The following is a 68,315-nucleotide window of genomic DNA, read 5'->3' as shown; positions in this document are numbered from 1 at the left end:
TCTCTGCCTTGGTCCTTTCACTATTGGCTGCAACTTCCCGGCGGATGTCAGGTGGTGCAATAGAGGCTAGCTGGTCCTGATTGATTCTTGTCTGGAATTCCCCTGCTTTTTTTCAGTGTTTTGATTTTTTTTTTGTCTCTTTTTAAAAAAAAATATTGAAATTTTCAGAATACAGTGATTATGGGAAGGACCGTTGTGGGGTAAAGGGTTTTTTGGGAGGGAGTTGAAAGGAGAAGGTACACAAAGGGAAGTATAAAAAACAAAAACACAAAAAAGAAAAAAAGAAAGGGATATATATATATATATATATATATATAAATGTAATGTTCATTTGTGGGATTAACATAACTCAAAAACCACTGGACAAATTGACACCAAATTTGGACACAAGACACGTAACAACCCAATGAGTGACCATAAAACATCAAAAAACAGCAGAAGAGACTTTAAAAGCCAAAAAACAAAAATACATTACAATGCATGCGCAAAACTGCATATATACACGCAAACACACATATATACACATATACACAAACATATATACACATAAAACACATATACACAGACGGGCCACAGCAACGCATGGCAGGGGACATCTAGTATATATATAAACACTAAATCAAATATAACCACAAACACATTCCATTCTTCTTCTTGGTGGTGTTCCAAATTGTATATAAAAATAAAAGAGTTTTTCTATAGTCCACCCCCTTCTAACCAAAGTTATTAATCTCTCTAGATTCTTGTTTAAAATTTGTATATTTTTGATTACTTATTTTCAATATATTCTTCAAACGTTTTCCAATCTGTTTGTCTCATTGCTCTCCCTACATTCTTCCTTAGGAAGAAGGTTAATTTGTCCATATCTCTTATTTCATTTAATTTATCTATCCATTGTTCTGTTTGAGGGATCTTGGGGGGGGGGGGTTGTCTCTTATGTGTAAAGCAAATAGTTTACAGTGCAATTTTGATTTTTCACTGAATGAAGATCAGACTTGCAACACCAAAGGATGCAGAAGTCAAGTTGAATTACCATGAAAAATAAAATCCAACTAAGGAGGTGGAGAATGTCACAGAGTATGTGTGTGAGAGAGGAAACACTGGATCAGTGATTAATCAAAAGAAGTATACATGAAGTATACAGATTCCCACTTCACATTTGAAGGAGTGTGTCTATTTACTGTCCTGATTTTAGACAAGCATGTGGACAATTTCAACAGAAAGGAGGAAACCATGAAAATGAACAAAATCAGACTACCAGTATTCAAAAACTCTAATTTCAGCAGACAGGAAATCAGAAGACATTTACTTCTTGGGAGGAGAGCAATGACCAATCTTGATAAAATAGTGAAAAGTAGAGATATCACACTGGCAACAAATTAAAGCAATTGTATTCCCCATAGTAAGCTATGGATGTGAGAGCTGGTCCATAAAGAAGGTTGAGTGAAGGAAGATAGATGCTTTTGAACTGTGATGCTGGAGGAACATTCTGAGAGTGCCTTGGATTGCGAGAAGATCCAACCAGTCCATACTTCAGGAAATAAAGCCCGACTGCTTATTGGAGGGAAGGATATGAGAAGCAAAGATGAAGTAGTTTGGCCACATCATGAGAAGACAGGAAAGCTTAGAGAAGACAATGATGCTGGGGAAAATGGAAGGAAAAAGGAAGAGGGGCTGACCAAGGGGAAGATGGATGGATGACATCCTTGAAGTGACTGACTTGACCTTGAAGGAACTGGAGGTGGTAACAGCCTACGGGGAGCTCTGGCGTGGGCTGGTCCATGAGGTCACGAAGAGTCGGAAGCAACTGAACGAATAAACAACAACAACAAAATCAGGACAGTAAATAAAGAGCAACACCCAAAAAGCAGGGGAATTCCAGACATGAATCAATCAGGACCAACTAACACCTCCCAACAAAATATTCCCCCTAGGCAGCAACCAGCCAGGTTTTGAAGCTGCAAGGCCATTCAATACTAATCACAGTATAATTACTTTTAATATATGTGTGTTATGGCGACAATTTTTATGTTTATATTTTGTTTTGTTAATCTTATGGTTATGTTGTTTTTTACTTTGTATGTTTTGTGATGTTAGCTGGGAACCGCTCTGAGTCCCCTCGGGGAGATGGAGCAGTATATAAATAAAGTATTATTATTATTATTATTATTATTATTATTATAGTGGCCATACATTCGAAAACATGGGAAATTGTAGAGAAATGTACCTTTATTTACAAAATAATTTATTTTTAAACACCCGATTCATTTGTATTTCTTGTAACTGTGAAGAAGTTGCCCTTGTGATTTTAAATGGTATTTTTCTTGCAAATTGCTTTTGAGAGGTTTTATACCTCTGCTTATGTCTTTAGTTCATTTTCCCCCCACTTTACAAAATATATGTCTCCAGTGCGTATGTTGATTTGTATGACATTTTAGATGTGAATTGATATTTCTCCTTCAGAATTCCTTCTCATTGATTTCACTGGAAAACAAACACTGACATCTTGTGGCAGAAATGGTGCAGTAAATTTTTCCATTTAGATCCATTTGCACAACAAGGGCATTCTTTGCGACCAGGACATATGTGTCCAAGGGTGCCTCTACACCAGGCATTGGCAAACTTCGTGCCTCCAGGTGTTTTGGACTTCAACTCCCACAATTCTTAACATCCATTATCTAAATGAATATCCTGCCTGAGATGTTATACTTGTTCCAAACCCTCCCGATCATAAAAACGAAATCAACATTCAAACTCTGGCAAAAAGACATCATGAAATTTATATGGAAGGGGGGAAGACACAGGATAAGCTATGTTAACATGTGCGACAACAGAGAAAGAGGCAGTCTTGCCCTCCCAAATTTACATCTGTACCATGAAGCATCCGCCCTTTGTTGGGTCAAAGAGTGGATATGCCTTAAGGAAAAAAAACTATTAGCATTAGAAGGTTACGACCTAATGCAAGGGTGGCATGGATACTTATGGAGGGGAAAGGCAAGGAGTGAGAAAAATTTTAACAACCATTTTGTACGGGCCCCACTTATCAAAATATAGGATGACTACAAAATGAGATTCCATCAGAAAACCCCTCTATGGTTCTCCCCAAATGAGGCCAGTCAAATAAGGGGAGCCCCCAGAGAAGTATGGTTAACTTATAAGGAAATATTAAAAAGGAAAGCAGATGGAACATTTTTAAAAACACAAGAAGAAATAAAAATCTACGATAACACGATCTCATGGTATCAATACTACCAAATTAGGGAGAGCTACGAGAAAGACAAAAAGATAGGCTTCGAGGGCGAAAAATCCTTCTGGAACAAACTATTAAACTCCGAAGGGAAACACATAAGAAAAAGTTACCAGCAACTGCTCCTGTGGGAAACTGAAAGGGATCAGGTCAAGGAAAATATGATAAGGTGGGCAAAGGACATCGGCCGCCCAATTAATCTAAAGGAATGGGAAGAAATTTGGGCGAAAAAACTGAAACTCATATACTCAACGGAATTCAAGGAGAACTGGTATAAGATATTTTTCAGATGGTATCTTACCCCGGACCAACTATCGAAATTCAATAGAGGTAAAACAGATGGGAGATGTTGGAAGTGTAGAAGAGCAGTTGGGAACTTCAGGCATATGTGGTGGGGATGCAAGATGGCCAAAACCTACTGGCTCCAAATACACAAAGAAGCCAAAAAAATCCTCGGTAAAACATTTAACCTGAAAATAGAATACTATCTGTTGGGAATAGTAGATTTTGATCTAAACGAAAATGAAAGTAAGATTTTCTTTTACCTCTCTACAGCCGCCAGGATCAAGTGGGCCCAATATTGGAAATCCAGAGAAGTTCCAACTATAGAACAGTGGACACTAAAGATCTATGACATTATGAATATGGATCTATTGACGCAACGAATAACAACAAACAACATCAAGACTAAGACTACGGATTGGAGCAATTTCCTAAACTACCTCGAAAATAGAACAAGTGAACTATAAACAGAAGAACTGGAAGCGCCAATTAGAAGATTATAAACCATAATTAAAGACAACCAATATAAACTTACGCACAAACAAGGGGAACCTTAAAGGAAGATATGGCTGACAGCTCCGATATCTAAGGAAGCATCTCTCTACAGACCCTCTCTTCACCTCCCCACTCTTCCCCTTCCCCTTTCCCTATCCCCTCCCGGCTGAATGAGTAGATAAGAAAGTGTTTTGTATGACAGGAAGTGTGATGACACCCCCCCCTCCTTACCCCCAAATTCCCTCCCCTCCTCCCCTCACTTTTCCTTTCTTTTTTATAAGAAGCACTACCCTATTTTAATGTACATTGGAAAACTAATAAACATATTCTTAAAAAAAAAGGAATTGTGGGAGTTGAAGTCCAAAACATTAGGAGGGATAAAGTTTGCCCGTGCCAGCTCTACACTGTAGAACTGATACAGTTTGGCCTCACTTTAACAGCCAGAGGTCAATGCTATGGGCAGGCCCGTAGCCAGGATTTTGATTTGGGGGGGGGGGGGGGCTGAGTTTGATTCGGGGGGGGGGCTGAGTCTGAGTGAAAGAGGGTCTACCCTAGCAAACCTTTTGTATCGTTACCCCAATACCCCCATGCATATGGGATATATTGAGCATGGTGATCAGATCATGATATGAATAAACATAACAGTTTAAGTAGTGTACCAGTAAGGAGCCCCCGGTGGCGCAGTGGGTTAAAGCACTGAGCTGCTGAGCTTATTGATTGAAAGGTCGCAGGTTCGATTCCGGGGAGCGGCGTGAGCTTCTGCTGTCAGCCCTAGCTTCTGCCAACCTAGCAGTTCGAAAACATGCAAATGTGAGTAGATCAATAGGTACCACTCTGGCGGGAAGGTAACGGCGCTCCATGCAGTCATGCCGGCCACATGACCTTGGAGGTGTCTGAGGACAACGCTGGCTCTTCGGCTTAGAAATGGAGATGAGCACCACACCCCAGAGTCAGACATGACTGGACTTAATGTCAGGGGACTACCTTTACCTTTTAAGGCATTCTCACAGACCACCATGAGAATTTCGGGGGGGGGGGTTGAAGCCCCTCAACCCCCCCCCTCCCGGCTACATGCCTGGCTATGGGGATCATGGGATCTGCAGTTTGGTGAGGCACCAGCTCTCTTGAGCTGAGGAGGCTCAAGACTTTGCAAAACTGCAACTCCATTGATTAGAGCATTAAGCAATTGTTGTCGAGAAATTGGACACAAACACCCCTAAAAGATGGACTTAGCACAAGCTAATTGAATTCTTATTTTGATTTTATACAACTTCGCAATTCTGAGAGAGTAGCTCCCCTTTGTTCTCCCCTTTGCCCCACTTTCATTGACCCTGCCAAAATCTAATTCTCATAGGGACAGAAAGTGAGAAGGAATCTTCTGAAAAGGGGCACAGACAGCAAAAAACCAAAACATTGCAGGGGTATTAACCCTTCCCTATGCTATCCAAAGCATGCACACACACACACACATATGGATGGAGTTATACTAAAAATGTATCTGATCCAACTTACTTACTTACAACTTACTTACTTCTGGAATGATTCCATTAGTGTTGCCTCCGAAAAATCCTGCAAATCTCTTGGGAAAACAGGCAGACACATGTCAGCATGCTGGAAGAAGCAAAGACCACCAGCATTGAAGCGATGCTCCTACACCATCAACTCCACTGGGCTGAATGCCATGTTGTCCAAGTGCCCGATCACCATCTCCCAAAGAAATGTCAATACTCCAAACTCAAGAAGGGGAAACAAAATGTTGGTGGACAAGAAAAGAGATTTAAAGATTTTCTCTCTTCCCCCCCCCCCCCTTCCCGCTCTCCTGGAGCATCATTTCTACATGCCAGGAGAGAGCTCTGAGAGTGCACTGGAGGCTGGGTAAGTTTATTTTACTTTTCTAAGGGGTTTGGGGGCTTTGGGGAGAGGGGTGGGTATTCCCACAGTTTTCCAGACTAACTGTGGGAATAGTGTCTGGAAATAGTGGGTTTATCCCACGCCTTTCAAGAAGGCGCAGAATAAATCCACTATCTAATTAATTCGCTACAAACTAGGGTTTTCCTGGTTTGTAGCTAATTAATTCAGGACACAGCCGTATATCCCAGAATATCAAGGACCCTTCCACACAGCCATATATCCCAGAATATCCCAGAATATCAAGGCAGAAAATCCCACATTATCATAGGGCCCTTTCACACAGACCTATATCCCAGAATATCAATGCAGAAAATGCCACATTATTATTATTATTATTATTATTATTATTATTATTAACTTTATTTGTACCCCACTAGCATCTCCCGAAGGACTCGATGCGGCTTACAAAGGCCAAGGCCACAAAACACAACACAAACAATATAACACCAAAAGCAAAATTAAAAACAGTTAAAGCAATATTAACGACATGCAATAGACAGTATATCAAGACACAATAAAAACTGGGCCGGGCCAGAGTAATGGGTACAGGATTAAAAGTGCTGATGTGGCAGGTGGTATACGAGGATTATAGGGCAAGTGCAGTGTGCGGTGTGCAATAATCTTAGTTCTACTAAAAGTGCTTCGAGGACTTATTCTGGAAAGGCACATCGGAACAGCCAGGTATTCAAGTTCTTTCTAAAGACTGCCAGGGTAGGGGCCTGTCTAAGATCTTTTGGGAGGGTGTTCCAAAGTCAGGGGGCCACCACAGAAAAGGCCCTGTCTCGTGTCCCCACCATCCGCGCTTGTGACGCAGGCGGAATCACGAGCAGGGCCTCACCAGATGACCGAAGTGAACGTGTGCGTTCATAGATGGAGATGCGGTCACTCAGGTAGGCAGGTCCCAAACCGTTTAGGGCTTTGTAGGTAAGCACCTGCACCTTGAATTGGGCTCGGAAAATAAATGGCAGCCAGTGGAGCTCCTTGAACAGGAGGGTTGACCTCTCTCTGTAAGGGGCCCCAGTTAGCATCCTGGCTGCTGCCCGTTGGACCAGTTGGAATTTCTGAGCCGTTTTCAAGGGCAGCCCCACGTAGAGCGCATTACAGTAATCCAATCTAGAGGTGACCAAGGCATGGACCACCCCGGCCAGATCAGCCTTCGCGAGGTACGGTCGCAATTGGCGCACGAGTCTCAATTGTGCAAAAGCCCTACCGGACACCGCCGACGCCTGAGCCTCAAGCGTGAGCGATGAATCCAAGAGGACTCCCAAACTGCGGACCTGTGCTTTCAAGGGGAGTGTAACCCCGTCCAACACAGGTTGCCACCCTATACCCCGATCCGGTTTGCGATTGACCAGGAGGACCTCTGTCTTGTCGGGATTGATCTTCAGCTTGTTCCTCCTCATCCAGATAGACACAGTGGCCAGGCACTCATCCAGCACCCGAGAGGCCTCCTTGGAATTAGGTGGAAAAGAGTAGTAGAGTTGTGCGTCATCTGTGTAGAGATGACACCCAACTCCAAAACTCCGGATGACCTCTCCCAGCGGTTTAATGTAGATGTTATGGGAGATAGAATGGAGCCTTGCGGGACCCCACAGGTCAAGGGCCAGGGGTCCGAGCAGGCATCTCCCAGCTTCACCATCTGGGTTCGTCCCTCCAGGAAGGACCGGAGCCACGACAAAACTGTGCCCCCGAGACCCATCCCAGAGAGACGGCCCAGAAGGATACCATGATCGATGGTATCGAAAGCCGCTGAGATGTCCAAGAGAACCAACAGAGCCACACTCCCCCTGTCCAGATCTCTACGGAGGTCATCCACCAAGGCGACCAAGGCTGTCTCTGAACTGGGTTATCAGAATCCACACTTAGATAATGTGGGGTTTTCTGCCTTGATATTCTGGGATAAAGGTCTGTGTGGAAGGGCCCTATGATAATGTAGGATTTTCTGCTTTGATATTCTGGGATAGATGGCTGTGTGGAAGGGTCCTCAAACTTTTCGTATAGAAAAAGTTCCAAATGCACTACCCAAACTTTACCAGACGATGGCAGTATTGAACAGAGAAAGAGGCAGCATTCCTTTCCCAAGCTTCTTTATTCCCTCCTGATGAAGGCTTTGGATCCAGGTTTAAAATTATACCTTCTCATGGTGGCTCCTATGGATTTAATCCAGACTTTAAATGAGTCAGGGTTCAATGCTGGAACAAAGAAACACAGAAACTTGCTCTTCTGCAGTCTGACCATTTCATGGTCAACTCTGACTGGCAGCAGCAATCGTTTCCCAAAAATTAGCATACTCTTCCTAGGGGTCTTCAGCAATAATAATAATAATAATAATAATAATAATAATAATAATTTGCTTTAAATAAATGGAACTTTGAAAAAGGAGATGGAGGGCCTGATTCTGGCAGCCCAAGAACAAGCCATTCGAACCAATGCCATCAAAGCCAGAATTGAAAAGACGGATCCCAAGTGTAGGCTATGCAAAGAAGCAGATGAAACAATAGATCACATCCACAGCTACTGCAAGAAAATCGCACAGACAGACTACAAGCAGAGGAATAACACCCTTGCTCAGATGATTCATTGGAACTTGTGCCACAAATACCATCTGCCTGCGACAAAGAACTGGTGGGATCACAAGCCAGAAAAAGTTACAGAAAATGAACATGTCAAACTCCTCTGGGACTTCCAGATTCAGACAGACAGAGTTTTAGAGCACAGTTCTCCTGACCTCACAATTGTGTTAAAAAACAAAGTATGGACTGTCGATGTTGCAATCCCAGGGGACAGCAGGATTGAAGAGAAACAACTGGAAAAGATGACACGATATGAGGATTTAAAGATCGAACTGTAAAGACTCTGGCACAAACAGGTAAAGGTGGTTCCTGTGGTGATTGGCACACTGGGTGCACTTAAACACAATCGGCGCTGACAAGATTACCACCTGCCATCTGCAAAAGGCCACCTTACTGGGATCTGCATGCATTATTTGCCGATACATCACACAGTCCTAGACACTTGGGAAGTGTCCGATGTGTGATCCAATACAACAGCCAGTAGAGTTTCTGCTGTGGACTCATCTTGTGGTATTTCAAATAATAATAATTTTATTTAATTATTTTAATTGAAGTCAATAATCAGAAACTTCTCAAAGCACAGCAGACAAAGAATCAGTACAAGAAAACTGCACTCCAAACCAGAGCTGACAGCTGGCACAACAAAGCATTGCATGGGCAGTTCCTTGAGAACATTGAAGGAAAAGTTGATAAGGAGAAGTCCTGGTTATGGCTCACGAATGGAACCCTGAAGAAGGAGACAGAAGGCTTGATTCTTGCAGCCCAGGAGCAAGCCATCAAGACAAAAGCAATTAAGGCTCGAATTGAAAAATCAGCTGATGACCCAAAATGCAGACTGTGCAAGGAAGCTGATGAAACCATGGATCATATCCTCAGCTGTTGCAAGAAAATCACAGAGACGGACTACAAACAGAGGCACAACTCTGTTGCCCAAATGATTCACTGGAACTTATGTCACAAGTACCACCTGCCAGCAGTAAAGAATTGGTGGGGTCATAAACCTGCAAAGGTCATGGAAAATGAACACGCAAAAATACTGTGGGAATTTTGAATCCAGACTGACAAAGTTTTGGAACACAATACACCAGACATCACGATTGTAGAAAAGAAAAAAGTTTGCATTATTGATGTCATCATACCAGGTGACAGTCACATTGAGGAAAAACAACAGGAAAAACTCAGCCGTTATCAGGACCTCAAAATCGAACTGCAAAGGTTCTGGCATAAACCAGTACAGGTGGTCCCAGTGGTCATCGGCACACTGGGTGCCATGCCAAAAGATCTCAGCTGGCATTTGGAAACAATAAACATTGACAAAATCACGATCTGTCAACTGCAAAAGGCCACCTTACTTGGATCTGTGCACATCATTCAAAAATACATCACACAGTCCTAGACGCTTGGGAAGTGTTCGACTTGTGATTTTGTGATGCGAAACCCAGCATATAGATCTCATTTGCTGTGTGGTGTCAGTAAAATAATAATAATAATAATAATAATAATAATAATAATCGAACTGCGAAGACTCTGGCACAAGCCAGTCAAGGTGGTCCCAGTGGTGATCAGCACACTTGGTGCAGTGCCTAAAGACCTTGGCCTGCACTTAAACACAATTGGCGCTGACAAAATTACTATCTTCCAGCTGCAGAAGGCCACCTTAATGGGATCTGCACGCATTATTCGTCGATACATCACACAGTCCTAGACACTTGGGAAGCGTCTGATGTGTGATCCAATTCAACAACCAGCAGAGTGTCTGCTGTGGACTCATCTTGTTGTGTTTCAAATAATAATAATAATCGAACTGCAAAGACTCTGGCACAAGCCAGTCAAGGTGGTCCCAGTGGTGATCAGCACACTGGGTGCAGTGCCTAAAGATCTTGGCCTGCACTTAAACACAATCGGTGCTGACAAAATTAGCATCTGCCAGCTGCAGAAGGCCACCTTACTGGGATCTGCATGCATTATTTGCCGATACATCACACAGTTCTAGACACTTGGGAAGTGTCCGACGTGTGATCCAATACAACAGCCAGCAGAGTGATCTTGTTTGCTGTGGACTCATCTTGTTGTGTTTCGAAGAAGAAGAAGAAGAAGAAGAAGAAGAAGAAGAAGAAGAAGGAGAAGCCGGTATTTGGAAACAATAAACATTGATAAAATCACGATCTGTCAACTGCAAAAGGCCACCTTACTTGGATCTACACGCATAATTCGAAAATGCATCACATAGTCACATAGGAAGATAGATGCTTTTGAGCTGTGGTGTTGGAGGAAAGTTCTGAGAGTGCCTTGGACTGCGAGAAGATCCAACCAGTCCATCCTCCAGGAAATAAAGCCCGACTGCTCACTGGAGGGAAGGACACTAGAGACAAAGTTGAAGTACTTTGGCCACATCATGAGGAGACAGGAAAGCCTAGAGAAGACAATGATGCTGGGGAAAGTGGAAGGCTTTCAGTAATATGGATGATGCAATTGGACCACGATTTTAGTTAGGAGATGTATTGGATTGTGATTTCGTGTAATATTGTGTATTATGTTTTTTATGGTTTTAATTGTATACTGTGCACTGTGTATTTTGTTGTAAACCGCGTTGAGTCGCCAATTAGGCTGAGAAACGGCGGTATACAAGGACAGTAAATAAATAAATAAATAAAATAAGGCAAAAGGAAGAGGGGCCGACCAAGGGCAAGATGGATGGATGGCATCCTTGAAGTGACTGACTTGACCTTGAAGGAGCTGGGGGTGGTGACAGCCGACAGGGAGCTCTGGCGTGGGCTGGTCCATGAGGTCACGAAGAGTCGGAGACGACTGAACGAATGAACAACAACAACAACAATACAAAAGCCATAATAGTGATCTTGTTTGCTGTGTACTAATCTTGTTGTGTTTCAAATAATAATAATAACTTTATTTATATTCCGCCCTATCTCCCCTGGGGAACCTTTTACATTGAGCGTACCATAATACTACTACTACTAATATGAAATTGTAATTATATATTTATATTACATGTAATATTTCTAATAATATTACAATATAATTGATTTAGTACAATGCTGATATTGTACTATGCTAATAGTATAGTGTATTGTATGTATATATACCTTGTAAGCCGCTCTGAGTCCCCTTCGGGGTGAGAAGGGCGGCATATAAATAAATAAATACCACCTACATTGTAGAATTAATGCTGTTTGGCATCACTTTAGCCGCAGCCCTGGCTCAGTGTAGCAGTAGGAGTAGCAGCGGCGGCGACTCCACCCCGTTTGTAAATAAGGCGCTCCTGATTGGCTGGAGAGAAGGAGGGGGCGTGGCCCCAGCCTATAAAAGCCGCCGGGGAACAATGCGGTGCCTCCGTCCTGGTCTGGGCGCTTTGAAGGCAGGCGCATGCGCAGTGGGAGATCGATGTGATTTATTGCTTTGCTGCAAGGCGACAAGAAAGGGAAGAAAAGAAAGGATCGGTGCGTCCAGACTGCACTGCGTTTGGACGCCGGGTTGAAGACCTGGATCTTCCGACAGCACTTCTCCAGTGAAGCTGTGCCTTTGTGCAAGTGACATCCCATTGTGAATGCGGGGTTGGGTCGGAGTGGGACTGGTTGGTGCATTTCAACAGGAGTAAGGAGTTAACCCTGAGACTATTCCGAAGCGTGGTAACTTACCCCGGATCTAACCATGGAGCTGGACCCTTTCCCTTTGCCTCCACTGCCTTGGTTCCAGGCGGACCCTGGGGAGGACTTGGACTTGGGGCGCTTCCTCTGCAAAGAGGAGGAAGAGGAGGAGGAAGGCTGCCCTCTGTCCAACCTGAGCGCCTTCATCCTGCGCGACTGCATGTGGAGCGCCGCCAAGGGGGTCTCTGCCCCCATCCATAGCCACAGCAGCGCCTTGGAGCCCGGATTGGGGGGGCTTTGCGTGGCCCCCGGAGCCGTCTTGGCCCCCATTGCCGCTTCCTCTGGGTCTGAGGGCCCCAGCGACTCTGGTAAGGGCAGGGCCTCCTTTGAGGTGGCTCTCTTGGAGGTCAGAGGTCAAAATAACGTAAACGGCACATTAGAGAGCTTCAACAGGTGAAAAAGTATGGTGGGAAGACACATAAAGGCTCAGGTATAGGATGGACAACACTTGGCTTGGAAATGGTCTGCACGAAAAGAGGTCAGAACATGGGCCAGAAGTGTCATGCAGCAGCAAAAAAGGCCAATACGATTCTAAGCTGCAGGAAAGAGTCCGAATCAATGGAAGTATGATAGCAATGGCTTGACAATAGTCATATATTGACTGTTTATGAGTCAAAAGCAGGCATGGGCTGTTCTTGAGAGCCATTCAGCAGTGGAACTCTCTGCCTTGGAGTGTGGTGGAAGCTTCTTCTTTGGAAGCATTTAAACAGAGGCTGGATGGCAATCTGTCGTGGGTGCTTTGGATGCAATTTTCCTACTTCTTGGCAGGGGGTTGGACTGGATGGCCCTTGAGGTCTCTTCCAATTCTATGAGTTGAGTGTGTGATGTGGCACCGAAAAATACCAATGTGACTCTATGCTGCAGGAAAGAGTCCAGATCAATGGAAGTATGATAGCAATGGCTTGACAATAGTCATATATCTGACTGACCATGAGTCAGCTTGGGACCTTCAGGTCAGCTTGGGACCTTCAGGTGTTTTGGAGTGCAACTCCCACCATTCCTAACAGCCTCAGACCCCTTCCTTTCCCCCCTCAGCCACTTAAGCTTAGGATGGTGGGAGTTGCACTCCAAAACACCTGGAGTGCCCAAGTTTGCCCATGCCTGGTCAAGAGTATGATCAAGTAGTATAGGATATGGCTTGGCTGTAATAGTACATGCAAAGGTGAGTTTGGCAACAAGCTGAGCATGAGCTGAGAGTGTGATGTGGCTGCGAAAAACACCAATGTGACTCTAGGCTGCAGGAAAGAGTCCAGATCAATGGAAGTAAGATAGCAATGGCTTGACGATAGTCATAGATCTCACTGACCATGAGTCAAGAGCAGGCATGGGCCAACTTGGGTGCTCCCTCCAAGTGTTTTGGACTTCAACTCCCACCATTCCTAACAGCCTCAGGTCCCTTCCTTTCCCCCCTCAGCCGCTTAAATGAGCCAGAAGTGTCATGCAGCAGCAAAAAAGGCCAGTGCGATTCTAGGCTGCAGGAAAGAGTCCAGATCAATGGAAGTAAGATTGTCATGGCTTGATGATAGCCATATATCTGACTGACCAAGAGTCAAGAGCAGGCATGGGCCAGCTTGGGACCTTCAGGTGTTTTGGACTTCAACTCCCACCATTCCTAACAGCATCAGGCCCCTTACTTTTCCCCCTCAGCCGCTTAAATGAGCCAGAAGTGTCATGTGGCAGTGAAAAAGTCCAATGCAATTCTAGGCTGCAGGAAAGAGTCCAGATCAAGGGAAGTAATGTAGCTATGGTTGACGATAGTAATATATCTGACTGACCATGAGTCAAGAGCAGTCATGGGCCAACTTGGGACCTGCAGGTGTTTTGGACTGCAACTCCCACCATTCCTAACAGCCTCAGGCCCCCTCCTTTTCCCCCTCAGCTTAAGTGGCTGAGGGGGAAGAGGAAAGGGCCTGAGGCTGTTAGGAATGGTGGGAGTTGAAGTCCAAAATATCTCGAGGGCCCAAGTTGGTCCATGCCTGGCCAAGAGCATGATTGGGAGAAGTAGTATAGTATATGACTTGGCCATAGTAGTACATGCAAAACAACAAGCATGAGCTGAGAGTGTAATGCAGCAGCAAAAAAGACCAATGTGATTCTAGGCTGCATCCATAGGAGAGCAGTATCCAGATCAACAGAAGCCATCGTCCTTATTTGCTCTCTTCTACTTTGGCCAGGCCTGACCTGGAATAAGATTGTGCCCAGTTCGAAAGAGGTCTCATTGAGGAGGGTCAAGCTTGTTTTCTGCTATTCCGGAGAATAGGACACAGCGGAGCCATGGGTTGAAACAGCAGGAAAAGAGATTCCATGTAAACATTAGGAAGGCCTTCCTGGTAGTAATAGCTGTTGGACAGTGGAATATACTGCCTCAGAGTCCTTCTCTAGAGCTGTGGTTCTCAACCTGTGGGTCCCCAGATGTTTTGGCCTTCAACTCCCAAAAATCTTAACAGCTGGTAAACTGGTTGGGATTTCTGGGAGTTGTAGGCCAAAACACCTGGAGACTCGCAGGTTGAGAACCACTGCTCTAGAGGTTTTAAGCAGAGACTGGATGGCCATCTGTCAGGAGTGCTTGGATTGTGTCCTCCTGCTTGGCAGAATGGGGTTGGACTGGATTACCTTTGGGGGTTCCTTCCAGTTCTAGTGGAATACATTGCCTGCTGACCTCATCACATTAGAGAATGAATCCACTTTAAATCTAGTTTCTGCCTTCTGCAGAATTCTGGGGTTTGTAGTTTAGTGAGGCTGTTAAAGACTCCTTCCTAAACTACAAACCTCAGAATTCTGCAGGAGGCAGCAACTGGATTTAAAATGGATTCATTAGTGTGACAAAGTAGTGAAGAGTCCACTGGAGTCTCTTTTCCTGGAGGTTTCCACACAGAGGTCGGATGGCCATCTGTCGAGAGGGCTTTGATGGTGCCTTCCTGCCTGGCAGAAAGCAGTTGGATTGGATGGCCCTCTTCCAGCTCTAGAATCCTATAATCCCATAAAATTAAGCCCTGGCAGTTGAAGTCTGAAGGAGAAGCAGATAATAATAATAATAATAATAATAATAATAATAATAATAATACTGTTATCTTCTCTTTTTTTCTTGAATAAAAACCATGGTGAGTTATAGCTATCTTGTATTGTTATCTTGTATTATTTTATATTCTTATCTTGTATTATTTTATATTATTATCATATTACTTTATTTTATAGTATCATATTTTATGTTTTATATTATTATTTTGTATTATTACTCTTATTTTATACATTGCACTATGTAACACAATTTGAAAAATGTTTCTGTTCCTGGTTTGAACATGTTATTTCCTGTTTAATTGTGTGATGCTTACTTTGGAAATTAGTTGCTATACTCCAGAAACTTTGTTTTTGTGCCTGCCACAAACTAGGTTGGATTGGTTGGGACTCTATGAGGTATTCATTGGAAAACGATAGCAAAATGTGTTGCTTTATGTCCCACAAAAACACAGTTTTTACAATCTAACAAACCTTTTCCATGTTTTTATGATAGAACCAATTAGGAAATGACATATCTATCCCAGGAACAAAAACTGTGTTACATAGTGTTGTTATTGTCGTTATTATTATTATTATTATATTTTATATTATCTCATTATATATTATTTTATATTATTATTTTGTATTTTATATTTTAATATTATTATCTTATATTTTTATACAATATTTTTGTTTATTTATTTATATTGTTATTTTTATTTTACTGGTATTATAGAGTGGAGCCAGATGTCTTTCCGTCTGTAGTGTAGATGCACCCTTCTGAGACCCCATTAAAGAGAACAGAGGAAGAGGAGGAATTACTGCAGACCCAATGCCAATCCCATGCCCACCACCCTCTTTGTCTAACTCTTTTTGTCCAGGCGGCTGAAGCGGAGCCTGTGCCCATTTGCAGAACTCAATGAGGCCTATTATTTGCCTACGGACCTGCTCCCTCCTTCCTGGCATTGTGTTCCTTGGCGGAAGCAGGAAACTTGGGAGCAGAGCCGGGAAGGAAGGAAGGACCTGTCTGGTTCTGTTCTCTCACACAAAGCAGAAAGCAAGGAGTGTTGCAATGCCTCTGCTCCGCTCCTTACTGGAAGGGGAGGAGGGGATGGTGGAGTGCCAAGCCTAGGGCTGGGCTAGGAGGAGGTAACTGGGAGGACTGGGAGGAAAAGGAGGAGGAAGCAGCCAAGCTGGGCTGAGAGGAGAAGGTTGCGCAAGGAAAACTGCGGCAAGAAAGGTTCACTTCCTCACCAAAGCGGGGCTACGAGGCCATGGGAGTTGTAGTTTGGGGAGGCCTTGTAAACGACAACTCCCAGGATTTGTAGGACCCAGCCATGGCAGTCAGAGGGCCCTTCCACACAGCCATAAAACCCAGAATATCAAGGCAGAAAATCCTTTGAACTGGATTATCTTGAGTCCGCACTGCCATATATTCTAGTTCAGAGCAGATAATGTGGGATTTTATCCACAGTGGCATAAAACTGAATTCATACTACAGTGTGATTTGTGAGTCTAATGACCAAGCAGAACTACAACTCCCAGAATTCCATAGCCATGGGACTTACTCTGGAGGCAGACTGCATTCATTCCATAAGATAAATGCACCCCTAGAGTTCTAATATTGTTGGACTAAAATAATAGCCTTAGGAACAGTTCCCATTATCCACAGTGAGACTTTCCTTCCAAATTAATGCATCTGATTTATTGTATGCTGCACTGAGATTGCATGATATTGGGTGGTTATATTATTATCGTTATTGTTGTTATTTGGTGCACATCAAGATTAGTACACAGTAAACAAGGTCACTATGCTGGCTTTTGTGTTGGATCACACGTCGGACACTTCCCAAGTGTTGTGGTTCTCAATCTTCCTAATGCCATAATCTCTTAGTACAGTTCTTCATGTTGTGGTGACCCCCAAATATAAAATTGTGTTGCCACTTCATAATTGCAATTTTGCTACTGTTAAGAATTGTAAAGTAAATATCTGATATGCAGGATGTATTTTCATTCACTGGACCAAATTTGGCACAAATACCCAAAATTTGAATACTGGTGGAGATGAGGGGGAGGGGGGCGTAATTTTGTCATTTGGGAGTTGTAGTTGCAGGGTTTTATAGTTCACCTACAATCAAAGAGCATTCTGAACTCCACCAATGATGGAATTGCACAAAACTTGGCACACAGAACTCACATGACCAAACAGAAAATACTGTGTTTTCTGACTGTCTTTGACAACCCTTCTCACACACCCCTCGCAACCCCCCCTCCAGGAGTCCCGACCCCCAGGCTGAGAAACGCTGGTCTAGGACTATGTAGAGTATCAGTAAATAATGCGTACAGATCTGAGTAGAGTGGCCTTTTGCAGCTGACAGATGGTCATTTAGTCAGCACTGATTGTTTTTAAGTGCTGGCCAAGGTCTTTAGGCACTGCGCCCATTGTTGTTATTGTCATTGTTATAGAGGTTTGCATATCAGTGGAATCCCCTCCAGGTTTTAGTCTGAACTTGAATGCTATTACTGAGATACTGAAGTTTTATGGAATGGGTTGGAATTCAGCACTTTGGATACCTTCTTTAAAGGAAGCCACCATGAGGCTAAGGCGATTCATCTTGGATATGAGAAACAGCATTAAAAGCATTGTCGACTGCAGTGAAGTTGATTTTAATTTTTTGCATTTGAGGACTATTGCAAACAATTTCCAAAGTTTGGGAGGAGGGGGCATGCAAAATGACCCATTTTTTTATTTTTATTTTTGCACAACATTCTCTTTGCCTCAAACAAAAAAATAATTAAAAAAATGCAAAAAAAATCCTAGCAGCAAAAAAATAAAATAGGAAATTCCATATACATACATACATACATACATACATACATGTATCACTGCTTGTTCTTGCATATGGAAAACAAAAGAAAGAAACTCTTTCTATCCTGGTCTGTTCAGTCTCCTCTGGTTGCAGCTTTTCTTCTTTTGAGACTCACAGGAGCCATCTGTTCAAAAGCCTTTAACTCCCCCCCCACCCTTTTTAAAATGGGAAGACCCCCCTTTTAGAAAGGATTTTGTTTGCAAAGAAAAGCTGGGGATCCCTGAAGCGCCAAGCTGCAGAAACAAAGGCTGCTTCCCTCCTTTCATTTGCAATTCTTTGTGGGACAGAGATGAAGGGGTTTTCCAGCCCAGTAAGCCTCTATGGACCCCGGCCCTTTTGTCCTCCCTATTATTGTTAGGGTCTGAATTGTATAGGAATGTTGGCTGTTGCTTTTGGGGTGTTCACATTGCACTTTATAGCAGTTTCATGCCACTTTCAGCCCCAGGGCTCTTTTGACGAGACCTCTGATGTGACACTCAACTCTGCATTTCTTTTTAAAAGTATCATGCTGCTAAAAAAAAGCACCTTTCATCCATAAGCAGCATCTGTGTTTTATGTACAGTACTTTAAAAGGGTTTTCAGTGGGTGTATTGGTCTTAACTATGTATTGTTAGGTAAAGGTTTCCCCTGACATTAAGTCTAGTTGAGTCCAACTCGGGGGGGGGGGGGGGGGGGAGGGCGATGCTCATCTCCAGTTATTTACTTATTTACCACACTTTTATCCCGCCCTTTTCAGCCTGAACACGATTCAGGGCGGCGTACAGACTGGCAACAATTAAATGCTGAACACACATAAATGCAAAGTTTAAAACAGGTTAAATTACATAATAAAATTCATATAAAAACAATTTAAAACTATTAAAATCAATGACTTCTGGGTTTAAATCCATGTCCATTTGCATTGTTAAGCCATTCCATATTCAATCACAATACTGAGTTTATCTAGTTACAATGAGGTTCCAAAAGCTTCCTCGAAGAGGCAGGTTTTTACTCTTTTCTAAAGGTCAGGAGGAAGGGGGGGCCAATCTAATATCCCCAGCAGGCATGTAGCTGGGGGGAGGGCTTGAGGGGCTTCAGCCCCCCCCCCCGAAATTCTCATGGTGGTCCGCGAGAAGGCCTTACTGGTACATTATTTAAACTGTTATGTTTATTCATATCATGATCTGATCACCATGCTCAATATATCCCATATGCATGGGGGTATTGGGGTAACGATACAAAAGGTTTGCTAGGGTAGACCCTCTTTCACTCAGACTCAGCCCCCCCCCCCGAAACAAAAGGTTTGCTAGGGTAGACCCTCTTTCACTCAGACTCAGCCCCCCCCCCCCCCCCGAAACAAAATCCTGGCTACGGGCCTGATCCCCAGGAAGGGAGTTCCACAGCTGAGGGGCCACCACTGAGAAGGCCCTGTCCCTCATCCCCACCAAGCACGCCTGTGAGGCAGGCAGGATCGGGAGCAGGGCTTCCCCAGATGATCTTAAATTCCTGGAAGGTTCGTAAGGGGAGACACATTCGGATAGGCAAGTTGGGCCAGAACCATTTAGCGCTTTATAGGCTAAAGCCAGCACTCTGAATTGTGCCAGGTAGCAAATTGGCAGCCAATGGAGTTGGTACAACAGTGGAGTTGTATGCTCCCTGAGCGCTGCTCCCACTAGTAGCCTGAGTACCACCCGCTGGACCATTTGAAGCTTCCTTAACAGTTTTCAATGGCAACCCCATGTAGAGCGCGTTGCAGTAGTCACCCATTTCTAACCCCAAGAGCCGGTATTGTCTGTAGACATCTCCTAAGTCATGTGGCCAGCATGACTGCATGGAGCGCCATTACTTTCAGCGGTACCTACTGATCTACTCACATTTGCATGTTTTCGAACTGCTGCGTTGGCAGAAGCTGGGTCTAACAGCGGGAGCTCACCTCACTCCCCGGATTCGAACCGCCAACGTTTCAGTCAGCAAATTCAGCAGCTCAGCGGTTTAACCTGCTGTGCCACCATGTATTGTTACTTCTATTTTAATGTTGCTTTGAGTTTTAATTTACATATTGTATTATTTTTAGAGTGAGATGCTTGATTCTCCTTTGGGAGAGAAGAAACAGAAAGCATATACATATAACCATCATCACCACATGTAGAATTAATGCAGTTGGACACCTCTTTATCGAGCATTTCTAAAACTGGGCCCATCTACACTATAGTCAGCCCAAAACAGAACTGGGCAACCCTGGTACTTGGGATTCCTTGGCAGTCTCCCCTCCAAGGGCTAGCCAGGATTGACCCTGCTTAGATCCCAGTATTAGACGGGATCTGCTGCCATTTAGGATATTTAAGTCCCAGTCTGGACACATGCCCTCTTGTCAACATCTCCTGGAATTGCACTAGCTGAAAATGAATTAATTACAGGCAAGACTTGACCACAGCAGAACTGAGTGTCATCCATACAGGGCATCCCCAAGTTGCAGACATTTGAGTTATAAACAACTCCTAGTTAAGAATGGGTTGAGACAACAGGACATGAGAGAAATCTACCTTGGAAGGGAAATTCACTCATGGAGGAGTTATCATGGGGAAAAGGGGGTCTCCACTGAAACTTTATCCCAATCTTTGTTTCAACAACAAGCCAAATTTTCCAAAATCCAATTACACTATGTAACAAAATTAGAAAAAAAAACTGTTCCTGGTTTGAAAGTACTATTTCCTGTTTAATTGTGTGGTGCTTACTTTGAAAGTAGTTGTCATCCTCCAGAAACTTCATTTTTGTGACTACCACAAACTCTGTTGAATTTATTAACTTGATGAGATAGTCATTTTAAAAAGTGCTGCAGGATGTCCCTCTCGCAAAAACAAAGTTTTTGCAGTTTAATAATTTTTTCTCATGTTTTTGTGATAGAATCAATTAGGAAATGACATTTTAAACCCAGGAACAAAAACGTGTTGCATAGTGTTGCTGTTGTTGTTATATTATTATTATTATTATTATTATTATTATTATTATTTACAATATCACAATTATTTTATATTGTCTTTTATTATTATCTTACATTATTTTATACATGATGATGATAATGATAGAAGTAATTACAAAATGACATTTATAACAGGAACAAAGTAAGCAGTTACTAAGTAAGCATCACACAATTAAACTGGAAATAATACTTTCAAACCAGGAACAGGTTTGGTTTTTTTCAAATTTTGTTACATAGTATAATTGGATTTTGGAAAACAAGGACAGAAAGTGTGGTGAAATCTTCTTAAGAGGAACACAGATAGCAAAACAAACCTCACAGAGGTGTTGATCCTTCCCTATGCTCATCTAAAGCTCTCATACTAAAGGTAAAGGTTTTCCCCTGACATTAAATCCACTCGTGTCCGACTCTGGGGGTTGATGCTCATCTCCATTTCTAAGCCGAAGAGCCAGCGTTGTCCATAGACACCTCCAAGGTCATGTGTCCGCCATGACTGCATGGAGCGCCATTACTTTTCTGCCAAAATGGTACCTATTGATCTACTCATATTTGCATGTTTTTGAACTGCTAGGTTGGCAGAAGCTGGGGCTAACAGCGGGAGCTCACCCTGTTTCCCAGATTTGAACCTGTGACCTTTCGGTTAACAATTTCAGCAGCTCAGCAGTTTAATCCACTGTGCCATCAGGGTCTCCTCTCTCTCTCTCTCTCTTTATATATAGATAGATAGATAGTGTGCATGTGTGTGTATATATATATATAGAGAGAGAGAGACAGTGAGAGAGTATATATATATGCTCATGCATGACTGGAGTAACACTTAAAACATGTCCCCGTTCCAACTTACATACAAATTCAGCTTAAGAACTAACTTACAGAAACTGACTTGTTTGTAACTTGGGGATGGCCTGTACATCCCTTGACCTGGCCACTCTGCTGACCGTGTATTCCTCTTGCTCCCATTTGCAGAAGGGGAAGAGGTTGATGTGGTGACGGTGGAGAAACGCCAGTCTCTGGCCGCCAGAAAGCCAGTCACCATCACCGTCCGGGCTGACCCTTGGGACCCCTGCATGAAGCACTTCCACATCTCCATCCACCAGCAGCAGCACAACTACGCCGCCCGCTCTCCGCCGGACGTTTCCTTGGAAAAGACTGCCCCGGAGGAGGAAGATGAGGAGGAGGAAGAGGAGGAGAATGATGACGCTTCTCCTCAGGACGATGGGGGCCAAGCAGCAGAGAGTTCCCCTCCCGAACTTTTCCCCCACGGTTCGGATGGGGAGGATCTCTCCAAGCGGCGCAACCACAATGACTTGGAGCGCAAACGGCGCAATGACCTGCGTTCCCGCTTCCTGGCCTTGCGGGACGCGGTGCCTGGCCTGGCTTCGTGCCCCAAGACCCCCAAAGTGGTGGTCCTCAGCAAGGCCGCTGAGTTTCTGCAGTCCCTGCTGGGCGCAGAACAAGAGATGATGGCCGAGAAGAAGCGCCTCAAGCGGCACCAGGTTCAGCTCCTGAAGCGCATCTCCCAGCTCAAGGGGCTCCGCTGAGAACAGTACCCTTTTTGCCCACATTTAGCACTTTCTTTTACATTCATTCGCAGGACTTTTTTTAACGGACTCCGTATTCCCCAAATGCACTGGCACCGTTCTTCTCTTCCTTGGATGCATCTAGACTGTGGAATTAAGTTAGTTTTGACGCCACTCGAACTGATCATGGCTCAATGAATTGCAACGCAATGCTGGGAGTTGTAGTTTAGCATTTTGGGACTGAGAAAGGTAAAGACTTTGCAAAACGAATGCAGTTTGATGCCGTTTGAACTCCCATGGCTCAATGCTTTGGAATTCTGGGAGTTGTAGTTTAGCATTTTGGGGCAGAGAAAGGTAAATACTTGGCAAAACTAATGCAGTTTGGCCTCGCTTCAACTGCCATGGCTCACTGCTTTAGATTCCTGGGAATTGTAGTTTAGCATTCTTGGGCGGAGACTTTGCAAAACCAATGCAGTTTGGGATCACTTGAACTGCCATGGCTCAGTGCAATGCAGTCCTAGGACTTGTAGTTTTGCAAGATCTTAGCTTTTTCAGCCAAATACCGTTGGTCTCTTGACAAACAGCAACTCCCAGGATTCTATAGCATTGAGCCATGGCAGTGAAATGTGATCTCAAACAGCGTTATTTCCACAGTGTAGATGCATCCCATTCCTTCACTGGAAATGCACTGAGTTCACCTTTGGATTTGCTTTTTACCTCATTCTTTTATTTTGTCCACTGAAAAGTTTCTTATCTTGGGTTTTTGTATCCTTTGGAATGCATTGTTATGACTGTTGGGCTGTCTTTTTTAAAATATATATATATCTACAGATACTGTATTTTTTATACCTTTTGCGTTTTAGACATTGTTTTGTAAAAAAGAAAAGAAATCCAAACAAATCCTTGTTCTCTTTCCTTCCTGACCTCATCTGCTTCGTGTTCTTTGGGAAGGTTTCCAAGGAAAAGGGATGAACCCCCTTGAACTCCAGGGAACTGGATCTCTGCAACCGGGAGGACTGGGAAGACATCCCTTTGGAGATGGAACTGGAGCCAACTCCCAGTAATGGGAACAAAGAGATGTTTGCAAAGAAAGCCTCTTTGAGTGCATCTCTACACTGGAATGAATGCAGTTTGACCACAAGTGAACTGGCTCAATGCTATGGAGTCCTGGGAGTTGTAGTTTGGCAAGGTCTTGAGCCTTCTCTGCCCAAGAGTGCATGCTGCAATTCCCATGATTCCATAGCATTCATACATGACAGTACAAGTGATACCAAACTACATCAAATCTACAATATAGATCAGGCACAGGCAAACGTTGGCCCTCCAGGTATTTTGGACTTCAACTCCCACAATTCCTAACAGCCTACCGGCTGTTAGGAATTGTGGGAGTTGAAGTCCAAAACACCTGGAGGGCCAAAGTTTGCCCATGCCTGATATAGGTGCACCTTTTCTGGCTACCACTATTTAAAAAAACCTCTAGAATCAGGACAGTAAATGTAGACAAACACTCAGAAAATGGGAATTCCAGACAGAAATAAATCAGGGCCAGCGAATCACCTCCCAACAAAGGATTTCCCCAGGCAGAAAGCAGTCAGGCCTTGAAGCTGCAAGGCCATTCAATGCTAATCAAGGTGGCCAATTGTAATTGTCACACTTGCCTCCAACAGACAAGAGTTCTTTCTTCCACCCTGAACATCATTCCACAGATATATATAAACCTCACTTGCCTAGTTTCCAACAGACTTTGCAATCTGTGAGCATGCCTGGCATAGATGTGGACAAAATGTCGCAAGAGAATGCTTCTGGAACATGGCCATACAGCCCAGCAACCCAGGATCAGTTTCCCCCCAAATTTTATTATATAGTGAATTCATGGTGTTTCTTCTAAAGCTTGTCTTTCAAACCACTTTTGCAAAAAAACCTCCTAAATTTCCCTTTTGACTCTTGGAGGAGGGGAGTTTGCAATGTGTTGCAACCTGGGTGTGTTTCCCTGCAGCAATGGCCAAGCAATGGAGGAATGCCAAAAGAGGGGAGCGCAGTTCCTTTATTTTTTATTATTGGGATTAAGGTGAGGCCAAAGCAGCCTTTATGTCTGGTTGCACAACGGGGCATTTGGGTCCCAATTGCCTGGCCTTTGGAAAAGAGAGACAATTGCTAATAAACAGCCACACTAATAAAGCTTGGCTCATGACTTGTAATTTTTAATCCAATAACTGCTCTCATTAGTCTATTTCTAGACTGGCTTTTTGGCCTTGCAATGGCTCACGGTGAAAGCTAAACAAAGAAAAAAGAGTGCATCTAGACCAGGTATGGGCGAATTGTGGGAGTTGGAGTCCAAAACACCTGGAGGGCCCAAGTTCACCCATGCCTGGTCTAGACTGTAGAATAGATGCAGTTTGATCCCACTTTGCCTCAATGCTATGGAATCCTGGGAGTTATAATTTGGTGAGGCACCGGCCCTCTTTGGCAGAGAAACCTTGCAAAACAACAAATCCCAGGATTGCATATCATTGAACCATGGAAGTTAAAGTGAGGTCAAGCTGCATTAAGTCTACAGTGTGGATGAACCCAAAGAGGCTGGGCCTCGTTGATTTAAATAGCACACATTGCTCAACAAGTTGCGCAACGAAACCTTCTTGTGTAAGAACGCTGCATACTTGTGCAAGAAGATTCTGATTTGAATGTAGGATAATAGATCTGGCATCCAGGATCTGAATCCCTGCTCAGCCATGGAAATCCAATGTTTTGTTTTGTTTTTTCGTGTAAGGAGCAACTTGAGAAACTGCAAGTTGCTTCTGGTGTGAGAGAATTGGCTATCTGCAAGGACGTTGCCCAGGGGATGCCCGGATGTTTTGATGTTTTACCATCCATTGAACTTCCATGGTTCAATGATATGCAATCCTGGGATTTGTTGTTTTGCAAGGTTTCTCTGCCAAAGAGGGCTGGTGCCTCACCAAATTATAACTCCCAGGATTCCACAGCACCGAGGCAAAGTGGGATCAAACTGCATCTATTCTACAGTCTAGACCAGGCATGGACGAACTTGGGCCCTTCGGGTGTTTTGGACTCCAACTCCCACAATTCCTGATGTTTTACCATCCTTGTCAGAGGCTTCTCTCATATCCCCACATGGGGAGCTGAAGCTGACAGAGGGAACTCAGCCTGCTCTCCCCGGATTCGAACCAACTGACATGTCAGTCAGGAGCAACTTGAAAATCTGCAAGTCACTTCTGGTGTGAGAGAATTGGCCATCTGCAAGGACGTTGCCCTGGGAACGCCTGGATGTTTTAATGTTTTACCATCCTAGTGGGAGGCTTCTCATGTCCCCGCATGGGGAGTTGGAGCTGACAGAGGGAGCCCAACCTGCTCTCCCCGGATTCGAACCAACTGACCTGTAGATCAGGAGCAACTTGGAAACAGCAAGTCGCTTCTGGTGTGAGAGAACTGGCCTTCTGCAAGGACGTTGCTCAGGGGATGCCCAGATGTTTAATGTTTTACCATCCTTGTGGGAGGCCTCTCGCATGTCCCTGCATGGGGAGCTGGAGCTGACAGAGGGAGCTCAACCCGCTCTCCCCAGATTTGAACCCCTGACCTGTCGGTCAGCAGTCCTGCTGGCATAAGGGTTTAACTCATTGCGCCACCGGGGGCTCCTATCCAATGAGTGACCTTCAGAAGAGAGCCACACTCTAAGTCCCAGAGGAAGGCAATGTCTTCTGATAGGCGGGCTTTAGGTTCATCTTGGAACTCATAGGAACCACACCTGATTTCTGCACCACCGTTAGCAGCATTGCTTTGTTCTTGCATAAATGCAATTGACTTCCATAGGGATGAGCCAGCGCATGGTGTCCGTTGCAATTCCTTTTGCATTTGACTGAATGGCAGGTTGGGGTTCATCACCGGGTGAGCAAAATGTGGGCTGAGGCTGCAAGAATCGGCCAATCAATGATGGCTCCCCAGTTCCCAGCCGGGCTCCCTGTTCTCCCTTGTTGCCATGGCGAGAGATGCCTGTTGCTAGGTGCCTCCAGCATCCCTCCCTCTGTTGCTGTGGAAGAACACCACCCAGGCCCTCCTGTTGCCATGGCAACAGTATCCTCCCTGACTTTCCATCCTTTCTCTTCCCTGCCTCTCTGTGTTGCTACAGAAACAACCCTTAAAGGCCCATCGCTTTTCTCCTTCCCCACCTAGTCTCACCCATGCCCAGGATGCCCCCTCCCAACCTGGTTGCCATGGTAACACATCTCCTCTTTGCTTTGGTACCCAGATTGGCATCCCTTTGTATGCTATTGTCATCCCCATCCCAGGTCCCTATAGATTCGCATAACGAAACAGAAATCCTTTTAAAGGCAAAAAGAAAACAGAATTATAGACCTAGTCATAATAATAACAACAACAATAATAATATTTAACCCTAAAGGTAAAGGTAAAGGTAGTCCCCTGACATTAAGTCCAGTCATGTCTGACTCTGGGGTGTGGTGCTCATCTCCATTTCTAAGCCGAAGAGCCAGCGTTGTCCGTAGACACCTCCAAGGTCATGTGGCTGGCATGACTGCATGGAGCGCCGTTACCTTCCTGCCGGAGCGGTACCTATTGATCTACTCACATTTGCATGTTTTCGAACTGCTAGGTTGGCAGAAGCTAGGGCTGACAGCGGAAGCTCACGCCGCTCCCCGGAATCGAACCTGCGACCTTTCGATCAACAAGCTCAGCAGCTCAGTGCTTTAACCCACTGCGCCACCGGGGGCTCCATATTTAACCCTACAATAATATTAATAATTAAGCCAATAATAATTATGATGATGATAATAACAATAAAGCCAGGCATGGGCAAACTTTGGCCCTTCAGATGTTTTGGACTTCAACTCCCACAATTCCTAACAACCTACTGGCTGTTATTACTATTATAGGGTTAAATATTATTATTATTATTATTATTATTATTATTATTATTATAGGGTTAAATATTATTGTTATTATAAATCATTGCCTTCTCCTGAGAAAAACTTATAATATCACAAAGGACTACCACCTCACCTGCTTCATAGAAAATCTGCTACAAAACAGGAGTTTTTTTGCTGAGTTCCAGGGCCAGAGAAGCAGATGGCGAAAACAGAAGAACGGCCTGCCTCAGGAGAGCGTGCTTGCTCCATCAATGTTTAACGTTTACACAAATGACCAGCCGCTGCCAGAAGAAATAGAAAGAGTTTCATCTATGCTGATGATCATGCCATCACCGCCCAAGCAGAGAGCTTTGAAATGTCTGAACAGAAGCTCTCCAAAGCTTTAGGTGCTCTTGTAGGGGCAATGGCTCACTGGTACTTCTCCAGCCCTCTACACGTTGCCAGGAGTCCCCTGGGCTCAAGTGGACGGATGTAATGGAAGACATACCACAAGTTGAATCCCAACTGCAGAACCAATAGGGACAGAATGCATGGGGCATAAAAGCCCCCCCCCCCAAATGGGGCTGCAAGGCTTTTATCATTTTGACAGAGAATTAAAGACATATTCTCATTTGTCTACAGCAATCAATTATCTAATTGGTCTAAACTGGCACCACAGATGTTCATTGGCTCTCCATAATTCTAACAGGCAAGGAGGCACACGTGAGATCTTAACAATGGCACAACTATAGTCTATTGTTCTCCGGCCATGAACACTCAGTTAGAAAATACCTATAGGTCGATACTTCAAGCGGCTGGGAAATTAGGGGAGTACAAGCTAGGGGCGTACAAGCTAACCAGTTCTGTCCTGATGTACTTTTATCCCTGAAAAATAACTTTCACTCTGCAGGAACGTTTCCCCAAACTATCACCACCTTCTGCAAGCAAAGGCCTCTGCAAATCAGGACATATGGGAGTAAATAGTCGGGATTTAGTAACGGGATTTTGGTAACGGGATTTCGGCCTGCATCAATAGGAGTATAGTGTCTAGATCCAGGGAAGTCATGCTACCTCACTATTCTACACCTGGAATATTGTGTCCAATTCTGGGCACCACAATTGCAGAGAGATATTGACAAGCTGGAATGTGTCTAGGGGAGGGCGACTAAAATGATTAAGGGTCTGGAGAACAAGCCCTATGAGGAGCGGCTTAAAGAGCTGGGCATGTTTAGCCTGAAGAAGAGAAGACTGAGAGGAGACAGATAGCCATGTATAAATATGTGAGAGGAAGTCATAGGGAGAAGGGAGCGGACTTCTTTTCTGCTCCTCTGGAGACTAGGATGCGGAACAATGGCTTCAAACTACAAGAAAAGAGATTCCATCTGAACATTAGCAAGAACTTCCTGAGAGCTGTTCAGCAGTGAAACTCTGCCCTGGAGTGTGGTAGAGGCTCCTTCTTTGGAAGCTTTTAAACAGAGGCTGGATGGTTATCAGTCGGGGGTGCTTTGAATGCAATTTTCCTGCTTCTTGGCAGGGGGTTGGACTGGATGGCCCATGAGGTCTCTTCCACCTCTATGATTCTAAATCAGGACATATGGGATTTACAGTCATTGAAAGCATCCATGAGAATCCCCTTTTAAAAACGATGTCTCCCTCACTCTTACTGACTATTACAGGGAAAACCAGATGATCCCTAATCCATCTAAAACACAAACGTGTGCTTTTCACCTTAAGAACAGACAAGCATCTCGAGCTCTGAGGATTACCTGGGAAGGAATCCCAAAATACCTGGGAGTCACTCTGGACCATGCTCTGACTTACAAGAAGCATTATTCAACTATCAAGAAAAAAGGTGGCACTAGAAACAATATTTTGAACGTATGTATCGAAGGCATCGAATTGTGCCGATATGTAGACTGCCCTGAGTCGCCTGCGGGCTGATATGGGTGGGATATAAAGAATGTAAAATAAATAAATAAATAAGTAAACAGCAAACAAGGTCACTACGCTGGCTGTTGTATTGGATCACACATCGGACACTTCCCAAGTGTCTAGGGCTGTGTGATGTATCGGCGAATAATGCGTGCAGATCTCAGTAAGGTGGCCTTTTGCAGCTGGCAGATGGTAATTTTGTCAGTGCCGATTGTGCTTAAGTGCAGGCCAAGGTCTTTAGGCATTGCAGCCAGTGTGCCAATCACCGCTGGGACCACCTTATTGGCTTGTGCCAGAGACATTATTATTATTATTATTATTATTATTATTATTATGTCTTCTATAAAAGACAGATATTAAAAAGTATTTGTATAAAATACTGATTACAAACACAGGACAGAGATGAAAACATTGCCTGACCACCTTTGAGCAGCCCTTGTTCACCTTATTCCTAATGTGCACAAAGCCCCTCTTTTCCCTGCTGGCAGGGCAAGGAGAGGCAAGGGATGATTGCGTCACGCTCCGATTTGCATATGCAAATACACACACACGTCAGAGGGATTCTCTCTTCCGGAGCCCCGCCTCCTCTTCCCAAGACTCCTCCTCTTCCTGCTCCCCTCTTCCCATGGCGGCTTCCTCTCTGCGTCCTCCGCTGGTGGTGATCCTGGGGGCCACGGGGACCGGCAAGAGCCGCCTCGCCCTCCAGCTGGCCCTCCGCCTCGGTGGAGAGCTCCTCAGTGCAGACTCCATGCAGGTGAGCCAGGAAAAGGGGTCCAGAGGAAGGGAAGCAAGAGGAAACTTGGCATGTGCAGAGTGTCCAGGCTCCAGAGTGCTGAGGCTTGTGTGTAGGGGGCAAGAGAGAGGGAGGAAAGCCCCTAGGCATGTGCAGAGTGCCCAAGCTCCAGACATCCAGGAAGGAAGACCCTAGGCGTGTGCAGAGTGTCCAGGCCACTGAATGCTGCTGCTTGTGTGCAGGAAGGAAGGAAGGCCCCTAGGCATGTGCAGAGTGCCCAGGCTCCAGAGTGCTGCTGCTTGTGTGCAGGGAGGAAAAGGAGGAAAGAAGGAAGGAAGGTCGGTCCCAGGGCATGTGCAGAGTGCCCAGGCTCCAGACATCCAGGAAGGGAGAAAGGAAGGAAGGAAGGCCCTAGGCATGTGCAGAGTGCCCAAGCTCCAGAGTGCTGCTGCTTGTGTGCAGGGAGGAAAAGAAGGAAGGAAGGAAGGAAGATAGGGCCGGTCCCAGGGCATGTGCAGAGTGCCCAAGCTCCAGAGTGCTGCTGCTTGTGTGCAGGGAGGAAAAGAAGGAGGGAAGATGGGTCGGTCCCAGGGCATGTGCAGAGTGCCCAAGCTCCAGACATCCAAGAAGGGAGAAAGGAAGGAAGGAAGGCCCTAGGCATGTGCAGAGTGCCCAGGATCCAGAGTGCTGCTGCTTATGTGCAGGGAGGAAAAGAAGGAAGGAAAGAAAGGAAGATCGGTCGGTCCCAGGACATGTGCAGAGTGTCCAAGCTCCAGACATCCAAGAAGGGAGAAAGGAAGGAAGGAAGGTCCTAGGCATGTGCAGAGTGCCCAAGCTCCAGGCATCCAGGAAGGGAGAATGGAAGGAAGGAAGGCCCTAGGCATGTACAGAGTGTCCAGGCTCCAGACATTCAGGGAGGGAAGGTGGAAGGAAAGAAGGCCCTAGGCATGTGCAGAGTGTCCAGGATCCAGAGTGCTGCTGCTTGTATGCAGGAAGGAAAATATGTGAGAGGAAGCCACAGGAAGGAGGGAGCAAGCTTGTTTTCTGCTTCCCTGGAGACTAGGACACTAAACAATGGCTTCAAACTACAAGAAAGGAGATTCCATCTGAACATGAGGAAGAACTTCCTGACTGTGAGAGCCGTTCAGCAGGGGAACTCTCTGCCCTGGAGTGTGGTGGAGGCTCCTTCTTTGGAAGCTTTTAAACAGAGGCTGGATGGCCATCTGTCAGGGGTGCTTTGAATGCAATATTCCTGCTTCTTGGCAGGGGGTTGGACTGGATGGCCCATGAGGTCTCTTCCAACTCTTTGATTCTGATTCGAGGAAGGGAGGCCCCAAGGCATGGGCAGAGTGCCCAAGCTCCCGACATCCAGGGAGGGAGAAAGGAGGGAAGGAAGGAAGGCCCTAGGCATATGCAGAGTGCCCAGGTTCCACAGTGCTGCTGCTTGTGTGCAGGGAGGAAAAGAAGGAAGGAAAACTCCAAGGCATGTGCAGAGTGCCCAAGCTCCAGACATCCAGGAAGGAAGACCCTAGGCGTGTGCAGAGTGTCCAGGCCACTGAATGCTGCTGCTTGTGTGCAGGAAGGAAGGAAGGCCCCTAGGCATGTGCAGACTGCCCAGGCTCCAGAGTGCTGCTGCTTGTGTGTGGGAAGCAAGAGAAGGAAGGAAGGCCCCTAGGTATGTGCAGAGTGCCCAGGCTCCAGGGAGGAGGAGAGTGCTCCTGAGCATGTAGAGTGCCTGGGTTCCAGAGTGCTGTTGCCCACTTTCAGGAAGGAAAAAAGGGAAGGCAGAAAGGAGTGTCCCTGAGCGCATGAAGAGTGCCCAGTTCCCAGTTTGTTACTGCTCTTTTTCAGGGAGGGACTGCTTCTAGGCATGTGCAGAGTGCCCAGGTTTCAGACATCCATGGAGGAGGGAGGGGAAGAAGGAAGGAAAATAGGGGAGCCCCTGGGCGCATGCAGAGTGCCTGGGTTCCAGGGTGCTACAGATTGCTAGGCTTGCATCTAGGGAGGGAACAGCACCTACCTTGCAGAGAGGATTTCCCTCCATCCCCAAAACTATCTAAGGAAGATTCCACCCCCGGTGAAACCCGCCTGTACAAAACTATCCTTGGCCTTGATGTTGTTGGTGACAATGTTGTTGTTGATGACAGTGTTGTTGTTCGGAGTCCCAAGAGCTTTCTAGCCCCTTGAGATCCTCCCACTGTCCTGCAAGGATCCGTTGTCTTCTCTGGATGCTGTTTTGACAATTATTGCCACTTCATATTGCAGCCATCCTCCACCTTTGCAGTTCTTTTTTATTATTATTATTATCCACAGATTTCATCAGAAAAGGATTTCTGGAGTCTTCCAGTTTGCATGCCTTCCTTCTTTCTTTCCTTCCCTCCTTCTGTATGACTCTGTGTCTAACTTCCGCTCCTCGTTCTGGATGGAGGACCCAGAGATTTCTAAAGGAGATATCTTTCTAGGAATTTCTGTGTCCTCCATTGAGACTTGAGCTTCAAGGAAAGATGGGCTATACATAAATTATATTATTAATAATATAATAAAATATGATTATTCTGTGATCAGCTTCCAGCAGAGGCTGATCCTAGGGCCATTCTGGAAGACCTAGATATATCTAGAAAGATACCGTATATACTCTAGTATACGCTGATTTTTTTTCAGCCCTTTTTTAAGGCTGAAAAAGCCACCCATGACTTATACTCTGGTCAAAGTTATTTGTTATTTTACTCTGTTGTTATTATTATTATTACATTTATTATTTTATTCTATTTATTATTACATGTATTATTACATTTTCATTATCTTACTGCTATTGTTGTTATTATTACATTTTTACTGTATTATTATTTTTACTACATTTATTATTTTATTCTATTTATTATTTTACTTTATTTTTATTATTACGTTTATTATTTTAATCTATTATTGTTATTACATTTTACATTATTTTACTCTATTATTTTTATTACATTTATTATTGTACTCTATTATTATTGTTGTTATTGTTACATTTATTATTTTACTATCTTTATTTTTGTTGTAAGCACATTGACATTGAAGAAGGTTAGAATAATGGTTTAATCAGAGTTGGACAGTCTTATCTTAAATTAGAGTTTTCTGTGAATATTCAAAAACATTTAACCTACTGATGTCTCAATTAATGTAATTTTGTTGGTATCTATTTTAATTTGAAATTTATCAGTAGTTGCTGCATTTCACATCCTCAGCTTATACTCGAGTCAATACGTTTTCCCAGTTTTTTTGTGGTAAAATTAGGTGCCTCATCTTATATTCCGGTCGGTTTATACTCGAGTATATAGGGTATTCTCTTAGATAAAAGAAAGAATCATTTCTTTATTATTATTACTGTATTATTATTATTTTATTTTATAATATTTATTATTTTTCTCCATTTATTATTGTTATTGCATTTATTATACTCTATTATTATTGGTATTATTACATTTACAGTATTTTACTCTTTTATTTTTGTTAGATTTATTATTTTATTATTATTATTATCATTATTATTATTATTATTATTATTATTATTACATTTATTATTTTACACTTTATTATTAGGTACCTCAGCTTATATTTGGGTTGGCTTATACTTTAGTATATACACACACACACATACACACACATATATATATGTGTATGTGTTATTTCCTTAGGTGTACAAGGGCTTGGACATCATCACCAACAAAGCCTCTCCTCAGGAGCAACAGCTCTGCAGACACCACATGCTCAGCTTCGTGGACCCCTTGGTCATCAACTACACCATTGTGGACTTCAGGAACAAGGCCGCCACCATCATATCCTTCCCTTTGGGGTGTTTGCATAGCTTTCCTTTCTGAGCAAGCACATGATGTCAAAGTTACAATCAAAAGCAGGTAGGGAAATAAACACAATTTTCATTGAGATAGATATGAGACTTGCTTTTGACTAACTTTTGGCTTCTGAATCCAAAAATCCCACAATTTTCTTTCTATCACGTCAACCTTTTTAAAGGTACAGGACACCTTTCCTTTGTTCGCAAAACCATACAAAATGTACATACAAAGGATAATAAAGAGAAATTGTTGGGCGAGTGAGCTTATTAATGAAAGACCCTCCTCATAAATATACAGCAGAGTAACTTATTAGCAGCAGCATGACCCAGCACCAGTACCCAGAATGATTAAAAGAACAAAAACACACAGACCAATGTTATCTATTCCATAGGAGGCGTTTCTTTATAGCAAAATAATATGGTTGCACTATTTACAAGAGCAAGATTTCCATAACACAAATAAAGTTCAAACCTTTACACTGGAGCTTCACACATGAGGCCTCCTCACACTCAGCCTTCCCATAGACTAAGGGCTACCTCACACAGAGGCCTCTCTCACAGACAAAGGCCTACCTCACACTGTGAGGCCTTCTCACAGACAGACTTTTCTCCCACTGAGGTTTACCTCAGATAGACGGCTACTAAGCTACAGGCACACCGGCATATATAGAACTGCAGCTTTTGCTGAGTCATTTCATCCATTCAACCCTTTCAGTGCTTGACTCACATTTTTGTAATTAAAAATACCAAGTTAATTTTTAATATTCTTCACAAAAATTACCAGAGTATACAGTTTATTTTTGGGAGCCACCGGTGGCACAGTGGGTTAGAGCACTGAGCTGCTGAGCTTGTTGACTGAAAGGTCGCAGGTTCGATTCTGGGGAGCAGTGTGAGCTTCTGCTGTCAGCCCCAGCTTCTGCCAACCTAGCAGTTCGAAAACATGCAAAATGGCGTTCCATGCAGTCATGCTGGCCACATGACCTTGGAGATGTGTATGGACAACACTGGCTCTTCGGCTTATTTATTTATTTACAGTATTTCTAAACCGCTTTTCTCACCCCTAGGGGGACTCAAAGTGGCGTAGAAATGGACATGAGCACCACACCCCAGAGTCAGACACGACTGGACTTAATGTCAGGGGAAAACCTTTACCTTTACCTTTTACAGTTTATTTTATTCACATCAAGGCTATATATTGTTACTGTAAGTCAAACTGTGTACAAGTACTCAGGTTCTGCTACCAAACAGACATATTAAAGGGAAAAAAGTAAGCTTATAGCTTTTCCTGGAATGTTTAATCTATGGACAATCTCACCCGATGCTCCCAACAATAGTCAGCCATCATATGCCTTTTTGGATAGTCCCAAATTATTCAGTTAATGCTGATCAAATCCCTTTTGAATTGAGTCATCTTCAGATTCAATATCTTCATTGTTGCCATCATGTATTTCTTCACCATACTCAGGCGAGCGTGCTTGCTCCATCCATGGTCAACATTTACACAAATGACCAGCCATTGCCAGAAGGGACAGAGAGCTTCATCTATGCTGATGATCATGTCATTACCGCTCAATCAGGGAGCTTTGAGATGGTTGAACAGAAGCTCTCCGAAGAGGCTCTTACTGCCTATTTCAGGGAAAACCAGCTGATCCCTAATCCATCTAAAACACAGACATGTGCCTTTCACCTTAAGAACAGAGAAGCATCCAGAGCTCTGAGGATTACCTGGGAAGGAATCCCACTGGAGCATTGCAGCGCACCCAAATACCTGGGAGTCACTCAGGACCATGCTCTGACATACAAGAAGCACTGCCTGAATATAAAGCAAAAGGTGGGTGTTAGCAACAATATCATACGAAAGCTGACTGGCACAACCTGGGGATCACATCCAGACACAGTGAAGACATCTGCTCTTGCGCTATGCTTCTCTGCTGCTGAGTATGCATGCCCAGTGTGGAACACATCTCATCATGCTAAAACGGTAGATGTGGCTCTTAATGAGACATGCCGCATTATCACGGGGTGTCTGTGCCATACACCACTGGAGAAACTACACTGTTTAGCCGGTATTGCACCACTTGACATCCGCCGGGAAGTAGCAGCCAATAGTGAAAGGACCAAGGCAGTGACATCTCCGGCCCATCCTCTGTTTGGGTATAAGCCAACACGTCAGCAACTTAAATCAAGAAATAGGTTTCTAAGATCTACAGAGACACTCGCTGGAACACCTCAGCAAGCGAGAGTCCAAAAGTAGCAGGCTCAAACCCAGAACCTCAATCCATGGCTGTTACCAAATGAGAAACTCCCTCCTGGGCACACAGAAGACTGGGTGACTTGGAAGGCGCTGAACAGACTGTGCTCTGGCACCACGAGATGCAGAGCCAATCTTAAGAAATGGGGCCACAAAGTGGAATCCACGACATGCGAATGTGGAGAAGAGCAAACCACAGACCACGTGCTGTGATGCAACCTGAGCCCCGCCACATGCACAATGGAGGACCTTCTTGCGGCAACACCAGAGGCACTCCAAGTGGCCAGATACTGGTCAAAGGACATTTCATCAACTACCAAGCTTTCAAACTTTGTGTTTTGTCTGTTTGTTTGTTTTGTTAAAAATGTAATACAAATGTCTGGCTGCTCCTGACATGATAAATTAAAAAAAAAAACATTCTCCTGTTTTTTGAAAGAGGGTAGTTCAATGAAAATTGACACTGGGATTTCAGCTGAATGAAGCACTGGGAGTATAACTGATGGTAGACTAGAGTGCTCTATTTTTCATTTATTTTGCTTGTTATATCTTGACATTTTCACTATACAAAAGTGGCAGTGACTTGAATAATCACTGGCAATTTATCATGTGTTCCCTTCATCCACATCTGCCAACTCTCGACACGCTGCTTGCATGCCTTGTGAGGGGCCCAAGACTTATTTTGATCACCAACTTTTACTTTAAAATATGCAAAATAGGCGTACCTGACAAATGCACTTATGTTTGTTCTTTGACTGGGTGGGAATGGTGAAACTGCCACAGATATAACAAAACAAACCAGGGTTGTTTAGGCACTCACGGCGAGAAATAGCAGAGGCAGGCACGATCTGAAGGAAAGGAAATAAGTACGTAAAGGTAAATGATTAAAGGTAGATAAGTATATTAAGTCTAGTCATGTCTGACTCTTAGGAGTGATGCTCATCTCCATTCCTAAGCCGAAGAGCCAGCATTGTCCATAGACGCCTCCAAGGTCATGTGACTGGCATGACTGCATGGAGTGCCATTACCTTCCCGCTATTGATCTACTCACATTTGCATGTTTTTGAAGTGCTAGGTTGGCAGAAGCTGGGACTAACAGCGGGAGTTCATCCGGCTCCTCCGATTCGAACTGCAAGTTCAGCAGCTCAGCAGTTTAACCCACTGTGCCACTGGGGGGTTCCTTAATAAGTATGTATGTAAATAAAAAATAAATAATTTCTGCTAACTCCTTGTATACAGACAAGAACTCAGATTACACTTTGGAATATAATTCACTATATAGAGCAGCACACAACCAATCACCATACTGTCTCACTGAATAATAATAATAATAATAATAATAATAATAATAATAATAATCCTTTATTTGTACCCCGCTACCATCTCCCGAAGGACTCGGTGCGGCTTACAAGAGGCCGAGCCCAAATACAACAATAAAACAACAACAACAATACAGCAAAATAAATCAGAAACAAAGCAAAGCAATAACATTAACAACACACAATGACGCAATTAAAAACTATGGCAGGGCCAAATGTAATAATTAAAATTAAAAAGTGCTGGGCATGACCAGGAGAAAGGGGTAGGTGTTTGGAGAGGGATGGGTTTGCAGATATCCTGAATCTCTGATAAAGTGTGTTGTGGACAAAATGCTTGGAGTTTCCTTATTCTGGGAAGGCTCACTGGAACAACCACGTTTTCAAGCTCCTCCTAAAAATTGCCATGCGATGGGGCTTGCCTGATGTCCTTAGGGAGAGAGTTCCAGAGTCAAGGGGCCACCACCGAGAAAGCCCTATCCCTCATCCCCACCAATCGCACTTGTGATGCAGGTGGGATCGTGAGTAGGGACTCTCCAGATGAACGAAGAGATTGTGTGGGTTCATACACAGAGATGCGGTCACGCAGGTAGGCGGGTCCCAAACCATTTAGGGCTTTGTAGGTAAGCACCTGCACTTGAATTGAGACCGGAAAATGAATGGCAGCCAGTGGAGCTCCTTAAACAGGAGGGTTGACCACTCCCTGTAAGGAGCACCAGTTAACAACCTGGCCGCCCCCCATTGGACCAATTGAAATTTCTGGGCTGTTTTCAAGGGCAGCCCCACATAGAGTGCATTACAGTAGTCCAATCTGGAGGTGACTAAGGCATGGACCACCCTGGCCAGATAGCCTAGACAAGTGTGATCTCCACTCGAGGGAGGTTTGTTCTCAGCCAATAGGAGGAGAGCACTAATCCTTCCCTCGAGGATGCAGCCTAGACCAACATAGCATTGAGATACACTGTAGAGAAAAAACTTGACGTGATAGAAGAAAACTAACTGCAGTTTTGAAATCAGCAGGCTTATTTAAGTCTAAAACAGCTGATAAAGCAAACTCAACAGGAATTGTGTTAAAAATCCTTCCCCAGTGTATAATCCAAGTCTGTGGCACGCAGCCATGAAAAGGATCCTGCAGAGTGGCTGCAGCTACCAGTCGGAATTGGCAGGATTGAGCCAGATTCAGCTGAATTGTAGAGCCATCTAGTCCATCCCCTTCTGTCATGCAGGAAAAGCACAATTCAAGCCCTCCCAACAGATGGCCATGCGTGCTTTCTAAAGTTCCTTAACTGGCCACATCGAAGACATCTTTGCAGCTCGGAAGATCCCGATTGTGGTTGGCGGGACCAATTATTACATTGAGTCTTTGCTTTGGAAGGTCCTCATCGACACAGAGGTAAAAAGGGCCTTTGGGGGTTGGTACCACCTGCTGCCATAGGAGGTGATGATAATGACGATGATAATAATAATAATAATAATAGTAATAAAATTTAATAATTAATAATATTACTAATTAATTAATGAATAATGATAATAATAATAATAGATAATAATAACGCCATACTGGGTGACAGTCACATTGAGGAAAAACAACAGGAAAAACTCAGCCGTTATCAGGATCTCAAAATCGAATTGCAAAGGCTCTGGTATAAACCAGTACAGGTGGTCCCAGTGGTCATCGGCACACTGGGTGCTGTGCCAAAAGGTCTCAGCCGGCATTTAGAAACAATCAACATCGACAAAATCACTATCTGTCAACTGCAAAAGGCCACCTTACTTGGATCTGTGCGCATCATTTGAAAATACATCACACAGTCCTAGACGCTTGGGAAGTGTTCGACTTGTAATCTTGTGATTCAGAATCCAGCATCTAGATCTCATTGGCTGTGACATAATGTGTTTTTGTGGCAGTAAAATAATAATAACTTCACTCTTCAACTGTATGACACCCACCATTGTCAGAGGCACCCTAATATCAGTACCATCACCACCAATAAAAGTAATAAGATACACCTGCAATTCTAAGGTGAACCCCATTTTTAGATATGTTTATATAGAGGGGAAAGTTGTCTTAGAATTGAAGAAATATAATAATAATAATAATAACAACAACAACAATAATAACTCTGGCACAAGCCAGAAAAGGTGGTACCAGTGGTGTTCGGCACACTGGGTGCAGTGCCTAAAGACCTTGGTATGCTCTTAAAAACAATTGGCACTGACAAAATGACCATCTGTCAGCTACAGAAGGCCACCCTACTCAGATCTGCATGCATTATTTGCCAATACATCACATAGTTCTAAACTGGGTTGTTGTAGTTTTTTTCGGGCTATATGGCCATGGTCTAGAGGCATTCTCTCCTGACGTTTCGCCTGCATCTATGGCAAGCATCCTCACTACCTCTGAGGATGCTTGCCATAGATGCAGGCGAAACGTCAGGAGAGAATGCCTCTAGACCATGGCCATATAGCCCGAAAAAAACTACAACAACCCAGTGATTCCGGCCATGAAAGCCTTCGAGAATACATAGTTCTAAACATTTGGGAAGTCTCTTCTGTTGTGTTTTTCAGCATAGTGATCTTGTTTATATATATAGTGCTCCTGCAGGGAGAGAAGGGTGGAATATAAATGTTTTAAATAAATAAATAAATAAAACACAATACTAATTGGTATTCATACTATTTGGATTAATCATAACCCTTTTATAAAATACTAGCTGTCCCCTACCATGCGTTGCTGTGGCCCAGTCTGTGTATATGTGTTTTGTATGTGTATATATATTTGTGTATATGTGTGTTTGTGTATATATAGGTGGTTTTGCGCATGCGTTGTAATGTATTTTTTGGTTTTTAAGTCTCTTCTGATGTGTTTTTCAGTGTCTTTATGATAGGTGTCTTGTGTCCAAATTTGATGTCAATTCATCCATTGGTTTTTTAGTTATGTTAATCCCACAAACGAACATTACATTTTTATTTACATAGATGATCTTCCTGAGAAGAGTTCAATACTCATTTGAGTGAGTCTTCTCCTTAGTGGTAAATATCAACTAGTATTCCTGCAAGTCAAATTAGATTTCTCAGTTGTTAGACTGATATACCTGGTTATCTCTCTGAACACAACTTCTAAAATGGAGTCTCAGTCTGAATAGTCCCAGATTTGGTTATATGGTCTGTAGTCCCTCCCACAACATCAAACAACATAGAGTTAAGGGGAAACTGCACATCAAAACATACATACAATATAGTAAGTGATCTGAATTATATACTTAAAAAATAACTAGTATAGGAGGCTTGTAGAAGGTTGCTATTTCCAACGACAGCGTCCAGTCATATTGCACCAATATAGCACTTTGATGCCAATTTAGCTGCCTTTGTGTAATTGTGGGATTTTAATTTTGGTGAGGATCAATCACTCATTGGCTGAGAATGCCAAATATCCCTCATAAACTTAACTAGTCCCAGGATGCCACAGAATGAAGGAGGGATCGTAGTACTATCATTGTGCGATTTCTGACTGCTCTAACTGTGCAGTGAGGGCAGGAATGTGGCTTCCAAATGAGTGAATGCCTGTTTGTAGGAGAAGAGCCCTGGATCTGTGGTGGACCGGAAAACAGAGCTGGAGAAACTAGATGGCCAGGAGCTCCATCAGCGCCTGAGTCAAGTGGACCCCGAAATGGCCTCCAAGCTGCACCCACACGACAAACGCAAAGTGGCCAGGTCTGTATCAATGGAAAGGATTAAGCCGGCATTATAGTCGGATCATTGATTCTGGGAGGGTGAAATGGCCCATCTGCAGGGAGAGCCCCCAGTGGCACAATGGGTTCAACCTTTGTGCTTGCAGGACTGAAGACCATCAGGTTGGAGGTTCGAATCTGGGGAGAGTGCAAATGAGCTCCCTCTGTCAGCTCCAGCTCCCCATGTGGGGACATGGGAAAAGCCTCCCACAAGGATGGTAAATTATCAGAACATCTGGGCGTCCCCTGGGCAACGTCCTTGCAGATGGCCAATTCTCTCACACCAGAAGTGACTTGCAGTTTCTCATGTCGCTCCTGAGACACAAACACACACAATCTGCAAGGAGCAGATCTGGCTATAACAGTATGTAACAAAATTTGATTTTTTTTCTGTTCCTCATTTGAAAGTGTTATTTCCTGTTTAATTGTGTAGTCCTTACTTTGAAAATAGTTATTATACTCCAGAAACTTTGTTTTTGTGGCTGCCACAAACTAGGATGAATGGGTTGAGACTCTATGCGCAATTCATTGAAAAACTTTTATGTGCTACAGGATGTCCTGCGCAAACAAAATTTTTGTAGTTTAATAAACTTTCTCCATGTTTTGATGATAGAACCAATTAGGAAATGACATTTATAACCCAGGAACAGAAATAATGTCACATAAATTGGGTTATATCTGCTCCATCCAAACCCATGCCTTCTTTGGGAGAAGGGCCTCTTGCTTGCCAAGGTGGGCTGCCTGGGACCCCCAACTCTTACTTCTTTCACTTTTTAAAAATGGTTTTTAAAGGAAAACATAACATAACTGCAATAAAATGAGCAAAGGAGTTATAAAGTTGTACTTTTAAAATATCTTCCCTATCAACATTCAAATTACAGTAGAGTCTTGCTTATCCAACATAAATGGACCCGCAGAACGTCAGATAAGCGAAAATGTTGGATAATAAGGAGAGATTAAGGAAAAGCCTATTAAAAGTCAATTTATGTTATGATTTTAGAAATTAACCACCAGAACGTCATGTTTTACAACAAATTGACAGAAAAAGCAGTTCACTACATGGTAGCGTTATGTAGTAATTACTGTATTTAAGAATTTATTATTGTTATTATTATTATTATTATTATTGGGTTGTTTTAGGTTTTTTCGGGCTATATGACCATGTTCTAGTGGCATTCTCTCCTGACGTCTCGCCTGCATCTATGGCAAGCCTCCTCAGAGGTAGTGAGCCTCCTCAGAGACCTTACTACCTCTGAGGATGTTTGCAGGCGAAACGTCAGGAGAGAATGCCTCTAGAACATGGCCATATAGCCCAAAAAAACCTACAACAACCCAGTGATTCCGACCATGAAAGCCTTCGACAATACATTATTATTATTATTATTTATGAAATTTATATGCCGCCCTTCTCACCCCGAAGGGGACTCAGAGCGGCTTACAAGATATATATGCATACAATATATTAAATTATTAGCATAGTAAAATATCAGTTACTACACCATTATTTTGTAATATTATTAGTAATATTACATGTAATATAAAATATATAATTACAGTATTGTATTATTATTAATAGTATTATATTGTATTACATTATATTATAAATATTATATGTATATGCAATATATTATATTATATTTATTAGTAAAACATAAGAGATAAGATGGAACTGTCTTCAACTGTAGCCCCCTCTCTCTTCACTCTGGCCAGAGAAGCAGTTGGTGCCCGGGGGGGGGGGGGGTTGCTTCCAACAGATGATATAGGCAGGAGACAAGATGGAAATTGGCCTTCTGCAAGGACAATTTAGCACCAAAACATTGCAGTGTATTAAAACAGCTGTGGATCTGGGCGGGAGGCAGACTGCATTGGATAATACAGAAGGTTGGATAAGTGAGACTCTACTGTAATACTACTACAAATGACAATAACACAGCAAAACAAAGCAATGCACACAAAACATACATGCTAAAACAAGAATAACTAACAGACATCCAGCACAATCAGCAGACCTCTCACTCTCTGTCGAATGGTTTCTACTCCCTTTAAGATACATTGTGTAATCACACATCTACATTTAGTAATAATAACTAGTTCATAAATCCCACAATTCATGAATAAACTATTTCATTAACTGCATTTTGACTTTTGCATGTTTCAGACAATAAAGAGGACTCAACACAATTTGAAACGGTCCCAATTTGAATACAGCAATAACAAATGCAAATAATTATTAATTATTAAATACAAGCCATTACAAGTACAGTTCATTATTGAAAGCCCTTTTTCCCAGGAGAAACCCCATTGTCAGCCATAGGCTGTTATTTGTTTTTGGATTTTATGAATGTTCCCATTATAAAATGGATAAGGTTGTGTGGTGAATTACAACTCCCATCATCCTGGGTCAAGGCCCTGAAAGCGTGCCACTAATTTGGTCATGATGTGCCTGTGCCCCAAGTTTGGTCCAGATCCAGTGTTGGTGGGGTTCACAATACTCTCTGGATGTGGGTGTCCTACAAACCCCATCATCCTGGGGTCACCCCATTCCAAAACCCTTCACCAGTATTTCCAGTTGGTCATAAAAGGTCTGTGTGCCAAGTTTGTTCCAGATCTGTCACTGGTGGGGTTCACAGTGCTCTCTGGATGTAGGAGCCATATTGGAAAAGATATAATAATAATAATAATAATAATAATAATAATAATAATACATTTTATTTATTACCCACCTAGCCTGATGACTTGAGGTAGGGAACAACAAAGTCAAAAGTATATGAACATAAAATATGTACAAGAAATTACATAGATAAAAACACAAAAAGGTTTAAAAAACTTACATCAAACACCAATACAGAATTGACATATTGTAGCAGTAGAATGTAAATCATAATAGGTAGCATACATACAAACACAGATACAGGATGGGAGATATCTGGCTCCACAACAGAGTTGCATGTGAAAAAGGTCTTGGAGTCTTTGTAGACAATGTGCTAAACATGAGCCAACACTGTGATGCAGCAGCTAAAATAAGCCAATGGGATTTTGGGCTGCATCCAAAGGAGTATAGTGTCCAGATCGAGGGAAGTACTGGTGCCCCTCTGCTTCTTCTGCTTTGGTCAGACCTTCTCACCTATAATAATAGCTCTGTGTCCCGTTCTGGGCCGCACTATTTCAGAGGGATCTTGACTTTAAGCTGAAAGGGGTCCAGAGGAAGAGAGCCACTAAAGGGGTTAAAGGTCTGCAGACCATGAATAATCCCTCTGAGGAGCAGCTTAAAGAGCTGGGTGTGTTTAGATTCAGAAGAGAAGGACGAAAGGAGACACTATGACAGCCATATTTAAATACTAATAATAATAAACGTTATTTATACCCCGCCACCATCTCTCCAAAGGGGACTCGGGGTGGCTAACATGAAGCCAAGCCCAAAAATACAATACAGCAAAAAATAAAATACAGTCTGCAGACAATAAAAATTGCGTCAGAATAAAATACGTACAGTAGCAAAAATAACATAAATAAAGCAAATTAACACAATATAAAATTGAAACAAAATGGGCAGGATGAGGTAGGAATAAAGTATGTGATTGAGGGAAACCAAAAAGGATAAACTGTGAGGTAGGCTTTCAGTATGTTCTAAAGAAGAGGAGGTAGGCTTCCTTTCTGCTGCCCTGGAGACTATAAGACTCAATGGAGACATGGGTTCAAATGGCAGCAAAGGAGATTCCACCTGAACATCAGGAAGAACTTCCTGATTGTAAGACTTACTTTTACTTAGGCGATCCCTCGTTGGACGAGTAGGATAGTCTTCCAGGATCAGTATTCTCGTGGATCCATAGGTGGCTGTGGAGCCCTATTCTTGATCTGCATCTTCTCCCACAGTGAGGGCATTGGTTTCCAGGTGGAAGGCGGTCTCGGTCGGGGTTGGCTTGACGCACCTTCCTTCTGGCACGTTTCTGTCTTTCACCCTCCATTCGTGCCTCCTCAAATTCTGCAGCACTGCTGGTCACAGCTGAACTCCAGGTGGAGTGCTCAAGGGCCAGGGCTTCCCAGTTCTCAATGTCTATGCCAGAGTTTTTAAGGTTGGCTTTGAGCCCATCTTTAACTCTCTTTTCCTGTCCTCCAACATTCCGTTTTCCGTTCTTGAGTTCGGAGTAGAGCAACTGCTTTGGGAGACAGTGGTCGGGCATCCAGACAACGTGGCCGGACCAGCGGAGCTGATGGCAGAGGACCATTGCTTCAATGCTGGTAGTCTTTGCTTCTTCCAGTATGCTAACATTTGTCCGCTTGTCTTCCCAAGAGATTTGCAGGATTTTATGGATGCAGCGCTGATGGAATTGTTCCAGGAGTTGCATGTGACGTCTGTAGACAGTCCATGTCTCGCAGACATATAGCAGGGTTGGGAGGACAACAGCTTTATAACCAAGCACCTTGGTATCCCTACGGATGTTCCGGTCCTCAAACATTCTCTGCTTCATTGGGAAAAATGCTGCACTCGCAGAGCTCAGGCAGTGTTGTATTTCGGTGTCGATGTTGACTTTGGTGGAGAGGTGGCTGCCAAGGTAGTGGAAATGGTCAACATTTTCTAATGTTGCACCATTAAGCTGTATCTCTGGCATTGGAGAGGGATTGGCCAGTGACTGCTGGAACAGCACTTTGGTTTTCTCGATGTTCAATGACAGGCTGAGCTTCTCGTATGCTTCTGCAAAGGTGTTTAGAGTGGCTTGTAGATCTTCTGAATGCGCACAGATGACATTGTCATCAGCATACTGGAGTTCTATAACAGATGTTGTTGTAACCTTGGTTATGGCTTTCAGTCTGCTGAGGTTAAACAGCTTGCCATCTGTCCGATAGATGATTTCCACTCCGGTGGAACATAAATAAAGCAAATTAACACAATATAAAATCAAAACAAAATTAGCAGGATAAGGTAGGAATAAAATATGTGATTGAGGGAAACCCAAAAGGATAAATAGTGAGGTAGGCTTTCAGTATGTCCTAAAGAAGAGGAGGCAGACTTCCTTTCTGCTGCCCTGGAGACTAGGAATCAATGGAGACATGGGTTCAAATGGCAGGAAAGGAGATTCCACCTGAACATCAGGAAAAAAAACTTCCTGATCATAAGAAGAGCTGTTCCAACAGTGGAACTCTCTGCCTTGGAGTCCGGTGGAAGCTCTTTCCTTGGAGGCTTTTAAGTAGAGGCTGGGTGGCCATCTGTGGGGGCTGCTTTGATTGTGCTTTTCCTGCATGGCATCATGGCCCCATGTGGTCTCTTCCAACGTTTATTATTCTATGAACAGAAAGTTTCGAGCCCAGCTTCCAAAACATTTATAGAATCTTAGAGTTGGGAGAGACCATGAGGCCCACCCAGACTCATCATAAACCTGTTTAGGAGGGGGATCATCATCATCTTTGGGGTTGCTTTACATTTCTGTATTACAGTATTAATGCTAAGTCAGTATAGAGTTGATGGTATGGAATAATATGATTTCAGACTTTTTTAGACAGTTTTTTTTGTTGTGTCAGGAGTGACTTGAGAAATTGCAAGTCGCTTCTGGTGTGAGAGAATTGGCCGTCTGCAAGGACGTTGCCCAGGGAATGCCAGGATGATTTGATGTTTTTATCATCCTTGTGGGAGGCTTCTCTCATGTCCCCGTATGAGGAGCTGGAGCTGATAGAGGGAGCTCATCCGCCTCTCCCCGGATTCGAACCTGCGACCTGTCGGTCTTCAGTCCTGCCGGCACAGGGGTTTAACCCACTGCGCCACCGGGGGCTCCTTTTTTTTTCTTTAACAGTAACACTCAAGCAACCAGAAACTACATTTATCCAGCATCTGCTAATACTATTGCGGGGGGGGGGGGGGGGGTCCTACAGCATTTCTATGGAGGCTTTAAAACAGAGACTGGATGGCCATCTGCCAGGAGGGCTTTGATTGTGCTTTTCCTGCAGGGCAGAAGGGGGTTGGACTTGATGGCCCTTGGGGTTCCTTTCAACCCTAGGATTCTACTTGTATATACATATTTTGACATTTATTAGATTAGATAGATAGATAGATGGATAAGTAGATGGATAAGTAGATGGATAGATAGATAGATAGATAGATAGATAGATACTCAACACTCCATGCAAGAGCTGCTGATCCACGGCTCTTAGGCCAAGCCTCTTGGAGAAGCAGACCTTCAGGCTGGTTCCTTCAAGCCAGAGCTGTTCAACCGGCCGAGCCACCTGCTGCCTTCCTTTTCGTGGGAAACGGTTCCGGATCAAGCCCGGTCTTGCCCTGCCGTTCCTGGCCTTGCCCCAAAAGTCAGGAAAGAGGTTGGGAGTGAGCTACCAGGATGGGGCTGAACCATTGCCATCCATCGTTGCCTCAGGAGGCTTGAGCAACCAGAGGTGGAAATAACGGCAACCCCAAAGGGACCGAATGTTGACCTAATGTAGACAAAGGAGCTGAGATCCTGGAGGAGTGCCTCTATACTGCAACATGAATGAAATTTGACACTACTTCTGCGACTAGGGGAGTTGTATTTTTTACAAGACCTTCAGCCTTCTCTGCCAAAGAGTGCTGGGTCCCCATCAGACTGACATTCCTGGAAATCTATCACTTTGAGCCACGTAAAATCAAGGCCATTTGACACCACTTGAATTGTCATGGCTCAATGCTCTGGAATCCCGAGAGTTGTAGTTTTGCAAGGCCTGAGTCCCCTTGGAGAGATAGGGCAGAATACAAATAATGTATTATTATTATTATTATTATTATTATTATTATTATGCCTTCTCTGCCAGACCTCCACCAAACTTGCAACTCCCAGGAAGCTAAAGGGGCTTCATACCGCATTAATTCAGCAAAGTAGATGCACCCTGCAGCACCCCAGCCATTTCAACCAGGGGGTTGCAATAAGAAAGGAGGCGGACTTATTCACAAAAAGGGCCCACCATGAAATAGAATTCTTTCTCAGCCCAAAATGCACATTAATTAATTTCTGCAATCGTGACGAAGCTTTGGCCAGAATCTGACTGGTGTCGTATGGAAGTCCCGATGTAGGAAGAGTTTTTTCCTGTTATTTCCTCCATCTCATTGAGATCTATACACGCACAAACATACACACACACACAATAACACTGAAAATATGTGCATGTGTATATGGCTGGAGTGTCCACTTGCACTAAGAAGCTCCTGCATTTAATGACCTAGCAAAAAAATGGGAATTCTAGACAAGAAATAATCACCTACCAACAAATGATTCCCCCAGGCAGAAAGAAGCCAGATCTTGAAACTGCTAGGCCATTAAATACTAATAAGGTGGCCAAGTTGAAACATTCGCACCTACCTCCAACAGGAAAGAGTTCTTTCTCCTACCCTGGACATTCCACATACGTATAAACCCAATTTTCCTAGTTTCCAACAGACCTCACAACCTCTGAGGATGCTTGGTATAGATGCAGGCGAAACATCAGAAGAAAATGCTTCTGGAACATGGCCATACAGCCCAGAAAACTACACAACCAAGGATATAAATGTAAACGATAGGAAAGCAGGAACCAGATGCGAATGTACCAGTATATAGAAAAAAGTGGTAATTATAACTGTTATAATGAATCTGCGTAACCAATTATGTATGTGTGTATAAAAATATGGGAAAAGTTGGGCATTTTAGATCCCCTTCTTGCCTCGAAGACGTCTCTGGGTTTCTCTTTCTGACAGGAGCTTGCAGATCTTTGAGGAAACTGGCGTCCCGCACAGCGAGCTCCTGCGGCAGCAACATGAGGAGGAAGGTGGGGGACCCTTGGGGGGACCCCTGAAGTACCCCAATCCTTGCATCTTCTGGCTTTATGCAGAACAGGCAGGTAAAAGAAGGGAAGGATTGGCCAGAAGCTCATGGCCCCAATGCTTTGCGCTTCTTCCCATGCGAAAGGGCACACCTACGTACACTGTGAATGCAGTTTGACACTAGATGGCCAATTGGGACACCTATCATGGCCCAATACTATGGAATCCTGGGAGTTGCAGTTTGGTGAGGTACCTGCACTCCTCAACACAAAAGGCAAAAGAGCTTACAGAACTGCAGAATTTCCTGTATTTATTTGTCGTGTCAGGACAACCAGTCAATTATATTACATTTCTAACAGAACAAAGCAAAACAAACAAAAAATACAAAATTTGTGAGTTTGGTAGTTGATTAAATGTCCTTTGACCAGTATCTGGCCACTTGGAGTGCCTCTGGTGTTGCTGCAAGAAGGTCCTCCATTGTGCATGTGGCAGGGCTCAGCTTACATTGCAGCAGGTGGTCTGTGGTTTCCTCTTCTCCACACTCGCATGTTGTGGATTCCACTTTGTGGCCTCATTTCTTGAGGTTGGCTCTGCATCTCGTGGTGCCAGAGCGCAGTTTGCTCAGCGCCTTCCAAGTCTCCCAGTCTTCTGTGTGCCCAGAGGGGAGTCTCTCATTTGGTATCAGCCATTGGTTGAGGTTCTGGGTTTGAGCCTGCCACTTTTGGACTCTCGCTTGCTGAGGTGTTCCAGCGAGTGTCTCTGTAGACCTTTCCTGTGATTTCACAGCATTGAGGGACGGTAAGTCTTAAACGGCCTTCTTTAGTCTACAGCAGGCATGGGCAAACTTGGGCCCTCCTTTGTTTTGGACTCCAACTCCCACAATTCCTAACAGCCTCAGGCCCTTCCTTTTCCTCCTCAGCCGCTTAAGCCTGATCTATACTTTCTCAGTCCTCTTTGGGTGCTCAGTGGGTATCTTTCTTTTCAGTCCTGGAGGAGCGCCTGGATCAACGTGTGGAAGCCATGCTCCAAGCTGGGCTTTTGGAGGAGCTGCGCAGTTTTCACCGGCGGCACAACCAGCAGAAGGTGGCGGAGAACTGGTGAGGAGGGGTCTCTGCAATGACCTTGGGGAACGAAAAGTGGGCAGCTTCCAACAGGTTCATGCCCTTTCATCTTGGAAGGGTATTTTTGGCCTGGTAGTCTCCTTCTCTAGAGGCCTTTAAATAGAGGCTGGATAGTCATCTGTCAGGAGTAGTTGGATGGTGTCTTTCTGCCTGGCAGAATGGAGTGTGGACTGGATGGTCTTTGGGGGTCCCTTCCAACTCTAGTGGAATATAGACTGCCTTGGAAGCCAATGCTGCCTTTCTCTGGAGGTCTTTTAAGCAGGGGCTAGATGGCCATCTTTTGGGAGCGATTGGATGGTGCCTCCTGTCATGAATAGGGCTGAACTAGATTCTTTTTTGCTGTATGGTTATCTATTGAACTGCACTTTCCTGCCTGGCAGAATGAGGGTGAACTAGATGGCCTTTGGGTGCCCCTTCCTCTGATTCTGGAGGGGCTAAGGGCTACAAAGTCTGGGTTGCTGTGGTTTTCCAGGCTGTATGGCCACGTTCCTGAAGCATTCCTGATGTTTCATCCACATCTATGGCAGGCATCCTCCAGGGGTTGTGAGGTCTGTTGGAAACTAGGCAAGCGAGGTTTATATTTCTTCAGTGTAATCACTGTGAAATCCACACCTGTGGTATTTCCTGTGTCCACGCAGCTGATTCGGTGTTCTCTACTCTCCTAAAACAACTATTGGTTTGACTCAAGGACTCCAGTTTGACTACTCTAACAGACTGCAATTCCAACTTGTGTTCTGGGACCTTTGTTTATCCTACTCAGGCCAGTATAGCAAAAAAAAATTTGGTCGTGTCAGGAGAGACTTGAGAAACTGCAAGTCTCTTCTGGTGTGAGAGAATTGGCCATCTGCAAGGATATTGCCCAAGGGACACCCGGATGATTTGATGTTTTATCATCCTTGTGGGGGGCTTCTCTCATGTCCCCGCTTGAGGAGCTGTAGCTGGTAGAGAGAGCTCATCCACCTCTCCCCAGATTTGAACCTGCGACCTGTTGGTCTTCAGTCCTGCCAGCACAGGGGTTTAACCTACTGCGCCACCGGGGGCTCCTATAGCAATTGATCGCCTTGATTAGCATTGAATAGCCTTGCAGCTTCCAGGCTTGGGTGCTGGACCACCTCAACAACTACCATGTCAGACTACACAGAGAAGCCATTGAAATCCACAAGCATGTGCACAATTTCAACAGGAAGGAGAAACCATGAAAATGAACAAAATCTGGCTACCAGTATTAAAACAAACTCTAAAATCAGGGCAGTAAATAAAAAAACAACACTCAGGAAACAGGGGAATTCCAAACAATCAGGGCCATTGAATCACCTCCCAACAATGGATTCCCTCATTCAGGAAGCAGCCAAGCCTTGAAGCTGCAAAGCTATTCAGTGCTAATCAAGGTGCCAAATTGCTGCATTCACACTTGCCTCAAACAGACAAAAGAGTTCTTTCTACCACCCTGGACATTCCACAAATATATAAATCTCCCTTGCTCAGTTTCCAATATACCTCACAACCTCTGAGGATACCTGCCATAGATGTGGGTGAAATGTCAAGAGAGAATGCTTCTGGAACATGGCCATACAGCCCGGAAAACTCACAGCAACCCAGTGATTTTGGTCAAGAAAGCCTTTGACAACATGGTACAAAGTCTGTTTCCAGGAGCTGCCTGTGGGTGACATTTTCCCTGTCCCTGGGCTAATAGGGGCCTGCCATGAATGTGATGCATGCTGTGTGCATTGCACTTTGTCCTCCCTGCGGGTTTGGATCATGTTTCCCTTCCCTCTCAGCCAGGACTACCAACATGGCATTTTCCAGTCCATTGGCTTCAAGGAATTCCACCAATTCCTCATCACGGAGGGCCAGTGTCCAGAGGAGGAGAGTCAGCAGCTCCTGGAAAAAGGTGAGGAACTTTTTTACACAAGGCCTCTCTCACACAGAGGTTTACCTCACACTCCTCAGGACAACACTAGCTTTGGCCCACTAACTCTAACCGGCGTTGGCCTACTCACTCTCCTCTGGACGACACTAGCTTTGGCTCACTAACGCTAACTGGCTTTGGCCTACTCACTCTCCTCTGGACGACACTAGCTTTGGCTCACTAACTCTAACTGGCTTTGGCCTACTCACTCTCCTCAGAACGACACTAGCTTTGGCTCACTAACTCTAACCGGCTTCGGCCTACTCACTGTCCTCAGGACGACACTAGCTTTGGCCCACTAACTCTAACCGGCTTCGGCCTACTCACTCTCCTCTGGACGATGCTAGCTTTGGCCCACTGACTAACAGGCTTTGGCCTACTCGCTCTCCTCAGAACACTAGCTTTGGGCTACTAACTCTAACGGGCTTCGGCCTACTCACTCTCCTCAAGACAACACTAGCTTTGGGCTACTAACTCTAACCAGCTTCGGCCTACTCACTGTCCTCAGGACGACACTAGCTTTGGCCCACTAACTCTAACCGGCTTCGGCCTACTCACTCTCCTCTGGACGATGCTAGCTTTGGCCCACTGACTAACAGGCTTTGGCCTACTCGCTCTCCTCAGAACACTAGCTTTGGGCTACTAACTCTAACGGGCTTCGGCCTACTCACTCTCCTCAAGACAACACTAGCTTTGGGCTACTAACTCTAACGGGCTTCGTCCTACTCACTCTCCTCAGAACGACACTAGCTTTGGCCCACTAACTCTAACGGGCTTCGGCCTACTCACTCTCCTCAGTGAGTAGGCCGAAGCCTACGACACTAGCTTTGGCCCACTAACTCTAACGAGCTTTGGCCTACTCATTCTCCTCAGGACAAAACTAGCTTTGCTCCTCTAACTCTAATGGGCTTCGACCTACTCGCTCTCCTCAGACGACTCTAACTTTGGTCCACTGACTCTAACAGGCTTTGGCCTACTCACTATCCTCAGGACGACACTAGCTTTGGCCCACTAACTCTTAACAAGCTTTGGCCTACTCATTCTCCTCAGGACGACACTAGTTTTAGCCACTAACTCTAACAGGCTTCGGCTTACTCACTCTTTCAGTTCTTGACTCACGCTTTTGTAATCAAAAATACCCAGTTATTTTTTAATATTTCTGACAGCGTTTCCTGTTTAAATGGTGTCACAGATCCTTCTAGATACTTGTGGTCTGCGACTCTCAGTATCCCCCAAGCTTGTGTGGGGTGCTGCTATGTTTTGTAGTAGTAATAATAATAATGATCTATTTTTTTCAATTCTGATGCACTTTCCCCCATTATTATTATTATTATTATTATTATTATTATTATTATTATTATTATTATTTATACCCCACCATTTCTCTCCACAAAGGAGAGTCTAAGTAGCTTACATTATAAACATTTTATTACATTTTTTTTTGTGTTAGGAGTGACTTCAGAAACTGCAAGTCGCTTTTGGTGTGAGAGAATTGGCCATCTGCAAGGACATTGCCCAGGGGATGTCCGGATGTTTTGATGTTTTGCCATCCTTGTAGGACGCTTCCCTCATGTCCCTGCATGGGGAGCCAGAGCTAACAGAGGGAGCTCATCCGTGCTCCCCCTGGATTCGAACCTGCAACCTGTCGGTCTTCAGTCCTGCCGACACAAGGTTTAATGGGGTGGACATTAGGATGGCAGGTGCTTTCTCATATCTTTTTTTCTGTTGGTGGCATGGAAAATGACAATCAACATCTTAGAAGGAAAGAAATACAATAATAGTCATAATACCAATGATAGTAATCATAACACTACGTAACAAAATTGTATGTTCCTGGTTTTAAAGTATTATTTCCTGTTTAATTGTGCCATACTGATTTTGAAAGTAGTTGTTCTATGTACTCCACAAACTTTGTTTTTGTGGTTGCCACAAACTAGGTTGAATTGGTTGAGACTCTGTGTAGAGATTCATTGAAAAACTGTGCTGCAGGATATCCCTCCCGCAAAAATAAGTTTAATAAACTTTCTCCATGTTTTGATGATACAAACCAATTAGGAAATGACATTTATGACTTAGGAACAAAAATTGTGTTAAGGTAAAGGTGTCCCCTTGGCATTCAATGTAGTCGAGCATGACTGTAGGGGGTGATGCCCATCTCCATTTCTAAGCCGAAGAGCTGGTGTTGTCCGTAGACACCTCCAAGGTCATGTGGCTGGCATGACTGTATGGAGCGCCATTACCTTCCTGCTGAAGTGGTACCTATTAATCTCACATTTGCATGTTTTCGAACTGCTAGTTTGACAGAAGCTGTGGCTAACAACAGGAACTCACCCCGTCTGCGGTTTCGAACTGCTAACCTTCCGATCAGCAAGTTCTGCAGCTTAGCATTTTAACCTGCTTAGCCATCATTGCATAGTTACATATCAAATCATGTTACATCGTGTAATAATATATTGTATTTGTTTGCCTGCCTCTCCTTACAGCTTGGGGGGTGGGGGTTCGACATAGTTAAAAATACATGGATAAAACAAAGGACCATAAAATTACATGTCTTAAGAAGAGAGATCAAAGAGTGCAAGCCCAATAATATTAGTAAAATGTAAATGTAAAATGTATACATTAAAATGGACAAAGTAGGCATCTGGAAGGTGGTGGGACTTGGCTCTCCCTTTCGATGCAGAGATCTGGAACCGGTTCCCGGGAACGTCATGGGATCCACTTTCCCAGCCTTGTCACGAAATGTCAGGGTTCCTCCTCAAGGGAAGGACGCGTTGCAACCTGCACAAAGTTTGGCCCGACTTTTACGCTGTCTCTCCTTCGCATGCCTTGCTCCTCTTTTCTCCTCTCTGAAAGCAAACCTTCCCTCTTCCTTGAGGCTTTTGGCAAAGAGATGCACCTCACCTGCCTGGCGCCTGACTCCTGGCATTGGCCCAGGTTCTCTTTTCCCTTCACCCCCCTTGCTTTGCAATTACTGTATTTACTCAAATCTAATGCTCACCTTTTTTGGGCTAAAAGGTAAAGGTTTCCCCTTGACATTAAGTTTAATTGTGTCCGACTCTGGAGAGTGGTGCTCATTTCCATTTCTAAGCCAAAGAACCGGCATTGTCCATAGACACCTCCAAGGTCATTTGGCCGGCATGACTGCATGGAACACCATTACCTTCCCACCGAAGCAGTACCTATTGATCTACCCACATTTGCATGTTTTCGAACTGCTAGGTTGGTAGAGCTGGGGCTAATAATGGGAGCTCACCTCGCTCCCTGGATTCAAACTACTGAGCTTTCGGTCAGCAAGTTCAGCAGCTCAGCAGTTTAACCCGCTGCGCCACCGGGGGGTTGCTTGGGCTATATTACCTTCCCAAAATGAGGGTCGACATTAAATTGAGGTCATATGGTGATCTTAGTGCTTAGCCGAAGCAAAAGGGGAAGCTGCTTCAGGAACACATAAAGCCCCTATTTAATGGACATCATCTCTAATTAAACAGCCAGGGTCCACTACTATGCAATCCCGGGATTTGTAGTTTGGTGAGGCATCTGCATTATTTGGCGGCTCCTATAATCCCATAGCATTGAATCAGGACAGTTAAAGTGCATTCATTCTACAACATAGATGAACTCCAAGGTTTTCTTTTCCATTGCTGAAAGCTTTGGCGTTCTAACATTTTTGTTTTTCAGGAAGGAATCCTAAGCAGGCAGCTGCTATAATGCGCACCTTTTTGGGACAAATCACAAAATGCATTTTTTTCCACTGAGCATTACATGCGGCAGCAAATCCTATTTTTGTTTTTAGGGTTTTGAAAATAGAGTTGCACATTGGATTTGATGGCACATTAGAATTGCGTCAATACAAACACCTTTCCTTTTGGCTCGTTCCAGGCATTGAGGCCCTGAAGATTGTGACCAAGCGTTATGCCCGGAAGCAGAACAAGTGGGTCCGGAACCGCTTCCTCCAGCGTAAGTGTGCCCCATTTCCAGCAAATGTTTTCCAGTTCTTTCCCCTACAATTCCTCAGTTAAGAATCAAAGCCAGGGTTACTTTGGGCATGTGCAGAGTGTCTTTCCCCTTGCAGATGAGGAAGTTCCACAACAGCCCTGTTTTCCTTTCAAGACAATGCAGCCTTTTAAGAGAAACTCAGGCCCCAATCAATCCATTTTGGATCTGCCTTGTTCAAAATGGTTCTGCGTTAGAATGATAAATAGGGATTTTGTTTTAATTTTTGACCCAAACTTGAAGGGAGCTATTCCAGCTTTTGAACTTGGCCCCCACCAAAATAGTTTCTGAGGTCAGCTGTTCAGCTGTGGAATCTGTTTCTGCCTAAGAATTCCCTGGAGTCTCTTTCTATGGAAGTTTTGAAGCAGGGGCTGGGTGGCTATCTGTCGGGAAAGCTTGGATTGTGCCTTCCTGCCTGGAAGAAGCGGGCTGGGCTACATGGCCTTTGGTGTCCCTTCCAGCTCTAGGAGTCTTTAAAATCTACAGCCCTATTTCTCCAAGAACCTGTAAATGTCTATTAGGTTGGATGGCCATCTGTCGGGAGGGGTTGGGTTGTGCCTTCCTGCTAGGAAAAAGGGGTCTGGACTGCATGGTATCTGTGGTCCCTTTCAGCTCTAGGAGTCTTTAATTCTACAGCCCTGTTTCTCCAATAACCTGCAAATGTCTATGAGGCTGGATTACCATCTGTTGGGAGGGCTTGGGTTATGCCTTCCTGCCTGGCAGAAGGGGGCTGGACTGGATGGCCATTGGGGTTCCCTTCCAACTCTGAGATTATATGCGGCTGTATGGCCATTTGTTATTAAGGCTTGGACTGCATCTTCCTGCTTGGCAGAAGGGGGCTGGACTGGATGGCCTTTGGGTGCCTGTTCCAGCTCTATGATTCTATGAGGCTGTATGGCCATCTTTTGGGAGGGCTTGGGTTGTGCCTTCCTGCCAGGCAGAAAAGGGCTGGGCTACATGATCTTTGGTGTCCCTTCCAACTTTGGGAGTCTTTAATTCTACAGCCCTATTTCTCCAAGAACCTGCAAATGTCTATGAGGCTGGATGGCCATCTGTCAGGAGGGCTTGGGTTGGGTCTTTCTGCCTGGCAGAAGGGGGTTGTACAACATAACCTTTTGGGGCCCCCTACCAGCTCTAGAAGTCTTTAATTCTACAGCCCTGATTCGCCAAGATCCTGTAAATGTCTATGCGGCTGGAAGGTATCTGTCAGGAGGGCTTGAGTTGTGTCTTCCTGCCAGGCAGAAGGGGTTTGGACTACATGGCCTTTGAGGTCCCTTCCAGCTCTCGGAGTCTTTAATTCTGCAGCCCTATTTCTCCAAGAACCTGAAAATGTCTAATGAGGCTGGGTGGCCATCTGTTGGGAGGGCTTGAGTTGTGTCTTCCTGCCAGGCAGGAGGTCTGGACTACATGGCCTTTGGGGTCCCTTCCAGCTCTCGGAGTCTTTAATTCTACAGCCCTGTTTCTCCAAGAACCTGTAAATGTCTAATGAGGCTGGGTGGCCATCTGTCAGGAGGGCTTGGGTTGTGCCTTCCTGCTTTGCAGAAGGGGGCTGGACTGGGTGGTCTTTGTGGTCCCTCCTAGCTCTAGGAATCTTCAATTATACAGCCCTATTTCTCCAAGAACCTGCAAATGTCTATGAGGCTGGGTGGCCATCTGTCGGGAGGGCTTGGCTTGTCCCTTCCTGCCTGGGAGAAGGGGGCTAGACTACATGGCCTTTGGGTCCCTTCCAACGCTGGGATTCTCTTCTTTGGTGGATGATGTGGAGAGAGAGAGGGACGCCTGGGCTAGCCTCTCTTGGCACCAGTGTCTTGGAGTCCATCCAGGGCTGGCAGCTGGGAGCCGAGGGAAGTCCCTCCTCCTTTGGGTCAGTTCAAGCGGAGGACAAACCTTCGGAGAAACCTAAGACAACGGAAGGCAGAAGGGATGCAGGTGCAAGTACGGGCGCCAGGTGAGGTGTGTGCCTTTCCTGTGCCAACAGGTGCGCCTGCGCCCTTGGCGGGGCTTTGCAGCAGCAGAAGAGGGATCGCCTGCTCGGGACCTTTTCCCTAGGAGGGCTTTTTGGCTCTGTCGCTGTTGAGCTGTCAAACCGGTGCAGCCACCTGGCAGGCGAGGAGCTTAGAAGGGAGCTGGCCCTGCAGGGAGAGCATAGAGTCATGGAGTTGGAAGGGATCTCCAAAGGCTATCCAGTCCAACTCTATCCTGCCACAATCAAAGCCCTCCTGACAGATGGCCATATAGCCAAAATTCTCCAAAACACTTTTTTGCTTTGTGATGGTTCAGTGTAAACAAATTTCATTTCATGCACAAAATTATGAAAGATTATGTGTATAACATTATTTTCGAACTATGTGTATAGCATGTATAAAAGGTAAAGTTTTCCCCTGACATTAAGTCCAGTCGTGTCCGACTCTGGGGTGTGGTGCTCATCTCCATTTCTAAACCGAAGAGCCGGCGTTGTCTGTAGACACCTCCAAAGTCATGTGGCTGGCATGACTGCATGAAGCGCCGTTACTTTCCCACTGGAGCAGTACCTATTGATCTACTTACATTTACATGTTTTCGAACTGCTAGGTTGGCAGAAGCTGAGGCTAACAGCGGGTGCTCACGCTGCTCCCCGGATTTGAACCTGCGACCTTTCGGTCAACAAGTTCAGCAGCTCAGTGCTTTAACACACTGCACCACTGGGGGCTCCATAGAATGTATAGGAAACATAAAAAAGCCCTCCCTACAGATGGCCATCCATTCTTTGCTTAAGAACCTTTATAGACGGAGTCCTGTTGACTCCCAGGCAGTCTATATTGCAGGTCCAATATTATAGGAAGCTACCTCCAAAGTCCATCCAGTCCAACCCCATTCTGCCACAATCAAATTCCCCCCCCCCCCCCCCCAACAGATGGCCATCCAGCCTCTGTTTAAGTACCCCTAGAGAAGAAGAGAGAAACTCAACGTAACTCAAAAGCCTCATATTCCACTGTCAACCAGCTCTTACCATCAGGAAGGTCTTCCCAATGTATTCCCTCTCAGCTACTTTTCTCCAAGCTAATCCCAGTTTCCTCAGCTGCTATTCCAAGGGATTCATAATTTCTAGACCTTTGCCCAGACCTCTTCCATCATGTCCATCGCCTTCTGGAATTGTGGAAACTGGACACAGGGTTATTACACTATGTCACAAAATCTGAAAAATTGTTTGCTCCCGGTTTGAAAACGTTATTTCATGTTTAATAGTGTGGTCCTTACTTTGAAAGTAGTTGTTCTACTCCAGAAACTTCATTTATTGTGAACGCCACAAACTATGTTGAATTGGTTTGAGACTCGAGATATTGATTGAAAGACTAGAGCAAAATGTGTTATAGCAGGATATCCTTCTTACAAAAACAAAGCTTTTGCAATTTAATAAACTTTTCCCATGTTTTGATGATAGAAACAATTAGGAAATGATATTTGTAACCCAGGAACAAAAATCATGTCACATAGTGTTATTCCAAGTGAGATGTGAGTGTGTAGTATTTGCAGGTAGCCTCTGCAGGATTCTTTCTAGTGGAAGATGAAGGGCATGAGAATAAAAGCCCAAATTCATGAGGATGTAGTGTTGACCATTGATGTTCTCTGCTGGGTTTCTCCGTAGGCCCTGGACCCAACGTTCCCCCTGTTTATGGCCTGGACGTCTCGGATCTCTCCAAATGGGAGGAGAAAGTCTTGGAGCCTGCCGTCCAGATCATAGAGAGCTTCCTGCAGGTTAGCAGTTAGGGTCTACTGGGCTTTGAACCCACAAATAAAAAGGAACAGGGTTTTTTTTTCAGGCCTATAGGTCCTGCCAGGCAGAGCCTCCTTTGGAGATTTTTAAACAGAGGCTGGAAGGGCATCTGTCAGGAGGGCTCTACTGTGTCTTCTTGCCTGGATGGCCTTTGGGTGCCTCTTCCAACTCCATGATTCTATGAGGCTGTGTGGCCATCTCTAGGGAGGGCTTGGACTGTATCTTTCTGCTTGGCAGAAGGGGGCTGCACTAGATGGCCTTTGGGTGCCCTTTCCAAGTTTGGAATTCTAGGAGGCTGTATGGCCTTCTGTCAGGAGGGCTCTGACTGGGTCTTCCTGCCTGGCAGAAGGGGGCTGGATGGTCTTTGGGTGCCCCTTCCAACTATTGGAGTCTGTGAGATTGTGTGGCCATCTCTTAAGAGGGCTTGGACTGTCTTCCTTCCTGGCAGAAGGGGCTGGACTGAATGGCCTTTGGGTGCCCATCCAACTCTGGGATTGTATGAGGCTGTATGGCCATCTTTCGGGAGGGCTCGGACTGTGTCTTCCTGTCTGGCAGAAGGGCTTGATGGCCTTTGGGTGCCCCTTCCAACTCTGGGGTCCTATGAGGCTGCATCGCCAATTGTCATGTAGGCATTGACTTCAACTTCCTGTCTGGCAGAAGGGGGCTGGACTGGATGACCTTTGGGTGCCTCTTCCAACTCTGGGATCCTATGATTTGCATTATGTATTGTTTCCTCCCCTAGGGCCAAACACCAGCTGTGGAGCCCTTCAAAGTGCCCTGCGACCCTTCAGAAGAGGACAAGCGGAGCTGCCATCCCTGCGAGGCCTGCCAAAGGGTCATCATTGGCGACCGAGAATGGAAAGGTGAGGCTTCAGGGGAAAGGGGCACTGAGCAGCGGGGCTTGAGAGAGGGAAAGGGGTGGAAACGCAGGGCAAAGGGGCGATCGTACCCCCTCCCCATTATTTGGGGATATAAAGGCTTCTCCTCCTCCTCCATCTCTCCAACAAAAGGACCCTTCTCCCCAAGGCATTGTTTACAGCCCTCCTTTATGGAAGGGGCCCCTTTGCAGCAAGAGGGGCGGTGGGCAACCTAAGCTGAGCTCCAAGAAGAAGCGGCCATCTGTTGCTGCAGTCCAGACCTCTCTTCAGGACCCCCCCCCCCCCCCCAGTGTAACAGGAGACGCTCCCATTGTCTGCTCCTTGGACAAAGAGAAGGAGGAGGAAGAGAGAAACAGAGACTATTTCATCTGAATTCTGGGCTGTGCTTTGCTTCCCTCCTCTGGGAGAGAAAGACTCTCAGAACACTATGCAACATTATTTTTGTAAAAATGTCATTTGCGAATTGGTCCTATCATAAAAACATGGGAAAAGTTTATTTAAACTATGAAAACTTTGTTTTTATGGAAGGGACATCCAGCAGCATTTTTTGCTCTAGTTTTTCAATAAATATCTCATCATTGAGTCTCAACCAATTAAATCTAGTTTGTTGCAGCCACAAAAACAAATTTTCTGGAGTAGAACACCTACTTTCAAAGTAGGGACTGCACAATTAAACAGGAAATAACACTTTCAAAACTAGGAACAGATTTTTTTTCCAAATTTTGTTACATAGTGTAATTTAAGAGATAGCAACAGCCAAGGGGCAGAAGGAAGGCATTTATGAATTCTGCCCCCATCTTGTGAAATTTCCCTTTGGTCCCAACATTGTTGGTTGATGGTAGCATTCAATTTCATTTATTTTAACATTTAATTTTTGTATGTTTTTAAATTGTATTGCTTTTGAGTTGGCAACTGCCTTGGGTCCAATCCTTGTGGGGGAGCAGTGTGGTGATGGTGGTGGTATTGGTAATAATAATAATAATAATAATAATAATAATAATATCCAGCGTAGAGATCTCATTTGCTGTGGCATACTGTTTTGTCTCAATAATAATAATAATAATAATAGTAATAATACGATCAGGGCTATCAACACATGGGTTATCCCCGAAATCAGATACACTGCTGGAATTATGAACTGGATGCAAGCAGAGCTGGATGATCTGTACAGAGAAACAAGAAAACTGATGACACTCCACTACTCATTACACCTGCGTAGTGATGTCAATAGACTTTACCTGCCCAGAAAATCAGGGAGCAGAGGGCTTCTGCAAGTGGACCAAACCGTAGAAGAAAGGAAACATGTACTGGGAAATTATGTGAAAGGCAATCAAGAACCAACATTGTTGGAAGTCAGTAGTAGAAAACTGCTTAAAGTACAAAAGTTGATACCATAAAAATACAATGCAGAGCAGAAGAGAAAACTGGCGAAAGAAGGCTCTCCGTGGACAGTTCCTGGGAAAAAAATGAGAACAAAACTGACAAGGAAAAAACATGGATGTGGCTCACAAATGGAACTTTGAAAAAGGAGATGGAGGGTCTGATTCTGTTAGCCCAAAAACAAACAATTAGAACCAATGCCATCAAAGCCAGAATTGAAAAGTCAGCGACAGATTCCAAGTATAGACTCTGCAAGGAGGCAGACAAAATGATGGATCACATCCACAGACACTGCAAGAAGATCGCGCAGATGGACTGTAAGCAGAGACACAATGCCATTACTGAAATTTGTGCCACAAATACCATCTGCCTGTGACATAGAACTGGTGGGATCACAAGCCTAACAAAGTTACAGAAAATGAACACGTCCAACTACTCTGGGACTTCCGAATTGAGACTGACATAGTTTTGGAGCACAGTACTCCTGACCTCACAATTGTGGGAAGAAACCAAGTGTGGATCGTCAATGTTGCAATCCCAGGCAACAGCAGAATCGACAAGAAGCAACTGGAAAAGCTTACACAATATGAGGATTTAAAGATCGAACTGCAAAGACTCTGGCACAAGCCAGTCAAGGTGGTCCCAGTGGTGATCGGCACACTGGGTGCAGTGCCTAAAGAGCTTGGCCTGCACTTAAAAACAACCGGCGCTGCTAAATTTTTCTATCGGTGTATTGCAAAAGGCTACCCTATTCAGATTCGCTGATACATCACACAGTCTTAGCCACTTGGGATGTTTCTAACGTGTGATTGAATACAAAAACCAGCATCATGTTTGCTGTGTGTATCAAATAATAATAATATCATTGTGATAATCATAATAATGGCAGCAGTAGCACTGCAGTGACTTCAGTTGACCATTTGGAAACACAATTCAGGCCTCCCAAGAGAAGAAGCAGGTTGAAGGGTGCATCTATATCGTAGAATTGATACTGTTTGATACCACTTTGACATTTGACATGGAATCCTGGGATACGTAGTTTGATGAGGCACCAGCATTGCTTTTTGGAGAAGGCTAACAACCTGGTTCCCTAGCATTGAGCCATGACAGTTCAAGAGTGGTCAGACTGCTTCCACTCTCCAATGTAGATGTGCCCTTGGTCTTGCTAGCATTGTAGGGTAGAAAAGCCTTTACAGTTCAGTGGTCCCATTTCTGAGGATCTTCCAAATGGTTCAGCTGCATTCATGGTGCAGGGACAATCATTTGGTTCTTAACATCGTTAAGACCACGGAGCTTATAGTAGACTAGCCATCCCCTGCCACACATTGCTGTGGCCCAATCTGTGTATGTGTTTTGTATGTGCATATATGTGTATATGCATGTGTATATATATTTGTGTATATGTGTGTGTGTTTGCGTATATGTGTATATATGTGTGTGTGTGGTTTTGTGCATCCCATCTGGCAGATGGTATAGGATAAATAGGTATAGATATAGGACAAATAAATAAATAAATAGGTATAGGATAAATAAAATAAACAAAATAAATAAAAATAAAATAAATAGGTATAGGTATAGGACAAATAGGTATAGGTATAGGACAAATAGGCTGAGGGAAAGCTTTTGTCCTAGAGCCAAGACTATATGCAACTCTTTGGTTTCACAGTGATGTGGCATTAGGGGTTATGCAATAGAATTAGAATGTGGAAGGATGTGTGATTTTGTTTTGTAATACTACATATGTAATGAATATTGGGGATAGTATTTAATTTTGTCGTATGATGCACAATGATAATAAAGTTATTCTATTCTATCTATTCTTCTTCTTCATGTCTCGGCAGCTCACCTCAAATCCAAGTCCCACCGCTTCCACCTGAAGAAACTGCAGCAACAAAGCTCAGCTTCCCCTGAGGCCTCTCTGGACAATGGCCCAAAGTGGACAGAAGAGGAGGAAGAGGCTGGAATCAGGACCTCGGACCTGGCCTAGCCCTGACCACATAGCATCTCTCAACCCCGGGACTAGTGGCCCCATCCACCCAAAGGACTCAGCCTTGGTACTACAGTGCCAACCTTAAACTTTCTACTTGTTAGAAAGGTGAAGATTATATATTTTTATATTGCAGAGTTTGGTTTCTTCCTCACTCAAATATAATAATAAGAAGAATAATATTTCTTACTTGCCTCTCTTGTGGCTCGAGGCAGGCCTCAGCACAGTCAAAACACACAAAACATTGCAAAATTTCTATAAACGCACATATTAAAATGTAGTTCTATAAAAGGTAAAGGTTTCCCCTCAACATTAAGTCTAGTTGTGTCCACTCTGGGGGTGGTGCTCATCTCTATTTCTAATCCAAACAGCTGGCATTGCCCATAATCACCTCCAAGGTCATGTGGCCAGCATGACTGCATGGAGCGCCGTTACCTTCCTGCAGAAGCGATACCTATTGATCTACTCATATTTGCATGTTTTTGAACGGCTAGGTTGGCAGAAGCTGGGGCTAACAGCAGGAGGTCACCCTGCTCCCCGGCTTCGAACTGCCAACCTTTTGATCAGCAAGTTCAGCAGCACCACCAGGGGCTCCATAAAAGTTCTATAAAAATACATATTAAAACACATTTCTATAAAATACATATTATAAGTCTGTTTTCCCCAAACTCTACCAGTGTTCACATATGGGCATATTGAGTATTTGTGCCAAGTTTGGTCCAGATTCATCATTGTTTGAGTCCACAGTGCTCTCTGGATGTAGGTGAACTACAATTCCAAAACTCAAGATCGATGTTACCCAAACCCTTTCAGTATTTTCTGTTGGCCATGGGAGCTCTGTATGCCAAATTTGGTTCAATTCCATTGTTGGTGGAGTTCAGAATGCTCTTTGATTGCAGGTTAACTTTTTTTTTCATGTCAGGGGCACCTTGAGAAACTGCAAGTTACTTCTGGTGTGAGAGAATTGTCCATCTTCAAGGACGTTACCCAATGGATGCCAGGATGTTTTTTGATGTTTTTACCATCCTTTTGGGAGGCTTCTCTCATGTCCCCACATGGGGAACTGGAGCTGACAGAGGGAACTCATCCACACTCTACCCGAATTTGACCCTGCGACCTGTCGGTCTTCAGTCCTGCCAGCAGAAGGGGTTTAACCCACTGCACCACTGGGGGCTCCTGGGTTAACTATAAATCCCAGTAACTACAACTCCTAAATGACAAAACAACCCCCTCCCCAAGCCCACCAGTATTCAGATATGGGTGTATCGGGTATTTGTGCCAAACCAGGTCCAGTGAATGAAAATGCATATGAGATATTTATATCACGATTCATAACAGTAGCAAAATTACAGCTATGAAGTAGCAACTAAAATAATTTTAGTTGAGGGTCATCATAACATGAGCAACTGTATTGAAGGGGCACGGCATTAGGAAGGTTGAGACCCACTGCTTTAGATGGTTTTAAAAACTTGAAAGCTCATTTCGGTTTGAATTATATTGTATTGGTTTTATTGTGAGCTGCTTTAAGTATTGTCGTAGGCTTTCATGGCTGGAATCGCTGGGTTGCTGTGAGTTTTCCAGGCTGTATGGCCATGTTCCAGAAGCATTCTCTCCTGATGTTTCACCTGCATCTATGGCAGGCATTCTCGCAACTTCTGAGGATGCCTGCTTTAGATACAGGCAAAACGTCAGGAGAGAATGCTTCTGGAACATGGCCATACAGCCCAGAAAACTCACAGCAACCCATTTTAAGATACTTTTTTGGAGCAAAAAAAGCAGGATGATGATGCATATCAACACTCCCCTGATTGTCGTCTTATGCACATCGTAAGTGCATTTTTTGCACGTTCCTCAACATCGTAATAAAACAGAGGCTGGGTGGCCATCTGTTGGGAGGGCTTTGATTGTGTCTTCCTGCACGACAGAAGGGGGGTTGGTCTGTATGGCCTTTGCGGGGGGGGGGGTCCCTTCTGACTCTGGATGCAAATCCTGCAGCAGACTAAACCAGACCCACAGGGGCATTTGTGCGTACTACAAGCGTATGTGCGTGTGAGTGCAGGGAAGGGGGAGCCCGGAGCCTTGGGTGCCACTTTGGCTCCATCTGCCCGGGGCTAATCCTTGGCGCATCAAGGCCGGTGGCCCATCTGTGCTCCCGACTGCCCCTCCCCTCTCTCGCCGGCCACTTTAGCTAACTAACTTGAGCCAAAGATAAGGTCATCCATGACAGTGGGATTAGCCAAGAGGAGCAGCCCCCACCTCCCCGGCAACTCAGCCTGCAGCTTTTAATCAAAATCCCTTCTTCAAGGCGCTTAGAGGTTCCCTGATCCGGGCCGCAGCCTTCCTGGAAGGAGAAGCGTCTGCAAAATGGGGCTAAAGGAAGGCGGGGGGGGGGGGGAGTTGATTTGGAGCCCAACAGATGCAAAATCTGCATTTGCCCAAAGTGTCTGTGCCGTTTTGATCCATTGCTGCCTATCCACCACAGAGTCTCCAGCCCCAGCCTCCTTGTCATGGGCAGACGGCAGCATGAATTATTGATTCTTTTGTAAAAGATTGATGCCCTGCCCCAGATCTCCAGGTGGCATGCAAGTGCCAGCGGTGGAAATAGTTTAAAACCGATCAATAAGTCATTTCAACAGAGTAAAAGAGCTATTGAGTGGCAAGGGCAGTGGATATGAAAGCAGCCAAAGCGAATATTTGCCCAGGAGTTGCCAGCCAGGTTTACTGGAAGGCAAAAGGCAACGTTTGGGCACAAACATGGCACAGTTTGGCCTTGGATTTTGAAAGTAGTGTGTGTTTTTAAAAGGAAGTTGTATCTCAAGGAATATAGAAAGCAAATGTGTCTGGGAGTGCATTGCAAAGATTTGCAGCTGCTGCAACGGGATTCTTGGTTTGCAAAGGAGGAACCAAGACTGAGAGCCTTCGGTTCTGCTTCTCGCCCTTCTTGTCTCTGCACCAGATGCACCGAAAGCAGAACAAACCAAGGTCTGAAGGAAATAAGGGTGCCCTCCGAAGTTGCAAAACCGACCCCCGCCCAAATGCGTGCCCCAAAGATGCCCTATATAAGGTCAGCCAAGTTCACCCAAGTCCCACCTTTGACTTTAGAGCAGGCACGGGCAATACTTTCTAAGTCCTTCACACCCTCTGAGGATGCCTGCCATAGATGCAGGTGAAACGTCAGGAGAGAATGCTTCTGGAACATGGCCATGCAGCCCAGAAAACACACAACAACCCAGTGATTCCAGCCATGAAAGACTTCGACAATCCAAAACTTTCTAACTTGGAGGCGGCATGGTAGGCTGGAGTGAGCTTGGGTGGACCAGGAGGGAGGGGGTTCTCCCCAAGTCCCCTCCCCGCCCTTTCCTCACCTTGTTCTTCTCTTTCAGAGATGGAAAGTGAAGGAAAGACAGGAAACATTTAGATCCCAAAAGGGTTAGCCTTGGTCAGGATGAGATAGTTTTGTGTGTGTGTGTGTGTGTGTGTGTGTGTGTGTACCAGTAGCGACCTGAGAAACTGCAAGTCGCTTCTGGTGTGAGAATTGGCCATCTGCAAGGACATTGCCCAGGGGACAACCAGATGTTTTGATCTTTTACCATCCTTGTGGGAGGCTTCTCTCATGTCCCCACATGGGGAGCTGGAGCTGACAGAGGGAGCTCATACACGCTCTCTTTGAATTCGAACCTCCAAAATGTTGGTCTTCAGTCCTGCCAGCACAAAGGTAGTGGATGGGAGAGAAAAAGTGCTCCACCGGATAGTGGATGGGAGAGAACAAGTGTATCCATTAGACCCTGTATTGCCTACTCCTGATATAGAATCCTAGAATACTAGAGCTGGAAGAGACCCCCAAGGGCCATCCAGTCCAATCCCCTACAATGCAAGAAGGCACAATAAAAAGCACAAACAAACAAAACATAAAATTTGCAAACTTGGTAGTTGATTAAATGTCCTTTGACCAGTAGCTGGCCACTTGGAGTGCCTCTGGTGTTGCTACAAGAAGGTCCTCCATTGTGCATGTGGCAGGGCTCAGGTTGTATTGCAGCAGGTGGTCTGTGGTTTGCTCTTCTCCACACTCGCATGTCGTGGATTCCACTTTGTAGCCCCATTTCTTCAGGTTGGCTCTGCATCTCGTGGTAGCAGAGCGCAGTCTGTTCAGCGCCTTCCAAGTAGCCCAGTTTTCTGTGTGTCCAGGAGGGAGTCTCTCATTTAGTATCAGCCATGGATTGAGGTTCTTGGTTTGAGCCTGCCACTTTTGGACTCTCACTTGCTGATGTGTTCCTGCGAGTGTCTCTGTAGATCTTAGAAAACTATTTCTAGATTAAAGTTGTTGGCGTGCTGGCAGATACCCAAAC

At 44.5% G+C, this 68,315-nt stretch overlaps 2 protein-coding genes across 2 annotated transcripts; both read left to right on the top strand.

Annotated features, from left to right (window-relative positions):
- The first annotated feature begins 11,847 nt into the window (after nt 1–11,847).
- MYCL (MYCL proto-oncogene, bHLH transcription factor) lies at nt 11,848–23,349 on the top strand. The gene is made up of 2 exons (XM_060784056.2): nt 11,848–12,481; nt 21,966–23,349. The coding sequence occupies exons 1-2, from the start codon at nt 12,178–12,180 to the stop codon at nt 22,538–22,540; spliced, it is 879 nt and encodes a 292-aa protein (XP_060640039.2). The 5' UTR covers nt 11,848–12,177; the 3' UTR covers nt 22,541–23,349.
- Nucleotides 23,350–29,920: 6,571 nt separating this feature from the next.
- On the top strand, nt 29,921–64,104 carry TRIT1 (tRNA isopentenyltransferase 1). The gene is made up of 11 exons (XM_067460635.1): nt 29,921–30,082; nt 33,739–33,881; nt 38,757–38,853; nt 41,035–41,174; nt 48,885–49,027; nt 49,936–50,047; nt 51,850–51,962; nt 55,857–55,934; nt 59,596–59,705; nt 60,467–60,587; nt 63,824–64,104. Exons 1-11 carry the CDS (start codon nt 29,954–29,956, stop codon nt 63,967–63,969), a joined length of 1,332 nt encoding a protein of 443 aa, XP_067316736.1. The 5' UTR covers nt 29,921–29,953; the 3' UTR covers nt 63,970–64,104.
- Nucleotides 64,105–68,315: the final 4,211 nt, after the last annotated feature.

Source organism: Anolis sagrei, chromosome X (assembly GCF_037176765.1).
Source record: "Anolis sagrei isolate rAnoSag1 chromosome X, rAnoSag1.mat, whole genome shotgun sequence".
Classification (NCBI taxonomy): Eukaryota; Metazoa; Chordata; class Lepidosauria; order Squamata; family Dactyloidae; genus Anolis; species Anolis sagrei.
This window is presented reverse-complemented; position numbering and strand designations above follow the sequence as displayed.

Bases quoted from the DNA above. Each gene is read 5' to 3' on its own strand.
- MYCL (XM_060784056.2), top strand. From the start codon at position 12,178: ATGGAGCTGGACCCTTTCCCTTTGCCTCCACTGCCTTGGTTCCAGGCG. The intron at 12,482-21,965 runs GTAAGGGCAGGG...TCCCATTTGCAG, and splicing joins TGAGGGCCCCAGCGACTCTG to AAGGGGAAGAGGTTGATGTG.
- TRIT1 (XM_067460635.1), top strand. From the start codon at position 29,954: ATGGCGGCTTCCTCTCTGCGTCCTCCGCTGGTGGTGATCCTGGGGGCC. The intron at 41,175-48,884 runs GTCTGTATCAAT...TCTTTCTGACAG, and splicing joins GACAAACGCAAAGTGGCCAG to GAGCTTGCAGATCTTTGAGG. The intron at 60,588-63,823 runs GTGAGGCTTCAG...ATGTCTCGGCAG, and splicing joins TGGCGACCGAGAATGGAAAG to CTCACCTCAAATCCAAGTCC.